This window comes from Oncorhynchus keta, unplaced genomic scaffold, assembly GCF_023373465.1.
Source record: "Oncorhynchus keta strain PuntledgeMale-10-30-2019 unplaced genomic scaffold, Oket_V2 Un_scaffold_18795_pilon_pilon, whole genome shotgun sequence".
Classification (NCBI taxonomy): domain Eukaryota; kingdom Metazoa; phylum Chordata; class Actinopteri; order Salmoniformes; family Salmonidae; genus Oncorhynchus; species Oncorhynchus keta.
Genome location: NW_026290839.1, coordinates 107,338 through 179,426, shown reverse-complemented (window position 1 = coordinate 179,426; position 72,089 = coordinate 107,338). Strand labels below are relative to the sequence as shown.

The 72,089-nt window shown below is 43.6% G+C and overlaps 3 protein-coding genes and 1 long non-coding RNA gene across 14 annotated transcripts; 1 reads left to right on the top strand and 3 right to left on the bottom strand.

The window, feature by feature from the left end:
- Positions 1 to 16,520: 16,520 nt before the first annotated feature.
- Positions 16,521 to 18,661, bottom strand: LOC127927873 (uncharacterized). Of its 4 annotated transcripts, XR_008129380.1 has the most exons (3): positions 18,071 to 18,661; positions 17,981 to 18,040; positions 16,521 to 17,950 (listed from the first exon to the last, which is right to left on the bottom strand). It is a non-coding gene; the product is annotated as an uncharacterized LOC127927873 (long non-coding RNA). The 4 variants fall into 4 exon arrangements; XR_008129377.1 differs by having other exon boundaries at positions 17,981 to 18,661; XR_008129378.1 differs by having other exon boundaries at positions 18,011 to 18,661.
- A 1,938-nt stretch (positions 18,662 to 20,599) lies between these two features.
- aph1b (APH1B gamma secretase subunit) lies at positions 20,600 to 31,082 on the bottom strand. Its single transcript, XM_052514656.1, has 6 exons — positions 30,738 to 31,082; positions 29,906 to 30,076; positions 24,551 to 24,624; positions 23,192 to 23,314; positions 21,445 to 21,572; positions 20,600 to 20,871 (listed from the first exon to the last, which is right to left on the bottom strand). Exons 1-6 carry the CDS (start codon positions 30,848 to 30,850, stop codon positions 20,704 to 20,706), a joined length of 777 nt encoding a protein of 258 aa, XP_052370616.1. The 5' UTR covers positions 30,851 to 31,082; the 3' UTR covers positions 20,600 to 20,703.
- Positions 31,083 to 34,780: 3,698 nt separating this feature from the next.
- On the top strand, positions 34,781 to 40,523 carry LOC118379448 (immunoglobulin superfamily containing leucine-rich repeat protein 2-like). Of its 8 annotated transcripts, none has more exons than XM_052514651.1 (4): positions 34,783 to 35,406; positions 35,780 to 35,878; positions 36,221 to 36,467; positions 36,877 to 40,523. In XM_052514651.1, exons 3-4 carry the CDS (start codon positions 36,387 to 36,389, stop codon positions 39,043 to 39,045), a joined length of 2,250 nt encoding a protein of 749 aa, XP_052370611.1. In that variant the 5' UTR covers positions 34,783 to 35,406; positions 35,780 to 35,878; positions 36,221 to 36,386; the 3' UTR covers positions 39,046 to 40,523. The 8 variants fall into 8 exon arrangements, with proteins under 8 accessions (XP_052370607.1, XP_052370606.1, XP_052370611.1 ...); XM_052514649.1 differs by having other exon boundaries at positions 35,780 to 36,026; XM_052514650.1 differs by having other exon boundaries at positions 34,783 to 35,410.
- Positions 40,524 to 40,529: 6 nt separating this feature from the next.
- LOC118379449 (receptor for retinol uptake stra6-like) lies at positions 40,530 to 65,789 on the bottom strand. Its single transcript, XM_052514655.1, has 18 exons — positions 65,408 to 65,789; positions 64,833 to 64,899; positions 60,323 to 60,408; positions 59,668 to 59,807; positions 52,333 to 52,499; positions 51,965 to 52,078; positions 48,908 to 48,975; positions 48,278 to 48,360; positions 48,115 to 48,176; positions 47,764 to 47,926; positions 46,399 to 46,474; positions 45,254 to 45,387; positions 44,916 to 45,033; positions 44,589 to 44,690; positions 43,992 to 44,155; positions 42,588 to 42,722; positions 42,237 to 42,373; positions 40,530 to 41,992 (listed from the first exon to the last, which is right to left on the bottom strand). Exons 1-18 carry the CDS (start codon positions 65,503 to 65,505, stop codon positions 41,801 to 41,803), a joined length of 2,106 nt encoding a protein of 701 aa, XP_052370615.1. The 5' UTR covers positions 65,506 to 65,789; the 3' UTR covers positions 40,530 to 41,800.
- Positions 65,790 to 72,089: the final 6,300 nt, after the last annotated feature.

The following is a 72,089-nucleotide window of genomic DNA, read 5'->3' as shown; positions in this document are numbered from 1 at the left end:
TACCTGTATGAGAATGCTGGCCTGGCTGGTGTCTTCACAGTCTCTCAGCAGAGTGTAGGTACATCTCCCAGGAAAGTGATAGTACAGCCCATCAAACGTCTCGTAGTTATACTGGCCCCACGACCGACACGCCATCTCCCTCTCAAATCCTGGGTTAGGAACTGGACAGACAGACAGACAGACAGACAGACAGACAGACAGACAGACAGACAGACAGACAGACAGACAGACAGACAGACAGACAGACAGACAGACAGAGACAGTTGGAGGGTGAATGGGGAATGTGTTGGTACAACAGTCCATACAATTCCCAATGAATGCTGTCTGTCATCCCTCACTTCAACCATCTGTACCCCACGCCAGATGAAGCTCTGGATAGAAGATTGTTAACCTGTTTGGCATCGTGTTCCAGTAGCTTGGTATAAACTGCAGTCACATGACTCAGGATGGACACACTGACCTCCATTCAGACAAGGAAACAAACAGGGATCTGAAACACAATCACATTCAGTGTCATATGATTTGATATGGAAGGCTCAACTATACACCAAATACACTAACTCTACAGAGAGTTTTATTTCCATGAAGATATTGAAGATCATTTGATGAATTCTCGAATTCTTAACCAAATATTTAAACAATCCCACAGTAGACTGAAACCAGCGTTGTGCTGTACCACAGACTGTGTTGTCTGTTCAAGATCAAATACCTGGAAAGTCACAACTTTCCATTTGTATTATTCCTCTATTTAACTAGTCAGTTAAGAACTAATTCTTATTTTCAATGACGGCCTAGGAACAGTGGGTTAACTGCCTTGTTCAGGGGCAGAACGACAGATTTGTACCTTGTCAGCTCGGGGGTTTGAACTTGCAACCTTCCGGTTACTAGTCCAACGCTCTAACCACTGGGCTACCCTGCTACCTAACCTTTATATCATTTTTTCTTCTTCTATCTGACCTTTATATCAGTTCTTCTTCTACCTGACCTTTATATCAGTTCTTCTTCTTCTACTTGACCTTTATATCAGTCCTTCTTCTTCTACCTGACCTTTATATCAGTTCTTCTTCTACCTGACCTTTATATCAGTTCTTCCTCCACCTGACCTTTATATCAGTTCTTCTTCTACCTGACCTTTATATCAGTTCTTCTTCTACCTGACCTTTATATCAGTCCTTCTTCTTCTACCTGACCTTTATATCAGTTCTTCTTCTACCTGACCTTTATATCAGTTCTTCCTCCACCTGACCTTTATATCAGTTCTTCTTCTACCTGACCTTTATATCAGTTCTTCTTCTACCTGACCTTTATATCAGTCCTTCTTCTTCTACCTGACCTTTATATCAGTTCTTCTTCTACCTGACCTTTATATCAGTTCTTCTTCTTCTACCTGACCTTTACATCAGTTTTTCTTCTTCTACCTGACCTTTATATCAGTTCTTCTTCTTCTACCTGACCTTTATATCAGTTCTTCTTCTTCTACCTGACCTTTATATCAGTTCTTCTTCTTCTACCTGACCTTTATATCAGTTCTTCTTCTTCTACCTGACCTTTACATCAGTTCTTCTTCTACCTGACCTTTATATCAGTTCTTCTTCTACCTGACCTTTATATCAGTTCTTCCTCTACCTGACCTTTATATCAGTTCTTCTTCTACCTGACCTTTATATCAGTTATTCTTCTACCTGACCTTTACATCAGTTCTTCTTCTACCTGACCTTTATATCAGTTCTTCTTCTACTTGACCTTTATATCAGTTCTTCTTCTACTTGACCTTTATATCAGTTCTTCTTCTACCTGACCTTTATATGAGTTCTTCTTCTTCTACCTGACCTTTACATCAGTTCTTCTTCTTCTACCTGACCTTTACATCAGTTCTTCTTCCACCTGACCTTTACATCAGTTCTTCTTCTACCTGACCTTTACATCAGTTCTTCTTCTACCTGACCTTTACATCAGTTCTTCCTCCACCTGACCTTTATATCAGTTCTTCTTCTACCTGACCTTTAGGTCAGTTATTCCTCCACCTGACCTTTATATCAGTTCTTCTTCTACCTGACCTTTAGGTCAGTTATTCCTCCACCTGACCTTTATATCAGAGCTAAGCCTGAGTGGCTAGCACCTATAGCTGCAGCTGCTCATCTCATCTTGCCCTGGCAACATGTGGTCTGAGGAGGGAGGGAAAGAGGGACAGATGGAGAGTGGTGGTAGGACCTGACCCTGTTAACCTGTTAACCCAGCCGTATTATAGACGTACTCATTAGAGACCCCTTTAGACTAAGCTGGGCTGGACAAAAGGGGCTCCGCCTCACCTCTCTTAGTGTCTGTTGTAGAGAGGTGACTCAGGCCAGACAGAGGGGGTAATTGTTCTTGGAAAAGATGGGAAGTTTGGGAGAGGGATGTTAACCTTGCACATTTAGATGATTCAAACATCCTACGGGGTCATTTACACAATCTCTTCTGTCCATAGATGGCTTTTCCAACCTAACATACAGTGGCCTACCTGTTGGCCTACGCAGGCCTACTGATGACCTCAGTGCTTCCTTTGAGTCTGAAGATGAATCGACTACAGTTGTGTTGAAGTAGTGGACTGAAGATCTGCCAACTGAAGATGACTTGACAGGTGATTGGTTGACGGACGAAGAGTTGGATGAAGATGAGTGAACTGAGGAGACATTGGTTGACGTGTTGGCTAGTGATGCATTGGTTGCTAATGTATCTGCAGTTCTATGAAGTTCCTTTGGGGAAAGATTTGAAAAGAAAGAACAAGTAAATACAATACAATTATCTGCAACATTCACTCAGAAGAGACAATCATTTAATCTTATAGCTGTCTGAGCCTGTCCTGACTTGACCAGAGTCCTGCTCGCCAGACTGAGCAGCTGTCTGAGCCTGTCCTGACTTGACCAGAGTCCTGCTCGCCAGACTGAGCAGCTGTATGAGCCTGTCCTGACTTGACCAGAGTCCTGCTCGCCAGACTGAGCAGCTGTCTGAGCCTGTCCTGACTTGACCAGAGTCCTGCTCGCCAGACTGAGCAGCTGTCTGAGCCTGTCCTGACTTGACCAGAGTCCTGCTCGCCAGACTGAGCAGCTGTCTGAGCCTGTCCTGACTTGACCAGAGTCCTGCTCGCCAGACTGAGCAGCTGTCTGAGCCTGTCCTGACTTGACCAGAGTCCTGCTCGCCAGACTGAGCAGCTGTCTGAGCCTGTCCTGACTTGACCAGAGTCCTGCTCGCCAGACTCAGCAGCTGTCTGAGCCTGTCCTGACTTGACCAGAGTCCTGCTCGCCAGACTCAGCAGCTGTATGAGCCTGTCCTGACTTGACCAGAGTCCTGCTCGCCAGACTGAGCAGCTGTCTGAGCCTGTCCTGACTTGACCAGAGTCCTGCTCGCCAGACTCAGCAGCTGTATGAGCCTGTCCTGACTTGACCAGAGTCCTGCTCGCCAGACTGAGCAGCTGTCTGAGCCTGTCCTGACTTGACCAGAGTCCTGCTCGCCAGACTCAGCAGCTGTCTGAAAGAGTCTAGTCCTGACCAAATATATTAAATGTTATCATTTACATATTGAGAGTCTAGTCGGTGTTTGAGAGAGTGAAGAATGGGTCATTCCCAGAAAACCAAAACTAAGCTCTTTGTAACAGAAGCTGATTCGCTTTAATTAACAGTGTTAAAGTTTCCTGAGTTTAATAACGAATAGCCATGCTCTCAGGTGACAGATTTAATACTGAGTTGATTAAATGTTTGACATCGAAACGTTTTATAGTACAATCGTACGTTTTGGTTTCACAAAATTCCTCTAAGATTTACAGTAGGCTACATTGGTGCCAAATCAGAGTCTGGAGTGATTTGATAAAGAGATACAGAATTCCAGGTAGAAGAATTCTAGAATGAGTAGAAGCCCTTCTACTGAGAGAATGTTAGCTTCAAATCAATCATCTACAATGTTATGATAAAGAGTTACAGAATTCCAAGTAGAAGAATTCTAGAATGAGTAGAAGCCCTTCTACTGAGAGAATGTTAGCTTCAAATCAATCATCTACAATGTTATGATAAAGAGTTACAGAATTCCAGGTAGAAGAATTCTAGAATGAGTAGAAGCCCTTCTACTGAGAGAATGTTGGCTTCAAATCAATCATCTACAATGTTATGATAAAGAGTTACAGAATTCCAGGTAGAAGAATTCTAGAATGAGTAGAAGCCCTTCTACTGAGAGAATGTTGGCTTCAAATCAATCATCTACAATGTTATGATAAAGAGTTAGAGAATTTGAGGAAAGCAGAATCCTCATGACTAGAGGTGAGAGAAGAGAACTGTCATCCACCCCCAATAACAACTACAGATCACTACACTCTTATGGACAACAAAAGGGTTGTTCAGAGGCTATTTGAAGTGAGCAATGGTCAAATTCTATGCAGTGGTGGAATAAGTACCCAATTGTAATACTTGAGTAAAAATAAAGATGGTATTTGGTTTTAAGTATTCTTAAGTAGCAAAAGTAAATGTAATTGCTAAAATATACTTGAGTATTAAAAGTAAAAATATAAATAATTTCATATATCTTATATATCTTATATCGTATATCTCAGACGGCATACTTGTTTTGTTTTTATACAGATATACACTCCAACACTCAGACATCATTACAGATAGCCAGGGGCACACTCCAACACTCAGACATCATTACAGATAGCCAGGGGCACACTCCAACACTCAGACATCATTTACGAATGAAGCATTTGTGTTAGTGAACTTGACCATGTTTCTGTCCTTCCAGCCATTCAGAATGTAAAGAGTACTTGTGGGTGTCAGGGAAAATGTATGGAGTCAAAGTACATTATTATTTTTAGGAATGTAGTGAAGTAAAAGTTGTCCAAAATATAAATATAGTAAAAAGTATAGATATTCCAAAAATGACTTAAGTAGTACTTTAAAGTATTTTCACACTTCTCACCAGCCCCAGCCTCCATCTCTACCCTGTCCCCAGCCTCCATCTCTACCCTGTCCTCAGCCTCCATCTCTACCCTGTCCCCAGCCTCCATCTCTACCCTGTCCCCAGCCTCCATCTCTACCCTGTCCCCAGCCTCCATCTCTACCCTGTCCCCAGCCTCCATCTCTACCCTGTCCCCAGTCTCCATCTCTACCCTGTCCCCAGCCTCCATCTCTACCCTGTCCCCAGCCTCCATCTCTACCCTGTCCCCAGCCTCCATCTCTACCCTGTCCCCAGCCTCCATCTCTACCCTGTCCCCAGCCTCCATCTCTACCCTGTCCCCAGCCTCCATCTCTACCCTGTCCCCAGCCTCCATCTCTACCCTGTCCCCAGCCTCCATCTCTACCCTGTCCCCAGCCTCCATCTCTACCCTGTCCCCAGCCTCCATCTCTACCCTTCCCCAGCCTCCATCTCTACCCTGTCCCCAGCCTCCATCTCTACCCTGTCCCCAGCCTCCATCTCTACCCTGTCCCCAGTCTCCATCTCTACCCTGTCCCCAGCCTCCATCTCTACCCTGTCCCCAGCCTCCATCTCTACCCTGTCCCCAGCCTCCATCTCTACCCTGTCCCCAGCCTCCATCTCTACCCTGTCCCCAGCCTCCATCTCTACCCTGTCCCCAGCCTCCATCTCTACCCTGTCCTCAGCCTCCATCTCTACCCTGTCCCCAGCCTCCATCTCTACCCTGTCCCCAGCCTCCATCTCTACCCTGTCCCCAGCCTCCATCTCTACCCTGTCCCCAGCCTCCATCTCTACCCTGTCCCCATCCCCAGCCTCCATCTCTACCCTGTCCCCAGCCTCCATCTCTACCCTGTCCCCAGCCTCCATCTCTACCCTGTCCCCAGCCTCCATCTCTACCCTGTCCCCAGCCTCCATCTCTACCCTGTCCCCAGCCTCCATCTCTACCCTGTCCCCAGCCTCCATCTCTACCCTGTCCCCAGCCTCCATCTCTACCCTGTCCCCATCCCCAGCCTCCATCTCTACCCTGTCCCCATCCCCAGCCTCCATCTCTACCCTGTCCCCAGCCTCCATCTCTACCCTGTCCCCAGCCTCCATCTCTACCCTGTCCCCAGCCTCCATCTCTACCCTGTCCCCAGCCTCCATCTCTACCCTGTCCCCAGCCTCCATCTCTACCCTGTCCCCAGCCTCCATCTCTACCCTGTCCCCAGCCTCCATCTCTACCCTGTCCCCAGCCTCCATCTCTACCCTGTCCTCAGCCTCCACCTCTACCCTGTCCCCAGCCTCCATCTCTACCCTGTCCCCAGCCTCCATCTCTACCCTGTCCCCAGCCTCCATCTCTACCCTGTCCCCAGCCTCCATCTCTACCCTGTCCCCAGTCTCCATCTCTACCCTGTCCCCAGCCTCCATCTCTACCCTGTCCCCAGCCTTCATCTCTACCCTGTCCCCAGCCTCCATCTCTACCCTGTCCCCAGCCTCCATCTCTACCCTGTCCCCAGCCCCAGCTTCTACCCAGCCTCCACCCCATCCCTATCCCCAGCACAGCCTCCACCTCTACCTCTACCCTATCCCCAACCCCAGCTTCTACCCAGCCCCAGCATCCACCTCTACCCCATCCCCAGCCCCAGCCCCAGCTTCTACCCAGCCTCAGCATCCACCTCTACCACGCCCCCATCTTTTACCCAGCCCCAGCATCCACCTCTACCCCATCCCCATCTTCTACCCAGCCACAGCATCCACCTCTACCCCATCCCCAACCCCAGCTTCTACCCAACCTCCCTCCACCCCATCCCTATCCCCAGCACAGCCTCCACCTCTATTCCCCATTTTCTACCCCATCCCCAGCACAGCCTCCACCTCTACCCCTTCCCCATCTTCTACCCAGCCCCAGCCTCCACCTCTACCCCTTCCCCATCTTCTACCCAGCCCCAGCCACAGCCTCCACCTCTACCCCATCCCCAGCTTCTACCCAGCCCCAGCCACAGCCTCCACCCCATCCCTATCCCCATCTTCTACCCAGCCCCAGCCACAGCCTCCACCCCATCCCTATCCCCAGCCCCAGCTTCCACCTCTACCCCATCCCCATCTTCTCCCCAGTTACAGCCCCAGCCCTCACCTCTACCCCATCCCCATCCCCAGGCTCCAGTCTACCCTCCCTCCACCCCATCCCAATCCCCAGCTCTACCCAGCCTCAGCCTCCACCCCATCCCTATCCCCATCCTCCCCACCTCTACCCCATCCCCAGCTTCTCCCAGCCTCCCCAGCCTCCACCCCATCCCATCCCCAGCTCCCCAGCCTCCACCTCTCCACCCCCCCATCCCCAGCTTCTACCCAGCTTCAACCTCCACCTCTACCCCATCCCCAGCTTCTACCCAGCCCCAGCTTCTCCCCAGTCACAGCCCCAGCCTCCACCTCTACCCCATCCCCAGCCTCCACTCTAACCCATCCCCAGCTTCTACCCAGCTTCAGCCTCCACCTCTACCCCATCCCCAGCTTCTACCCAGCTTCAACCTCCACCCCACCCCAATCCCCAGCCTCCACCTCTACCCAATCCCCAGCTTCTACCCAGCTTTAACCTCCACCCCATCCCTATCCCCAGCCTCCACCTCTACCCCATCCCCATCTTCTACCCAACCTCAGCCTCCACCTTCACCTCTACCCTGTCCCCAACCCCATCTTCTACCCAGCCTCAGCCTCCACCTCTACCCCATCCCCATCTTCTACCCAGCCTCCACCCCATCCCTATCCCCAGCACAGCCTCCACCTCTACCCCATCCCCAACCCCAGCTTCTACCCAGCCTCAGCCTCCACCTCTACCCCATCCCCAACCCCAGCTTCTACCCAGCCTCCACCCCATCCCTATCCCCAGCACAGCCTCCACCTCTACCCCTTCCCCATCTTCTACCCAGCCCCAGCCTCCACCTCTACCCCTTCCCCAGCTTCTACCCAGCCCCAGCCACAGCCTCCACCTCTACCCCATCCCCAGCTTCTACCCAGCCTCAGCCCCAGCCCGGACACCTGAGCCCTCCAACCTCTGCTTTCATCTCCCAGACCAGACCAGACCAGGGACAAAGGCACAGAGAGAGAGAGGAGAGAGGAGGGAGGAGAGAGGAGAGAGGAGAGAGGAGAGAGGAGGGGCTGGCTGAGCTGCGTTTGCATTATTAACCATTGATTATTAGGAGCATCATTGTGAACAGAGAGCTGAGTGAGAATTACTGATCGTACAACAGCAGATGTATCTGTCTCCTTGTAATGACTCTCAACCAACATGCAGTTATCATGTTGCAGCTCAATTATGGAACACGTGATGTCATCAAACTGAGACATTGCTTGTTAGAACAGGAACTACAGATTATACAACAGATAGAACTGTTGCACGTTGGGCTCTTGGGATGTAGCTGAGTTTGGATTGAAAATAAATGGTCATTCGGACCAAGGGACAGTATGAGAACTAAACTGTGTGACCCCAGTGTGAGTTTTCTACATGGTTTACTAACCTATATAGAAGCCTAAACTATGGTTTCTCACAGAGAAACACTGTCATGGAACATGTTATCTAATGGGAGTAGTTTGTTGATATGGGTAAGACATCTTGTGACTCTAATGAAGTGTACAGATCATGTACAAATTGCATGCATTTTGTTCTACTTGACCATAGGCACACTAGTAATGTTACAACATAAATCAAATGTATTTTATATTTAAAAAACGATAATACACATAGAAAAATATTTGTACATATTTCCTCCAATTTAATCTAATGCACAGACGCTACAAAACGAGCTTGGGGTCTTTATGTACTGAAAGATATCCAGGTATAATTGCTGTATTTTTCTGTGAATGAAAAGCTCAGGGTCATTAGTTGTGATTTCTGGTGTCTGTGCCCGACATATTTAACGTGCTCTATCAATGCTGCGTTTCAAAACAGCGGCTCCGCTCTCCTACCTGTCCTCTTTGGGAAGCGGTATCCCATTTCGCCAGCATTATACTGCTGCTTTTGCTGTTGGGAGAAAGAGAGAACAAGGAAAGGTTTGTTCCTAGCAGGTAATCAGCACTTGTGTTGGTCAGGAAAAAGAACCGCGGCGCAAAAAGACCTTTTCTCTGACATCAACAGAATACGAGGCTGAAAATGTCTACTGTGTGACTACAACTCAGACAATAAACACAACACTCAATACATTCGCAACGAAAATCATCTCAAAATGACAGTGTAATAACGTCTTCATTGTTTTTTAATTATAACATAATAATAATAACACATTATTTTACAAATTAATTATACATGATTTATGAAACTCACTTCTCATGCCAGTTTGTTATATTCACTGCGTCTATGCCCCACGAAATGTGCGCTGAAATAAATGAGTAGAACAATAAATGGAAGTGATGAGTGATCGAAATGATTAAAAGGTCAAATAAAATCTTTCTGAATAAATCGATAATACGACATCAGAATATCAGAATGTGAGAAGAATCACCGACAAAAGTACGTACAGTTCTACACCTATAACAGGTGCGCAAATATAGCGTCCTTAAAAGTGCATTACAATATTCTGCATCTATGACATAGAAAACATTTGGCTAGTTGTATTCCTGCAAATGCAAATTAATAATTAAATGGTAAGAAACTGAGAGAAAAAAATGACCACAAATAAAACAAAATATATAAACAAGTCTATGTAGATTATTCAAAGAGTAGGACAGGAGGCTAAGACACTTCAAAAGAGAACACGGGGTTTTACCTTGATAAATTAGAATAAAATAGAACGATAAAAAATGCAAAAATCTTTTCCTGCTCAAAATTAAATTAGGATCCATTCGTGATTCATACAACCCACGGTCAGTGGAAACGCTTTCTCCCCCGCCAGGTAAAATGGAATTTAGCTGCACCATCGATACATGTTTTCTGATACCATGTGGATAATTTCCTCCTCACAGATTTCCTCTCCTTCTCTCTCTTTTTCCATTCGGGTTATTCCGGAGGAGCGTCCTTGCTCCTTGGATAGGCACCAGCCGCTCCTGCTCATTTGCATAATATATGCAAGGATGGCAGGTAAACTAGAGGCGCGAGGACAGAGATGGACCCGGGTTCTGAGGTGGTGCAATATTTCCACTTAGGTGGACATGTTTTGTAAACCACTTTAACATCCAGTGGGAAAGTATGGTTAAATGTGCTTCTAATTTGTCATTTTTGATAGATCGCCTATAGGGCCCAGACTATAAATTCAGTAGGCCTAATTTTGGAAAAGTAAACATTCAACAAATCAAATATAATTTGTATCACAAGCCATAGGAACGTGTTTTTGTTTTAAATCTAGGCTAAATGTGTTTCTAAATGTTACATTTAAGGCACTTGAGATGTTATTTTGTACACCTGATAGCTGTAGACGTTTCAGATATGCAACACTATTCCTACCGGTAACAACTCATCTACTGCCTCGACAGCGCCCTCATGTGTTCAATATGTCAGTCCATTATATTATTACAGTGCAACATGCAGTGGGAGAGAGAGAGAGTTGGGTGAGACAGGGACGCAGCTTAAGCCCCATCTTCTACAACATATATATATATCAACGATTTGACGCGGGCACTAGAAAAGTCTGCAGCACCCGGCCTCACCCTACTAGAATCTGAAGTCAAATGTCTACTGTTTGCTGATGACCTGGTGCTTCTGTCCCCAACCAAGGAGGGTCTACAGCAGCACCTAGATCTGTCCCCAACCAAGGAGGGTCTACAGCAGCACCTAGATCTTCTGCACAGATTCTGCCAGACCTGGGCCCTGACAGTAAATCTCAGAAAGACCAAAATAATGGTGTTCCAAAAAAGGTCCAGTCACCAGGACCACAAATACAAATTCCATCTAGACACCGTTGCCCTAGAGCACACAAAAAGCTATACATACCTCGGCCTAAACATCAGCGCCGCAGGTAACTTCCACAAAGCTTTGAACGATTTGAGAGACAAGGCAAGAAGGGCATACTATGCCATCAAAAGGAACATAAAATTCAACATACCAATTAGGATCTGGATAAAAATACTTGAATCAGTTATAGAACCCATTGCCCTTTATGGTTGTGAGGTCTGGGGTCCACTCACCAACCAAGACTTCACAAAATGGGACAAACACCAAATTGAGACTCTGCATGCAGAATTCTGCAAAAATATCCTCAGTGTACAACGTAGAACACCAAATAAAGCATGTAGAGCAGAATTAGGCCGATAACAGCTAATTATCAAAATCCAGAAAAGAACCGTTAAATTCTCCAACCACCTAAAAGGAAGCGATTCACAAACCTTCCATAACAAAGCCATCACCTACAGAGAGATGAACCTGGAGAAGTGTCCCCTAAGCAAGCTGGTCCTGGGGCTCTGTTCACAAACACAAACACACCCCACAGAGCCCCAGGACAGCAACACAACTAGACCCAACCAAATCATGAGAAAACAAAAAGATAATTACTTGATACACTGGAAATATATATATTTTTAAACAGAGCCAACTAGAATGTTATTTGACCATAAACAGAGAGTACACAGTGGCAGAATACCTGACCACTGTGACTGACCCTAACAGAGAGAACACAGTGGCAGGATACCTGACCACTGTGACTGACCATAAACAGAGAGTACACAGTGGCAGAATACCTGACCACTGTGACTGACCATAAACATTGCAAAACAAATTTCCTTCAATCAGATTTCATCTGAACATTCTTCTTTACAAAGCTTTAGCAAAACATGGACCTGACCACCCTAAAGAGCCAGCCTCAACATGGACCTGAACACTCTAAAGAACCAGCCTCAACATGGACCTGAACACTCTAAAGAACCAGCCTCAACATGGACCTGCACACTCTAAAGAACCAGCCTCAACATGGACCTGACCACCCTAAAGAGCCAGCCTCAACATGGACCTGACCACCCTAAAGAGCCAGCCTCAACATGGACCTGACCACCCTAAAGAGCCAGCCTCAACATGGACCTGACCACCCTAAAGAGCCAGCCTCAACATGGACCTGACCACTCTAAAGAGCCAGCCTCAACATGGACCTGACCACTCTAAAGAGCCAGCCTCAACATGGACCTGACCACTCTAAAAAGAGCGCCTCAACATGGACCTGAACACTCTAAACAGCCAGCCTCAACATGGACCTGAACACTCTAAACAGCCAGCCTCAACATGGACCTGAACACTCTAAACAGCCAGCCTCAACATGGACCTGAACACTCTAAACAGCCAGCCTCAACATGGACCTGACCACCCTAAAGAGCCAGCCTCAACATGGACCTGACCACCCTAAAGAGCCAGCCTCAACATGGACCTGAACACTCTAAACAGCCAGCCTCAACATGGACCTGAACACTCTAAACAGCCAGCCTCAACATGGACCTGAACACTCTAAACAGCCAGCCTCAACATGGACCTGACCACCCTAAAGAGCCAGCCTCAACATGGACCTGAACACCTAAAGAGCCAGCCTCAACATGGACCTGAACACTCTAAAGAGCCAGCCTCAACATGGACCTGACCACCCTAAAGAGCCAGCCTCAACATGGACCTGACCACCTAAAGAGCCAGCCCACTCTAAAGAGCCAGCCTCAACATGGACCTGAACACCTCAACATGGACCTGAACATCAACATGGACCTGACCACTCTAAAGAACCAGCCTAAACAGCCAGCCTCAACATGGACCTGAACACTCTAAACAGCCAGCCTCAACATGGACCTGAACACTCTAAAGAGCCAGCCTCAACATGGACCTGACCTGAACACTCTAAAGAGCCAGCCTCAACATGGACCTGACCAGCCTAAAGAGCCAGCCTCAACATGGACCTGACCAAAGAGCCAGCCTCAACATGGAAAGAGCCAGCCTCAACATGGACCTGAACACCTAAAGAGCTAAATGGAGCCAGCCTCAACATGGACCTGAACACCAGCCTCAACATAAACCCTAAAGAGCCAGCCTCAACATGGACCTGACCACCCTAAAGAGCCAGCCTCAACATGGACCTGAACCACCTAAAGAGCCAGCCTAACATGGAGCCAGCCAGCCTCAACATGGACCTGAACACTCTAAACAGCCAGCCTCAACATGGACCTGAACTAAAGAGCCAGCCTCAACATGGACCTGAACACTCTAAAGAGCCAGCCTCAACATGGACCTGACACACCTAAAGAGCCAGCCTCAACATGGACCTGACCACAAAGAGCCAGCCTCAACATGGACTAAACTCTAGAGCCAGCCTCAACATGGACCTGAACACCCTAAAGAGCCAGGACCTGAACAACATGGACCTGAACACTCTAAACAGCCAGCCTCAACATGGACCTGACTAAAGAGCCAGCTGACCACCTCTAAAGAGCCAGCCTCAACATGGACCTGACCACCCTAAAGAGCCAGCCTCAACATGGACCTGAACACTCTAAAGAGCCAGCCTCAACATGGACCTGAACCCCCAGCCTCAACATGGAAACAGCCAGCCTCAACATGGACCTGAACACTCTAAAACCAGCCTCAACATGGACCAGCCTCAACATGGACCTGACCACTCTAAAGAGCCAGCCTCAACATGGACCTGACCACTCTAAAGAGCCAGCCTCAACATGGACCTGACCACTCTAAAGAGCCAGCCTCAACATGGACCTGAAAACTCTAAAGAGCCAGCCTCAACATGGACCTGACCACCCTCTAAAGAACCAGCCTCAACATGGACCTGACCACCCTAAAGAGCCAGCCTCAACATGGACCTGACCCCCCTAAAGAACCAGCTTCAACATGGACCTAAACACTCTAAAGAGCCAGTCTAGGGTAACAGTGGAGAAAAAACCTATAGGAAGAAAGAAACCTTGAGAGGAACTAGACCCTAAGGAAGGAACCAATCCTCTTCTCTCTCTGGCTTGCCAGGCAAGTTCAGAGGTAGTAAGCCCGCCAAAGTCGTGCAATTGTTCAAATGAAACTCAATAGCCAACGAGTAAAACTTTAAAAAATGTGGAGCAATGGTGGTCTGGTGGTCATGATCTCAAGTGTAGGATTTGAATGTGAATCGGGTGCTTCTCACACAGAGGGCTCTGGTTACAGAGAGAGGAAGTGGGCCTGTGTGTGACTGACTCTCACAGAGAGAAGAGGGCTTTGACCAAATCCCCTTTAGAGAGTTCCTGGGGGCGCTCCCATGTCCCACGGCTGCTTTGTGACGCTCCACCATTGTGTGTCTAGTTTCATCAGTTGTAAGGAGACGTGAGCATAAGGGGGACAGACAGGCAGAGGTGACAGACAGGTGAAGGGGACAGGCAGGCGGAGGGGACAGACAGGCAGAGGGGACAGACAGGCGGAGGGGACAGACAGGCAGAGGGGACAGACAGGCGGAGGACCACTCTAAAGAGACAGACGACCTGACACTCTAAACAGCAGAGGGGACAGACAGGCGGAGAGGACAGACAGGCAGAGGGGACAGACAGGCGGAGGGACAGACAGGCGGAAACCTTGGGGACAGACAGGCGGAGGGGACAGACAGGCAGAGGGGACAGACAGGCGGAAAACTTTAAAAATGGGGCACTGGTGGTCAGACAGGCGGAGAATGGACAGAAAGGCAGAGGGGACAGACTCTCACAGAGGTGGAGAGGACAGACAGGCAGAGGGGACAGACAGGCGGAGGGGACAGACAGGCGGAGGGGACAGACAGGCGGAGGGGACAGACAGGCGGAGGGGACAGACAGGCAGAGGGGACAGACAGGCGGAGGGGACAGACAGGCGGAGGGGACAGACAGGCGGAGGGGACAGACAGGCAGAGGGGACAGACAGGCAGAGGGGACAGACAGGCGGAGGGGACAGACAGGCAGAGGGGACAGACAGGCGGAGGGGACAGACAGGCGGAGGGGACAGACAGGCAGGAGGGGACAGACAGGCAGAGGGGACAGGGAGGGGACAGACAGGCGGAGGGGACAGACAGGCAGAGGGGACAGACAGGAGGAGGGGACAGACAGGTGGACGGGACAGACAGGCGGGCAGAGGGGAGACAGACAGGCAGAGGGGACAGACAGGCAGACAGGCAGAGGGACAGACAGGCAGGGGGACAGGAGGGGAGGAGGGGACAGACAGGCGGAGGGGACAGACAGAGGGGACCTGACTCTACAGTGGTGAGGGGACAGACAGGCAGAGGGGACAGACAGGCTCAGGTTGGACAGATGAGGGACCTGACTCTAGAGTGGTGAGAGGAGACAGAGAGTTCAGACAGGTTGGTTATGATGAACCTGACTCAGACAGTGGGACAGACAGGCAGAGTAGAGTTCACTCAGGTTGGTTACGATGAACCTGACTCTACAGTGGTGGGAGTAGAGAGAGTTCACTCAGGTTGGTTACGATGAACCTGACTCTACAGTGGTGAGAGTAGAGTTCACTCAGGTTGGTTACGATGAACCTGACTCTACAGTGGTGAGAGTAGAGTTCACTCAGGTTGGTTATGATGAACCTGACTCTACAGTTGTGAGAGTAGAGAGAGTTCACTCAGGTTGGTTATGATGAACCTGACTCTACAGTTGTGAGAGTAGAGAGAGTTCACTCAGGTTGGTTATGATGAACCTGACTCTACAGTGATGAGAGTAGAGAGTTCACTCAGGTTGGTTATGATGAACCTGACTCACAGTGATGAGCCCAACAGAAGTTCACTCAGGTTGGTTATGATGAACCTGACCCAACTACAGTGAACACAAGACCCAACTCCAGTTCCAACACAAGACCCAACTCCATGGACCCAACTGATCAGCCCAACACAAGACCCAACTCCATCAGTGAACTCAAGACCCAACTCCAGAGTTCAACTCAAGACCCAACTCCATGAACTCAAGACCCAACTCCATCGACCCAACACAAGACCCAACACAAGACCATCCATCAGGTTATAGGACCCAACACAAGACCCAACTCCATCAGGCCCAACACAAGACCCAACTCCATCAGCCCAACACAAGACCCAACTCCCCATCGGCCCAACACAAGACCCAACTCCATCGGCCCAACACAAGACCCAACTCCATCAGCCCAACACAAGACCCAACTCAAGACCCAACACAAGACCCAACTCCATCAGCCCAACACAAGACCCAACTCCATCGGCCCAACACAAGACCCAACACAAGACCCAACACAAGACCCAACTCCATCGGCCCAACACAAGACCCAACACAAGACCCAACTCCATCGGCCCAACACAAGACCCAACTCCATCAGCCCAACACAAGACCCAACTCCATCAGCCCAACACAAGACCCAACTCCATCAGCCCAACACAAGACCCAACTCCATCGGCCCAACACAAGACCCAACTCCATCAGCCCAACACAAGACCCAACTCCATCAGATGTTAAAAGGACCTCAAACTTTTGTTTAACAGTTTTATTTTCCTATGTACAATGGAAACTAGGAGATGTAACATCATAGAGGGTTAAATAGTCATTTAGAAACAATATTATATACACATTTTTTTTTTTTTATCAGAGGGAACAGTTTTGTCATCACCTATGTACATACAGGTTGTTGTGCTCTTGATGGCACGGTAGAATTAACTTGACAACATTGGAGAACGACGTGCTACTACTTTTAAATGTTTATCAATACACAAGCATGGTGAAATAACAGGGTGCACAGCAGGCACAAGTCAGAACAGGAACATACAGCTCATTTGCATATCAGTGACCTTCAACCCTGAGAGGCTGATACTATTGGCTGGGAGTTCTCCACTATTATGTTAAAGCTGTACAGCTCCATATACATGACACAGGTCAGAGAAAAACATTTTAAAACCATGACCAAGTGAGGTGACTCGTTTCATTTTGTCACTAAATTATTGCAGCCTAGTTTAAACTAACTTCCGTTGAGATCTCTAAAGGATTTTTGTTTCCACAGGTCTTACTCACTGCCTAGAAGAATCAGCTAATTCATCAACAACAATGTGGTACATGTACATATTCAATCATTTGTTCCTCAAGGGCATGTCTTCTTTGAAAAGGGAGGATTGTCATCAGTTTGCATTGATGTCAATGGGAATATTTGAAAAGGGAGGATGCGCATTTTCACATTTTCACTCATCAGTTTGCATTGATGTCAATGGGAATATTTGACTAAAATAGAAGTCAGGACTAAACAGGGTGCTACAGTTTGGGTCTGTTTACTCAGACAAAAGGTTAAGCCACTTCTAAGAAAAAAAAGCATTCTCAATTGAGAATTTTAAAAAAAAGTTTAAAGTTCTTTTCAGTCCAGGAATAAGCTTAACCTGGGTCTGGGAAACCGACCCCTGTATGTCTGGGAAACTGGCCCCTGTATGTCTGGGAAACCGACCCCTGTATGTCTGGGAAACTGGCCCCTGTATGTCCAACACATAAACACCCGTCCTAAAGCCAACTAGATCAGACCAACCCTTGAGGTCAGTGTGATGATTACAAATAAAATAAACATTTAGCTGAAGCAAAGCTTAGCAGCACTAATCAGTATGTAAAGCACATCATTCATATAAAAACAGTATCATCATCAGGTCAATATTTATATTGGTGTAGGTTTTAGACTGAATATATTCATCTGGACTATCAAAACAAAACACACCACATTTGACATGTTTTCAGTTTGAATCAGAACTTCATTTTGAAAACAGCTCACAACATAATGTTTACAACAAACAAACAAACATCCTAACTCAATGTTATCCTAATATGCTGCTTTCGTTCTCCGGAGGAATTGGCTTTTCTTTGGGGGGGGGGTTTATGAAAAGTAAGTTGTTGCTATGCACACACTGTTGTATTGTTATCGTACTACCGACTCATCTAAAACAGGAGAACGACACGGCTGCCTTGCCAGACTGCCTTGCCAGACTGCCCTGCCAGACTGACAACTAACACAGCAGGAGACAGAAACATGAACTGGATACAAAACATCACAGGTCTGAAATCGATGAAACACTTAAAGGTTATTTTACAAAGACAATATTTATAAAGCCGTATATTTATAAAGCATCTCATAGTCGACCTGCTGATCTGCTGTAGGATCAGTTTAGACCTGCCGATCTACTGTAGGATCAGTTTAGACCTGCCGATCTACTGTAGGATCAGTTTAGACCTGCCGATCTGCTGTAGGATCAGTTTAGACCTGCCGATCTACTGTAGGATCAGTTTAGACCTGCCGATCTACTGTAGGATCAGTTTAGACCTGCCGATCTACTGTAGGATCAGTTTAGACCTGCCGATCTACTGTAGGATCAGTTTAGACCTGCCGATCTACTGTAGGATCAGTTTAGACCTGCCGATCTACTGTAGGATCAGTTTAGACCTGCCGATCTACTGTAGGATCAGTTTAGACCTGCCGATCTACTGTAGGATCAGTTCAGACCTGCCGATCTACTGTAGGATCAGTTCAGACCTGCCGATCTACTGTAGGATCAGTTCAGACCTGCCGATCTGCTGTAGGATCAGTTTAGACCTGCCGATCTGCTGTAGGATCAGTTCAGACCTGCCGATCTACTGTAGGATCAGTTCAGACCTGCTGATCTACTGTAGGATCAGTTCAGACCTGCTGATCTACTGTAGGATCAGTTCAGACCTGCTGATCTACTGTAGGATCAGTTCAGACCTGCTGATCTACTGTAGGATCAGTTCAGACCTGCTGATCTACTGTAGGATCAGTTCAGACCTGCTGATCTACTGTAGGATCAGTTCAGACCTGCTGATCTACTGTAGGATCAGTTCAACCTGATCTACTGTAGGATTACATGGACATGGGGGATCAGTCTGACCTGCTGACTATAATGAATAAGATTACATGGACATGGGGGATCAGTTCAGACCTGCTGATCTAATGAATAAGATTACATGGACATGGGGGATCCTGACCTGCTGATTATAATGAATAAGATTACATGGACAAGGGTAGGGGGTCCTGATCCTGATCTATAATGAATATTATTACATGGACATGGGGGATCTGATCCTAGATTATAATTAATAAGATTACATGGACAGATTATAATGAATAAGGGGGGGGTCTGATCCTAGATTATAATGAATAAGATTACATGGACATGGGAGGGGGGGGTCTGATCCTAGATTATAATGAATAAGATTACATGGACATGGGAGGGGGTCTGATCCTAGATTATAATGAATAAGATTACATGGACATGGGGGGGGGTCTGATCCTAGATTATAATGAATAAGATTACATGGACATGGGAGGGGGGTCTGATCCTAGATTATAATGAATAAGATTACATGGACATGGGGGGGGGTCTGATCCTAGATTATAATGAATAAGATTACATGGACATGGGAGGGGGTCTGATCCTAGATTATAATGAATAAGGTTACATGGACATGGGAGGGGGGGGGCTGATCCTAGATTATAATGAATAAGATTACATGGACATGGGAGGGGGTCTGATCCTAGATTATAATGAATAAGATTACATGGACATGGGGGGGGTCTGATCCTAGATTATAATGAATAAGATTACATGGACATGGGGGGGTCTGATCCTAGATTATAATGAATAAGATTACATGGACATGGGGGGGGGTCTGATCCTAGATTATAATGAATAAGATTACATGGACATGGGAGGGGGTCTGATCCTAGATTATAATGAATAAGATTACATGGACATGGGGGGGGGGGGTCTGATCCTAGATTATAATGAATAAGGTTAAATGGACATGGGGGGGGGTCTGATTCTAGATTATAATGAATAAGATTACATGGACATGGGGGGGTCTGATCCTAGATCATAATGAATAAGGTTACATGGACATGGGGGTCTGATCCTAGATTATAATGAATATTACATGGACATGGGGGGGGGGGTCTGATCCTAGATCAGAATAAGGCTTCTACTCAGATGCTTTATGGATACAGGGCCAAAACATAAGGGGTCTGACTGATTATAATGAATAAGGTTACATCATTACTGTAGAAGCTACCTCATCATTACTGGACAGAAGCTACCTCATCATTACTGTAGAAGCTACCTCATCATTAGGTAGAAGCTACCTCATCATTACATGTAGAAGGTCTGACATGGGAGGGGTCTAGATACCTCATCATTACTGTAGAAGCTACCTCATCATTACTGTAGAAGCTACCTCATCATTACTGTAGAAGCTACCTCATCATTACTGTAGAAGCTACCTCATCATTACTGTAGAAGCTACCTCATCATTACTGTAGAAGCTACCTCATCATTACTGTAGAAGCTACCTCATCATTACTGTAGAAGCTACCTCATCATTACTGTAGAAGCTACCTCATCATTACTGTAGAAGGCACAGATCCAGAGACCCGTCTGGTGTCAAATAGGTACCGTCTCGTTAAGGAACTACATACCCTACATTTTAAAACTACACACAGATCAAATGTGTTTGTCACAGTCCCCCCCCTCCCCCCGTCCCCCTCCCATCTGTCAACAGTTAATCAACCATTCTGAGCAGTGTCTGCCAAGGATGTAGTGGTAACAAAAGAAGGATCCTCTAGATTATTCTATTACTAATGCAGTGTAATACATCTGCCCTTCACTAAATAAAAAGGTGTTTAAACAATATTTACTCTGGACTACAACCTATTTCCAGTCCCCAGCACCACAAACACAGAACACATGGTGGGAGAGGGGAGAGACATATCATTGACCCAGTTTGTCTTTAACTTATTTATTTGTTTGTGTGGTGTGTGTCCTGTTGGATAGCGTCCCCATACAGTGTGTGTGTGTGTGTGTGTGTGTCTTTAGTGGTGTTCTGTTATCTGGGCCGGTGGTTGGCCAACAGAAAGTCCTTGTCTTTGCAGGTAAGGCAGAGTTTAAGGTTCCGGAGAGAACCCCCGGAGCAGAAGAACGCCCAGAGACCCACGAGGAACACGATGATGTAGGTGGGAACCAGGCTGCCCACGTACTGAGGGTTCTGGAATGTCTAGGAGAGAAATAACAAAAAGACTGATGAGTTATGGATCTCTGGGGGAATTCCTAACAGAAGGTTCTGGTTCAGGAACCTCTGGGAGAAAAAAATACTGAGGGTTCTAGAACGTCTGGGGAGAGACATGACAACAACGGCTGAGTTACTATGGGGACATGTTTTGTCCCATTTGAAGTGCTGTGGTGAAGGACAGGAATCAGTGGAGGAGCCTTCGTGACATTATAGCTGTAGCTCAGTTGGTAGAGCATGGCGCTTGTAACGCCAGGGTAGTGGGTTCGATTCCCGGGACCACCCATACGTAGAATGTATGCACACATGACTGTAAGTCGCTTTGGATAAAAGCATCTGCTAAATGGCATATATTATTATTATTATATTATTATGTCCCAATGGAGATGTTACTAAGTAAGTAAAAGTACTAGGATGTAAGACTACTGCCAACACACATTTACTTCTGAGTGTTTATTCATCAACCCATCAGTCAAGTCCACCTACTGCATGAACACAATGATCTACTGTATCGGTCTATCTATCCAGCCAGCCATCCTTTCTGTCTCTTTTCTGACTTACCAGACAGGAGACGAGGAGGTGGCTGATGACGACCACAGCCAGAGACCACCAGTGTTGTTTCTCACAGGAATCAAAGAACACCACCCCCCAGAACATGTGGAGCAGGATGATGGCCATGGTCATGAAGGCTGTAGGGGAGACAGAGAGAGAGTTAGCCTCAGGATGATGGCCATGGTCATGAAGGCTGTAGGGGAGACAGAGAGAGAGTTAGCCTCAGGAGGATGGTCATGAAGGCTGTAGGGGAGACAGAGAGAGAGTTAGCCTCAGGAGGATGGTCATGAAGGCTGTAGGGGAGACAGAGAGAGAGTTAGCCTCAGGATGATGGCCATGGTCATGAAGGCTGTAGGGGAGACAGAGAGAGTTAGCCTCAGGATGATGACCATGGTCATGAAGGCTGTAGGGGAGACAGAGAGAGTTAGCCTCAGGATGATGACCATGGTCATGAAGGCTGTAGGGGAGACAGAGAGAGAGTTAGCCTCAGGATGATGGCCATGGTCATGAAGGCTGTAGGGGAGACAGAGAGAGTTAGCCTCAGGATGATGGTCATGAAGGCTATAGGGAGACAGAGTTAGCCTCAGGATGATGACCATGGTCATGAAGGCTATAGGGAGACAGAGTTAGCCTCAGGATGATGACCATGGTCATGAAGGCTATAGGGAGACAGAGTTAGCCTCAGGTCAATCAGAAAAATGACCACTAGGCCTCCCTAGTGGTGCAGCGGTCTAACACGGAACCCAAACCGTCGTACGTGTGCGTCATCGTGCATAACTCTATTTTGTCCCTCCACACCAAACGCGTTCAAGACACGCATGTTAAAATATCAAAACAAACTCTGAACCAATTACATTCATTTGGGGACAGGTCGAGAAGCATTAAACATTTATGGCAATTTAGCTAGCTAGCTTGCTGTTGCTAGCTAATTTGTCCTATTTAGCTAGCTTGCTGTTGCTAGCTAATTTGTCCTGGGATATAAACATTGAGTTGTTATTTTTCCTGAAATGCACAAGGTCCTCTACTCTGACAATTAATCCACACATAAAACGGTCAACCGAATCGTTTCTAGTCATCTCTCCTGCTTCCAGGCTTTTTCTTCTCTGGACTTTATATTGCGATTTGAGACCTTCGTAAAATTAGGTGCATTACCACCACCTACCTCGTTCGTCTTTCAGTCACCCACATGGGTATAACCAATGAGGAGATGGCACGTGGGTACCTGCTTCTATAAACCAATGAGGAGATGAGAGAGGCAGGACTTGCAGCGCGATCTGCGTCACAAATAGAAAGGACTTCTATTTTTGCCCTTGGCAACGCAGACGCTCGTTGGGGTGCGCGAGCAGTGTGGCCGGTGGGGCTTTACTTGGATCATCGCGCTCTAGCGACACCTTGTGGCTGGCCGGGCACCTGCAGGCTGACTTCGGTCGTCAGTAGAACTGCGTTTCCTCCGGCACATTGGTGCGGCTGGCTTCCGGGTTAAGCGGGCGTGTATTAAGAAGCACGGTTTGGTGGGTCATGTTTCGGAGGACACGTGACTCGACCTTCGCCTCTCCCGAGCCCATTAGGGAGTTGCAGCGATGAGACAAGATGAAAATTGGATCTCATGAAATTGGGGAGAAAAGGAGGGTAAATATAAAAATTAAATAAAAATAAAAGACTACCGTCACGAAAGTTAGTGGAATAAAACATTTATTCCTGTGTGGTTTCAGGCTATTAAGTATATTTTAAAAAACATGGCAGACTCATACAGTACCTGAGGACAGGAAGTAGTGTTGGGAGTCTCCATGGATACCAATGGTGCCGGGGCCAACAGAATCGGCCAGGATATTGACCATTGAGAACGCTCCACTCATGAAGCCGAACCCCAGCCCAGACACTGGGGAAAACAGACAACAGAGACACTATCAAGACACTGGGGAGACGGACAACAACAGGGAAAGATGTAATGGCACACTACGGTCTAAAATAACAGCTGAGGGTTTTAATGTAATATGAACCATGATAACTGCTACCACAGAGGAAAAGGGGCCACAAAACTCTGCCTCAAAGCTAATATCTTCCACCTGCTTCTATTCATAATCACTAATATCTTCCATCTGCTTCTATTCATAATCACTAATATCTTCCATCTGCTTCTATTCATAATCACTAATATCTTCCATCTGCTTCTATTCATAATCTCTAATATCTTCCATCTGCTTCTATTCATAATCTCTAAAATCTAGCACCTGCTTCTAATCATAATCTCTAAAATCTAGCAACCTCTTCTAATCATAATCTCTAAAATCTAGCACCTGCTTCATAATCTCAAATAATCACTAATATAATCTTCCATCCTGCTTCTAATCATAATCTCTAAAATCTTCCATCTGCTTCTAATCATAATCTCTAAAATCTTCCATCTGCTTCTAATCATAATCTCTAAAATCTAGCACCTGCTTCTAATCATAATCTCTAAAATCTTCCACCTGCTTCTAATCATAATCTCTAAAATCTTCCACCTGCTTCTAATCATAATCTCTAAAATCTATAATCATAATCTCTAAAATCTAGCACCTGCTTCTAATCATAATCTCTAAAATCTAGCACCTGCTTCTAATCATAATCTCTAAAATCTTCCACCTGCTTCTAATCATAATCTCTCAAATCTAGCACCTGCTTCTAATCATAATCTCAAATCTAGCACCTGCTTCTAATCATAATCTCTAAAATCTAGCACCTGCTTCTAATCATAATCTCTAAAATCTGCACCTGCTTCTATTCATAATCACTAATATCTTCCATCTGCTTCTATTCATAATCTCTAATATCTTCCATCTGCTTCTATTCATAATCTCTAAAATCTAGCAACTGCTTCTATTCTCTATTCATAATCTCTAAAATCTAGCACCTGCTTCTAATCATAATCTCTAAAATCTAGCACCTGCTTCTAATCATAATCTCTAAAATCTAGCAACTGCTTCTAATCATAATCTCTAAAATCTAGCACCTGCTTCTAATCATAATCTCTAAAATCTAGCACCTGCTTCTAATCATAACCTCTAATATCTTCCATCTGCTTCTATTTATAATATTATGCACATGAGGTAATTTTCGGTCTTCCTCCACATACCATAGGCTAGTTGTCGTATGGAGATTGGCATCGTTTCCTCTGCACTCAACATGAGCAAGCCTTCGTTTGCCTTCCTGTAAAACAAAGAAATAGCACAACAATCAAACTACAGTATCATCAAATATAGTAGCACCCAAACCCAACCCTTAAATTATATTACAGTTTCCACGTTTCTCCAACACTAAAAACAAAGAAAAGTCAAACTATCGTCGAATCACTGAGTGTCCATCCGCTATCATTAAGCGTCCAAGTTTCTCTTACAACAAAAGCTATGAAAACAGGCAGAATCTGTCAGCTACTGGAATATACAGTGCCTTCAGAAAGTATTCATACCCCTTGACTTATTCCACATTTGGTTGGGTTACAGCCTGAATTCAAAATGGATTAAATAGATTCTCACCCATCTACACACATTATACCCCAAAAAACGACAAAGTGAAAAAAAAATGTTTCTAGAAATATTTGCAAATGTATAGAAAATGAAAATACAAAAATATCTCATTTACATAAGTATTCACACCCCTGAGTCAATACTTTGTAGAATCACCTTTGGCAGTGATTTACAGCTGTGAGTCTTTCTGGGTGAGTCTCTTCGAGCTTTCCACACCTGTGCAACATTTTCCCATTATTATCATTTACATTTAAGTCTTCAGAGCTCTGTCAAATTAGTTTCACCTTATGACATCCAGTGGAACAGTCACTTTACAATAGTGCATCTAAATCTTAATCATTTTAGGTATTCAAAGGTCTTTTCAAGCTCTGTCAAATTAGTTGTCATAGATTTTCAAAAGGTCAGATTTTCAAGTCAGATTTAAGTCAAAACTGTAACTCGGCCATTCACCGTCTTCTTGGTAAGCAACTCCAGTGTAGATTTGGCCTTGTGTTGTAGGTTATTGTCCTGCTGAAAGGTGAATTCATCTCCCAGTGTCTGGTGGAAAACAGACTCAACCAGGTTTTCCTCTATGATTTTGCCTGTGCTTAGCGCCATTCCATTTATTTTTTATCCTGAAAAACTCATCCTTAACAATTACAAGCCATACCCATAACATGACGCAGCCACCACTATGCTTGAAAACATGGAGAGTGGTACTCAGTAATCTGTTGTATTTGCCCCAAACATAACACTTTATTTTCAGGACAAAAAGTTGAGCGTTTTGCCACATTCTTTTCAGTATTACTAAGTGCCTTGTTGGATGCATGTTTTGGAATATTTTTTATTCTGTACAGACTTCCTTCTTTTCACTCTGTTGAGTAGGTTATTATTGTGGAGTAACTATAATGTTGTTGATCCATCCTCAGTTCTCTCCTATTACAGCCATTAAACTCAGTAACTGTTTTAAAGTCACCATTGGCCTCATGGTGAAATCCCTGAGTAGTTTCCTGGAATTATCATAATTTGTTGGTAACATTTGTAAGATGTTTAATATTCATCAAATGTGTGCAAGTTACTTCTCATAAGAATGTATTTTGTTGTACTATAGTGGTGGCCATTGGCAGTTATCTGTTCTATGTCAGGACTAAGTTGCATGGGCCACAGAGAGGGGAGAGGTCAAAGTGTCATTTACATTTACATTTAAGTCATTTAGCAGACGCTCTTATCCAGAGCGACTTACAAATTGGATCATGTGTAGACATATATTTTACTCCCTACCTTTCCCATTCTGGGGAAAGGAGGGGTTGCAGTGTCTGGAATCATTCTATGCCCCCTCTTATTGTTGTTTCTATCTTAACCTATAGCCTCATTCTCCTCTCCGTGAGTTTGTCCAGGAGTTTGTATTTAGAGTGGGTTGTATCTAAATGACAATTTGATATATGCCTGTTGATATGGAGAATTTGGTTTATGGTTCTGGGGTTTGGGAAAGGAGACAAAGCTGAACGATGAATTATGTCTATGCTGTCTGACTATGTGTGTCTTTGCTATTAAAGGAACTCAGTTGCATTGTAAAGGGACTCTCAGAGAATTCAATGGGGGAGACACTGAATTTATCTGAGAGTCACAGGATTGTGATAAGAGCTCATATAATTAAAGATGGACGTTGATAACTAACTCTGACGTGTGTGTGTGTGGTTTGCTCCCATGATTTGGTATATAGAGGAAATTTCCACGACACTGGCAACTGAGTGAGGAAGGACACCTGTATCTTTGTAGTGACTGAGTGCACATCCAACGTGTAATTAATAACTTCACCATGCTCAAAGGGATTTTCAACGTCTGCTTTTTTAAAAATTTTACCCATCTACCAATAGATTCCCTTTTTTGTGAGGCATTGGAAAATCTCCCTGGTCTGTGTGGTTGAATCGGTGTTTGAAATTCACTGCTCAACTGAGGGACCTTACAGATAATTGTATGTGTGGGGTACAAAGATGAGGTATTCATTCAAAAATCTTCTTAAACACTATTATAGCACACAGAGTGAGTCCACGCAACTTACTTAAACCCATTTTTACTCCTGAACCTATTTAGGTTTGCCATAATAAAAGGGGTTGAATACTTATTGACTCAAGGCATTTTATCTTTTCGTTTTTTAATTTGTAAAAAAAAAAATGAAAAACATAATTCCATTTTGAAATGAGGTATTGTGTGTAACCATGGGTAACGTAGAGATGCGGTCTTAAGGGCAAATATTCAGAAGGATGCAGAAGGTCCTGGTGCAAAGGTGTGATAGCCAGCAATTCCTATTGACAACACAAACAGGTACACAATAGACTTCTCAAACTAAATAAACTTGGCTTATCCTGTAGCTTCCATAGCTCTTATAGGTAGAGGGTGGATCTGGCTCAAGCAGCCTCCCCAATCTACCCAGAAATCCCAAAACGGGCGCTTATATCCTCTAGCCCCTCCCTGGGCCATTCCCATGTCCAATGACGAGTAAGCAGATAACTGGGAAACAAAATGTAACTGTTGTCCTCATTAAATACCCCATTACTACATCCTGTCTAAAACAGACGGAACCACTTCCACGTACGCTTTACAAATTGGGCACACGTTAAACATCAATCATGAATTCTTACATGAACGGAACCGGCGAATGACGGCAACCCAGTAACATATAGTGGCGAGCAACGGCGGGCGCGCTCCTGCCGCACAAACAAACGACACAGACAAGACACACGGAGCTCTGACCCAATGTGGGAAGTCTGAATAAAGGCAAGCATTAACAGCATGAAACAGAGTCTCTAACTCGTGAGTGTTACGATGATTCTGTGCACCGAAACAACGTTTCACTCTGGCCGGCTGGAGACAGGAAAATAACCGCCTTCACGTGTGGAAACGATTTTCCTAAAATACCTTTCAAACCTTTTCCTACCGAACTGGGCATGATGGATAAACAGCAGCTTACTGCTAACACAGGAGCTATAGAATAATATAGTGCTGCAGTATAATGCTAACTGCTAACACAGGAGCTATAGAACAATATAGTGCTGCAGTATAATGCTAACTGCTAACACAGGAGCTATAGAACAATATAGTGCTGCAGTATAATGCTAACTGCTAACACAGGAGCTATAGAATAATATAGTGCTGAAGTATAATACTAACTGCTAACACAGGAGCTATAGAATAATATAGTGCTGCAGTATAATGCTAACTGCTAACACAGGAGCTATAGAATAATATAGTGCTGAAGTATAATGCTAACTGCTAACACAGGTGCTATAGAATAATATAGTGCTGCAGTATAATGCTAACTGCTAACACAGGAGCTATAGAATAATATAGTGCTGCAGTATAATGCTAACTGCTAACACAGGAACTATAGAATAATATAGTGCTGCAGTATAATGCTAACTGCTAACACAGGAGCTATAGAATAATATAGTGCTGAAGTATAATGCTAACTGCTAACACAGGTGCTATAGAATAATATAGTGCTGCAGTATAATGCTAACTGCTAACACATGAACTATAGAATAATATAGTGCTGCAGTATAATGCTAACTGCTAACACAGGAGCTATAGAATAATATAGTGCTGCAGTATAATGCTAACTGCTAACACAGGAACTATAGAATAATATAGTGCTGCAGTATAAACTGCTAACACAGGAGCTATAGAATAATATAGTGCTGCAGTATAATGCTAACTGCTAACACAGGAGCTATAGAATAATATAGTGCTGTGCAGTATAATGCTAACTGCTAACACAGGAGCTATAGAATAATATAGTGCTGCAGTATAATGCTAACTGCTAACACAGGTGCTATAGAATAATATAGTGCTGCAGTATAATGCTAACTGCTAACACAGGTGCTATAGCTATAGAATAATATAGTGCTGCAGTATAATGCTAACTGCTAACTAACTGCTAACACAGGAACTATAGAATAATATAGTGCTGCAGTATAATGCTAACTGCTAACACAGGAGCTATAGAATAATATAGTGCTGAAGTATAATGCTAACTGCTAACACAGGTGCTATAGAATAATATAGTGCTGCAGTATAATGCTAACTGCTAACACATGAACTATAGAATAATATAGTGCTGCAGTATAATGCTAACTGCTAACACAGGAGCTATAGAATAATATAGTGCTGCAGTATAATGCTAACTGCTAACACAGGAGCTATAGAATAATATAGTGCTGCAGTATAATGCTAACTGCTAACACAGGAGATATAGAATAATATAGTGTTGCAGTATAATGCTTCTTTTTTTTATGTTTCCTTTACTTAACTAGGCAGGTCAGTTAAGAACAAATTCTTATTTTCAATGACGGCCCAGGAACAGTGGGTTAACTGCCTGTTCAGGGGCAGAACGACAGATTTGTACCTTGTCAGCTCGAGGGTTTGAACTTGCAACCTACCGGTTACTAGTCCAACGCTCTAACCACTAGGCTACCCTGCCGCCCCTTCTAGGAAGAAGTGGCAGAATGCATAAGGGAAATAGGCCCTATATTAAAATAGCAGAAGTTTTGTGTGCATTCGTGCCGAGTTGGGCATAAATCCACTTCTCCACAAGGCCAGAGACCAATAATATAAATGTTATCCATTTTTAAACAAAATGTGTGAATACTTTCTGAAAGCACTGATATTCCTCTCAACAATGGACTTCTTCTCTGTTACAGTCTGGGAAAACCCCCCGAGGGATATAAGACCAGAATGTAGAGCAGCAGCATCGCTGAGCAGGTCATGGGGATAGGCTTACTACACCTGGGTTCAAATACTATTTGAAATCATTTCAAATACTTTATCTGGGTTTGATTTGAGCTTGTCGGGTTTAAAATTGACCAATAGATGACCTTAAAAAACAGCCATCGCTGACTATGTAGCACTCCACACAGGCTAAAGCAAATGAACCCAGGTCTGTTTTTGAGCCCGGGTCTGTTTTTGAGCCCGGGTCTGCGACTTACTTCAGCAGCTTGTAGTAGCCGAAGCGGAAAGTCTCCTGCAGCAGCACGGAGAGCACCACCCCGAATATGAGCAGTCCTTTCTGCTGGGTGGAACTCTCTTTGTTGCTGATTTGAACGGTGATGAACCACACTAGTGAAGACAGCAGCAGAGAACACAACCAGAAGAACGCCCTGGGAGAGAGAAGAAGAAAAACACGAGTTTAACAATAGGTATAGAAACACTCATAAAATAAAGGTTCCGTCACACACACTGAGATGGACAGAGTTTAGGATTGGATGAACTTGTCTCCAAATAGGATGTCTTAGACACATAGTACTGCTGCATACAAAATAGACACTGGTCAATACACACTCAACATAATACATACATAGCAAGGTACCCCTGTCATACACTTCTCATATAGCCACATACATAATATTTAGCTAACTAGTACATACATGAATGACTGTACTGTGAAATAAAACGTTCTACGGGCTCCACAAAATGTAAAAGATAAACAGGGGGTCCCTGTAGTCGCGCATGTGCGACTATTTAGGTTTAGTGCTCGGCTGGAACAAGACATTGCGCGACCTGTAGCTCTCCAACTAACAGTGGTTTGTGTTTAACATTTGCAGACACTTAACGGAATCAATCATTCGAATACAGCAAAAGCACAAGTCCGGAAATGTGTGACCAAAAAGAAAGATGTTTTGTTTGTGATTTAGCATTAGCCTTTGGGCTACCTAGTTCTCATATACGGCTAACTGCTGTTGGCTAGAAGGCTACACTATCCAAATCTAGATGGTTTGCTTGCTATCTATTTATTTAGTTAACGTTACACTAGCTACTTACCCGGCGATAAGAAATATCACTCGGAGTGGGTCCCTGGCAATAGTAAACAAGAACAGTGCAATGGCAGGGCCGAAAGCGATGAATGTACACCCGAAAAACACAGATGCAGTCATTTTGGGGCTTGGTCCGAATTCGACTCAAGTTAGCCTGTTAACAAAACCTCCACCGCAGGGCCCTTCTTCTCTTCAATGGCTGAAAGAGTGTATCTTTCCGAGAGCTTGGATGCTTCTTTACAACTGAAGTAAACCTGAAGCTATCTATATAATCTCATTGTTGTGTATTTTATTGTGGGTTCCTTGATGCTACAGTATCACTTCCTGTTCTAAATGTTTGCAGGCACGTGACCGCAGGAGCAAAGATATTCGACGACAAAACGTTCCCGCATAGCCAATATTCAGCAATTGCTTTCAGACAATGATCAACTATTTCAGACAAGACGATACACCGAAATTAAAAATATAGCTATTCATACGTTAGTTGTTTACGTGTGATTTATGAAAATAGTATTATTTATGTCTGTGACACTATCGAATTTAGATAAATAAATAGGTCGGCTTTCTCGTTTCCTCACTATCTTTGACTCAAAACTCAATCTCTTCAACAGCGACATCTACAGTCTTCATAAAGCATTACATTCTGAGATAGTATTAACCAACGTTATCAATCCACTCTCAAATCAAAATTCAAATCAAATTGCATTTTCAAATCAAATCAGATTTTATTTGTCACATACACATGGTGAGCAGATGTTAATGCGAGTGTAGCGAAATGCTTGTACTTCTAGTTCCGACAATGCAGTAATAACCAACGAGTAATCTAACTAACAATTCCAAAACTACTACCTTATACACACAAGTGTAAAGGGATAAAGAATATGTACATAAAGATGTATGAATGAGTGATGGTACAGAGCAGCATAGGCAAAGATACAGTAGATGGTATCGAGTACAGTATATACATATGAGATGAGTATGTAAACAAAGTGGCATAGTTTAAAGTGGCTATTACATGTATTACATAAAGATTTTTTTTATTTTTATTAAATTTTACCTTTATTTAACCAGGCAAGTCAGTTAAGAACACATTCTTATTTTCAATGATGGCCTGGGAACAGTGGGTTAACAGATTTGTACCTTGTCAGCTCGGGGGTTTGAACTCGCAACCTTCCGGTTACTAGTCCAACGCTCTAACCACTAGGCTACGCTGCCGCCCCTGCAGTAGATGATATAGAGTACAATATATACGTATACATATGAGATGAATAATGTAGGGTATGTAAACATTATATTAGGTAGCATTGTTTAAAGTGGCTAGTGATATCTTTGACGTCAATTCCCATCAATTCCCATTATTAAAGTGGCTGGAGTTGAGTCAGTGTGTTGGCAGCAGCCACTCAATGTTAGTGGTGGCTGTTTAACAGTCTGATGGCCTTGAGATAGAAGCTGTTTTTCAGTCTCTCGGTCCCAGCTTTGATGCACCTGTACTGACCTCGCCTTCTGGATGATAGAGGGGTGAACAGGCAGTGGCTCGGGTGGTTGTTGCATTTTAACATGCGCCGAATACAACAGGTGTAAACCTTACTGTGAAATGCATACTTATAAACCCTTAACCAACAATGCAGTTTTATAAAATTGGGGTGTATTTCTTTGTCAAATTGTAGGCTTCACTTGTGTATTTAAATACAAATATATGCTGTTTTTTTTTTGAACAGCTGTTTGACCAACATTTAACAGCAGAGGTCACTATTTGTTCTCTACCAGGTAAAGACTGAAGCAACCATGCTGCTGTATCTGTAAATATTCCGTTCATTAAACCCAAGATGATGTGTCATGGTGCATCTGTCACAGCCACCTCTGAGTAACAGAAACCATACTGTGCCTGGCTAGATCAGCAAGATATCTAAGATCACATCTGCTGATTCCAAATGACATCATGTACTGTGTTTTGCCTATGACTTAATGCAGTGTGTCAACTCTATTTGAGTGGTTCCACAATGTAGCTTTTAAATCTGTATTTTGTATTTTCAACTAATATATCATTGTGGGGTGACATTTTAATACAGGTTTTCTATCTCTAACATCTGTTGCATATATCCAGACTACATGCACCACATCATTAAATAGAATTAGGTGATCTGATCTCTATGACATGCACAGTCCTATCATATTTGATGTCTCGCTCTCTCTGTCTCTCTGTCTCTGTCTCTCTCTCTGTCTCTCTCTCTGTCTCTCTCTCTCTCTCTCTCTCTCTCTCTGTTTCTCTCTCTGTCTCTCTGTCTCTCTCTCTTTTTGATCTCTCTCTCTCTCTCTCTCTCTCTCTCTCTCTCTCTGTCTCTCTCTCTCTCTCTCTCTCTCTCTCTCTCTCTCTCTCTCTCTCTCTCTCTCTCTTCTCTCTCTCTGTCTCTCTCTCTCTCTCTCTCTCTCTCTCTCTCTCTCTTTTTGATCTCTCTCTCTCTCTCTCTCTCTCTCTCTCTGTCTCTGTCTGTCTCTCTCTCTCTTTCTCTCTCTCTCTCTCTCTCTCTCTCTCTCTCTGTCTCTCTCTCTCTCTCTGTCTCTCAGGGGACAGTTGTGGAGCAGGGGACAGTTGTGGAACAGGGGACAGTTGTAGAGCAGGGGACAGTTGTGGAGCAGGGGACAGTTGTTGAGCAGGGGACAGTTGTGGAGAAGGAACAGTTGTTGAGCATGGGACAGTTGTGGAGCAGGGGACAGTTGTGGAGAAGGAACAGTTGTTGAGCAGGGACAGTTGTGGAGCAGGGGACAGTTTTACTCTCTTGTGTTTCTGTTCTCCCAGGTTCTGCCGTCTCTCTCTGGGTGGTGCTGGTGGCAGCTGAGGCACTCCCTGCTGGTCTATGAGACTGTCCTAACTGGCCTGCGGCGTGTTAAGGCGCCGTACGGGTGAAGGCTGAGCCGATCTGTGGATGTGGCTGGAGGTATGTGGCCTGCATGGTGAAGCTGAGGGGGACAGATAAGAGCACAATACTGCCATGGCAGCCCGCAGACAGCCGGGTGGAGTGGGCCACTCAAAGTGGATGAGCAATGGGACTGAGGTGACTGGAAACAGGCAGAGTGCTGGATGTTACACCCGTCGTTGCCTGGCAGTCAGGACGTCGGCCCAGCGAAGTCTGGTCACCTGATACCCCAGGTCGACAAGGAGACAGGAAGCAGGGGATAGAGAACACTACCAGAATGGCACCGGCTGCCTCAGGACACCGTGTGGGAGAGCTGCTAGGCTAGCCGCCTGCCTCAGGACACTGTGTGGGAGAGCTGCTAGCTAGCCGGCTGCCTCAGGACACCGTGTGGGAGAGATGCTAGCTAGCCGCCTGCCTCAGGACACCGTGTGGGAGAGATGCTAGCTAGCCGCCTGCCTCAGGACACCATGTGGGAGAGATGCTAGCTAGCCGCCTGCCTCAGGACACCATGTGGGAGAGCTGCTAGCTAGCCGCCTGCCTCAGGACACCATGTGGGAGGGATGCTAGCTAGCCGCCTGCCTCAGGACACCGCGTGGGAGGGCTGCTAGCTAGCCGCCTGCCTCAGGACACCGCGTGGGAGAGCTTCTAGCAGGTATTGAAGAACTTTCTGTTCAAGGGGACTTTGTTGTTTTTAGTAAATATGGGGGTTTTATTTATTTTTGTGTGAAATATTTGCTTTTGCTAACCAGTGTGTGAAACGTAATATTGCGTGTGTTCCAGGCAGCTGCCCACAGGAAGGGATTCTGTCCAGAGGCATGGTGGATCCTTGTTGCAATAGACCTTGTAGCTGAAATGTTTGATGAGAGCACATGGCAAATGGACTTTGTTGTATGACCAGAGATACCGCATACAATGAGGAGATGCTTGTGTCTCCACCCTAACAATGGAATTCGTTGTCCACAGAGCTGTCAATCTCCTGCCTATTTCTTTCTTTGGATTGGTGGAAACATCTTGTTATTTGAATACTTTTTTAAATAGCCAATTGGATAAGGGGTGTTGACATCAACCGCCTATATTCAATGGAGAGTGAGCTGCTATGTTAGCCTCATGTTAGACTCATGTTAGACTCATGAACACACCCAGACCGTCTTGAATTTCAAGAGGGACAACTCCAATATAAAGTGTTTTTTCTCAAAGTTGCCGGGATTTCACGCGCATCACACGTATATCAGCACACTCCTAACTGCCTTACCAAACTGATATTCCATCAAATAAGCCTCATGTATCAAAATGGCAATTCATTTGTATCTTTACTAAATTCGACAGTCTCTCATCACCACACAACACTCTTCACTTGCTTAATCACTGATGACTTACACAGATTTTGGACGGAGTAAAACCTCTTGCTTCACCTCTTCCTCTCTGGTATGACGTTTGAGAAAATAACATGTCGACGAGTGTTGTCCTTGAGGCGGAACTGAGCGATTTCTGCTAGATGGGCCAGCTGCAAAGTCAAAATTGGCTATATTGTTAAACATTGAATTCATTTAAGGTTATAGTTAGGCATTCGGGTTAGCAGTGTGGTTAAGGTTAGGGTTACGCTTAAAATGTGATTGTATGACTTTGTGGCTGTGCCAGCTAGTGACCACTTTGCAGAGCTGCCTCCAGAACAACAGTCATGACAATAAACGCTAACCTGAGTGAAAATATGGGCACCTGCCTGTTGGCCTGCGTCGCTTCCTGCGCCACTTTGTTCCTGTGGTTTGTATGTTTGTTTGAGTTTTTTTAGTTGCATGGTTTTTAAGTTACAAGTAAAGAAGCAATTGGTATACAGACATAAAGCGTTTTAACTGTATTGTGAAGAGGAATTGACTTGATGACTGAAACGCTAACGATTGAAAACCCCCAAAAAACAGTCAATTTTGTTGTCTGCCTTCGCGTCACTCTGCCTGCTCAATCCAGACTCTAGAACCGGACACTTTTCCATCTTGTCACATCTCGGCCTATATAACATTATTAACAGTCCATCAATAATTGGATGGATGGGTCTCCTACACTGTTGTCATGGAAGACAACAGAAGCCATGGAAAAGGGAGGGCGCATCACTTTAATGTTTGCAACGTCTACTTTCCAGAGGCGGGAGTGTGCTGTGACTCTCTGCAAAATCCAATCGCAACGCACAGACACATCAGCATCCGACCACGGAAGGACCCACATATCTTTCATCCATCATGTAAGAGCAATGCCATTACGTGCACACCTTTAAAAACTTGCTCCCAACTCATCATGTAGCCAGCTTCACGGGGTTCAAATAAGAGACCACTCCCATCAATAGCAATAATCTCCGTCGCGTCCATTGCGCTGAGGAAAACATCACACTGGTAAGATGTGTTATGTTGCTTCTGATAGCGAGGATGAATGTGTTCATTTTTGCTTAGAAATTGGAATTTGTATAATGTAGCATTGGCCTTTTAATTGCGTTTTGACCTCTAAGGAAACCTGAGTCATCGTGAAATATAACTAACATCTACTTCCTAAACGTTTTACATTAGTTGTTTTTGTTTTTTTTTTGCAGTGAAATGTCGCCTTGATTGATGCATGACCATAGCATTCTACTGCAGCTGCACGCATGTACTGATTCCGCGGTTAACAACATCATAAGCGGTGCCGGTGCTGTCCGTCTCAGCACCAAGGACAGGGCTCGGGCACAGTCGCTGTGGCGTAGTTTATAAACAAACTGCATGCGCTCCAAAAAGGTGGCAACCTTTCTCACAAGCCGCTCTGGTTTAGTTGAACTGATCAGCTGGGTTGAAATTTCAAATGTAATAAAACAATCTTTCTATATTTGTATAACAGTACATTATTATCAATGGATATTGAAACTAATAATTCTGGTTAAAAAAAATATAACCATCAAAATTTTCGTTCTAATTTAAGCAGAATTCCTAAGGCATAGTAGGCTATCAGACAGATATAAACTATTACAGTTAATATTTCAATCCTGTAAGTTGATTTCAAAGTTCAGGGGTTGGCAGTTGCAATATTTATTAGCATATATTAATCAATATTCATATTTTCATTGCTGCATTTACACTCCAGAGAATGTTGAGGCACCTTTTTATCCAGGGACTGTTTATGAATGGTGACTGAGAGTGTGCAATGTGAATTGTAAAACAGCTTTTACAACTAAAACAGATATCTAGTAACAACAGTGACATTTGTTTTTTGCAGGAAGAGAACATGTCTCGTTCCTACCTGTTCTTCCTCTCCTTATGGAGCTCTGTTATTGTGGTCGGACGCGGTTGTCCTGAACTATGCAACTGCTCCGACAAATACGGACGCCACTTCGCTGAATGCTCCTACAAAGACTTGGTTGACATCCCTGAAAGGCTGCCCCCCAACGTGACCACTCTGAGTCTCACCGCCAACAAAATATCTCTGGTGGAGTCGGGCAGCTTCGACAATGTGACCCGAGTCACGTCCTTATGGATGGCCCATAACGAGATAGTCACCATCGAACCGGGCACCCTGACTCCCCTGGTCCAGCTGAGGAACTTTGACGTCAGTCACAACAAGATGGTGCATTTCCCTTGGGAGGATCTCCGTCACCTCACAGCCCTGCAGCTGCTGAAGATGGACCACAATGAGATGGTCAGTCTGCCTAAAGACTCCTTCTCTAACCTCAAGGACCTGAGGTCTCTCCGCCTCAACAACAACAGGTTCACCACTATAACGCAGGGGACTTTCGACAGCCTGACCTCCCTGTCTCATCTACAGCTCTATAACAACCCATTCACATGCCACTGCAGGATGGACTGGCTGAGGGACTGGATTCTAAACGCCACCATTACGGTTCCAGAACAGAACTTGATTGTCTGTGAAACTCCAGAGCAGTTGAGAGGAGCGGAGATCGTGAAACTGTCTGAGTCAAAGTGCATGGCCCCTAACGTCAGCATAACGGCTGAGCCTAACGTTGAGAATACGACACTCTATGAAGGCACAGTGTTGATCCTGAACTGTGAGATCAAAGGGAACCCAAAGCCAGAGGTTATCTGGAAAATCCACACAAACCGTCAAAGTGTAGAGTATCCTCTGTCCACCAAAGATAAAGAATCAGCAGAATCCAATGAATCTAACGAGGATTCTAGAACGACAGACAATCCATTTGAAATGTTCCGTAACGGCACTCTAGTCATACCGCGCCTTAGTAAAAAGGACAATGGCAACTACAGCTGTTCCGCCACCAATGAGTTTGGTAAAGATGACGATTCACTATCAATAGTAGTGGTAGAACCAAAACCACCACCACCTCAACCTGTTGGAAAAGTGATTGACCCACCAGTTATTATTAATGGGGAGAAAATCCCCTCAGTACTTCAACCTGTGATCAAAACCTCCATTAATAACCCTTTTAAACCATTGAATATTCCCCATTTGGAGGGAAAGTACAATATCTTCCCAACCCTTCCTCCCATTGAAGTTGACACTGAGCGTACGGCGCAAGTGCCCAAATATCCATCCCGTGCAACTAGCAAATGTACCTTGACCAGTGAGACACAGTACATCTCCAACCAGGCCTTCAATTTAAGCCTGGAAGATGTCAGGCAGTATACCTTTGACTTTGGAGTCATAGCCTTAGGGGTGTCAGAGACCGAGGCTAAAGTTAGACTCAATCCTCTCCTCCTTCCTAAAGACGACACAGACATCCGTCTCAGCGCCTCAGAAGGGTTCCATTCCATCCACAACCAATCAGAGGTAACCAGGAGAGCCCGGGCGGACTCAGGGCTGTATCTGTGTGTCACCTCAGACCACAGACACTCAGCCATCCAGTGGTCCAGGATGGAAGATGGCGTCAACACCTATCTGTTCCAGGACCTGCGCCCCGGCGCCAACTACTCCCTCTGTCTCACCTACAGAGGAGAGGACTGCGAGGTACAGGTCCTCTTCACCACCAGGAAGAGAGTTCCTAACCTGTTAATCATTATAGTCGTCAGTATCTGTCTCCTCACCGTCTCCACCGTGCCCCTGCTGGGGGCCACCTGCTTCCACCTGGTCTACAAATATAGGAACAAGACGTACAAGCTCATCATGAAGGCTAAAGACCACCAGCATCACATGGAGAGGAACCTAGTGGTCAACTTCAACCTGAGGAACTCGTACGCCGAGTCACAGACGCAGATCACAGCCAGCGAGACGGGGGAGGGAGAGGACGGGGAGTCGGAGAGTGGGGGGGAGAGAGAGGAGGACGTGGAGGGGAGTGGGCTGACCGAGTCGTTCACTCTGTCTCAGTACAGAGGGAATCTGGATGAGTGTGAGATGGGGTCAGAGTTCAGCGATAGGTTACCACTCGGGGCAGAAGCTGTTAATATCTCTGGGCAGTACAACGAGCCACGCCACTGATCCTGTTGTTGTTGTTAGTGTTTGATAGATCGTCTTGACTAGACAGGTTCTAGTCCTCTTCAGTCAGGATCACATGTAATGTAAGTCTCACAGTAACTGTTTATCGATCCCATGAGAGAAGAACCTGTGACCTGTCATTTTTTCAAAATGGCTGCCGTATCAATGACCTGGATACAGTGTAGACAAAGTCATAGGTGCTTCCGCTGTTGAAAGGAAAAGTAAAGAAGGTAGTTTATGTACGCTGTGAAGATTATGTAAAAGAAAAAACCGTCCCTGTAGTAAAATATTTAAGCCTATTCTAAAAATAGACCCCTCTGCTCTTAACAGTGGCGTTTCCTGAGACTCGTGACAGTTATTCAGTGCAGTCTGTCACAGGCAAGAAGGCAAAAAGCTTTGTAACTGTATCTGAAATGTCTCTTCTTTAAAGTAACAGATGCACTTATGAATGTCTAGGTTTGTTAATCTATTGTAGGCTATCAATGCTATTTTCTATCTAGAGTGAATGTCTATGTTAATCTATTGTAGGCTATCAATGCTATTTTCTATCTAGAGTGAATGTCTATGTTAATCTATTGTAGGCTATCAATGCTATTTTCTATCTAGAGTGAATGTCTATGTTAATCTATTGTAGGCTATCAATGCTATTTTCTATCTAGAGTGAATGTCTATGTTAATCTATTGTAGGCTATCAATGCTATTTTCTATCTAGAGTGAATGTCTATGTTAATCTATTGTAGGCTATCAATGCTATTTTCTATCTAGAGTGAATGTCTATGTTAATCTATTGTAGGCTATCAATGCGATTTTCTATCTAGAGTGAATGTCTATGTTAATCTATTGTAGGCTATCAATGCTATTTTCTATCTAGAGTGAATGTCCGCTTCACTGTTGCCAACAAACCCTTTAAGCTGTGTGTCACAAGCTATTGTTGTACGTCATTTTACAGTGACCTTTAACCCGGTATTGTGTCAATAATATACAGTACCAGACAAAAGTTTGGACACAAAAACCCTTGAATGAGTAGGTCTTTATTTGTATTTTTTTTACTATTTTCTACATTGTAGAATAATAGTGAGGACGTCAAAACTATGAAATAACACATGTGGAATCATGTAGTAACCAACAAAAGTGTTAAACAATTTAAAATATATTTTAGATTTTAGATTCTTCAAAGTAGCCCCCCCTTTGCCTTGAGGACAGCTTTGCCTTGAGGACAGCTTTGCCTTGAGGACAGCTTTGCCTTGAGGACAGCTTTGCCTTGAGGACAGCTTTGCCTTGAGGACAGCTTTGCCTTGAGGACAGCTTTGCCTTGAGGACAGCTTTGCCTTGAGGACAGCTTTGCCTTGAGGACAGCTTTGCCTAGAGGACAGCTTTGCCTTGAGGACAGCTTTGCCTTGAGGACAGCTTTGCCTTGAGGACAGCTTTGCCTTGAGGACAGCTTTGCCTTGAGGACAGCTTTGCCTTGAGGACAGCTTTGCCTCGAGGACAGCTTTGCCTCGAGGACAGCTTTGCCTCGAGGACAGCTTTGCCTCGAGGACAGCTTTGCCTCGAGGACAGCTTTGCCTCGAGGACAGCTTTGCCTTGAGGACAGCTTTGCCTTGAGGACAGCTTTGCCTTGAGGACAGCTTTGCCCACTATGTTTTGTTTTTACATCTAGAGTGAACGTCCACTTCACTGTTGTCAACAAACCCTTATTAAGCTGTGTGTCACAAGCTATTGTTGTACGTCATTTTACAGTGACCTTTAACCTGGTAATGTGTCCATAACATACATGACCCACGTGTCTCTATCTCATATCCATTAAAACCCCCACTGGTGCTCAACTCTTACATTTTAACAGTAAGATAAGTGTTACATTTTGATAGCGTATGGTTAAATGTAAGTGTTCAGATGTGTACATTGCCTCAGTGTTCATCCTCTGCTATATGTGCCTGAAGTAATAAAGTATTGACAAGGAATGCTTGTTCCTTATTGATTTGCAGCTTCCGAACATGGCATGTTATTCGATCTATAGTGAAATGCCAAAAATAGGGGTTGTGGTACCACGAATGAACTGTCTGAGTATTGGCTTCTGTAAAATGGGTTTCCATACGCAGTCATCATGGTTCTAGAAAACATGCTTACACGTTTGTTGTTCCCCTGTATTTACTTTAAAACGGTTTTATTCGTTTGAAAAGAAGTCTCTCTTTCAAAATAAGAGTCTCAATCACATTCTCCCACCTGGGAGAAAAACTGTTGATTTTTTTTTCACTCTGGATTGTGATGTCAGTTACATTAATTTACACAAAAAAATAAATGTATCATTGTTCTTAAATATATTTTGAAAGCAAATATCTCAACCTCTGAAAACTTACCGAAACAACTGATAAAGGGCAGCACATTAAAGGAAGGGGTGGATAGTGGATGCTAAAACAGGATGTGTCCTGTGCATCATAACCAAACACATACAACCGTTAAGATGTTGTACTATTTCACCATAACGACCTTTACCAAAAACTAAATAATAGACCAGCAAAATTTTAAAATCAACATTGCAGACAACAATATGACACAGAAAGCAACACACATAGAGATTCACTGCATGTGCAGCTGAACAAGCCAAGGCACTTGACTGCAACCCACAGAAATTACAGGCCTCTACAGTCAACTGCTACCCTGAAGACCAAGCAGTTGAAACATTGGGTTCTATAGAGAGCAGCAGGGTGTCCGTACCCCATAAACCACATGACGTCAGTCATGACCGTGTGTCATGGTCTCAGTTAGCAGCAGCGTCGGTGGTAGGGCCTGAGGGTGTGGCAGCGCCTGAGGGTGTGGCAGCGCCTGAGGGTGTGGCAGCACCAGAGGGTGTGGCAGCACTTGCCTCGGCAGCGGTGGGTTTGCTGCTGGCGTCTTTCTTGCTTCCTGCCGCGGCGCTACGGTTCGTTCCGTTCACGAAGCTGTCAGAGGGCTGGAGAAGAAGAAATATGTTTGTCTTGTAGAGTACAGGAAGTTGTCACACACACACACACACACACACACACACACACACACACACACACACACACACACACACACACACACACACACACAGACACAGAAACAGACACACACGAACATACACACATACAGACACACACACACACACAGACACACACACACACACAACACAGGTTGCTGGCCTGCTTTTCTACTCTCTATTTTGGGCGAGCGACCTGCAGCTGGTAGTGTTTTCTGGACCCCAGTAGAGACGGGTTGTTGACCAGCGTGTAGAGTAACTGCCAGCGTGCCCGCACCCTCCTGCTGTTAACCACCTTGTCCGGTCTCTTCTCCTGATTCACCAGCTGGAACCCTGAAAGGAGAATGAGGAGGAGGAGCAGGCTGTCAGGGCAGAGCAAGAGACTGACACTGGATGGATGGAATTATTTGGTGATATAAATTCCACATTGTGTAGTAGTAGTAGTAGGTTCAGTCAATGTCATGCCTGGGAAGTGTCTGCGAGGGACCGAAAAGGCCACACCCCTTTTGTGCAAATCCGTGTATGAGTGTGTTATGTCTATAACTACCTTCCTCAGCATCTCGCATCTTCTGCCCAGCACCTCCAGCCGAGGCAGCCTGCAGCGCCAGACCACAGAAGGCCTTCATCACAGGGTGGGATTGGCTGACCTCTACCTTCAGGTAGTGGGTGTAGTAACAATAAGCTGTATGAAGGTCAGAGGTCAGGGATTCAGACATATCGAGGGCACATATTCATAAACCAATGTGTTAGGTTTAACCTGTTCATTTCATAGCAGGTAAAAACATTGATGGATTTGCATCAGGGACATATTTCAGAAATGTTTTTCAACTACGTGGGTTATTGTTAGATGATAATGAACGTGGTCACCGATACATGAGAATACTTTAAATAGGGTGATGGTCAGTCAGTGTCCCGGCTGGCAAACCGTGAGGCTGATGGTTTTGTTTTGGTGGGCCATGACACCTTTCGTTTGTTTTTTGAAGTCTTTAGTTTGGGCATGCCTTTGGTATTTTAATTTTTTTAAACATATTTATGTATCGCCACCATCTGAACAAAATAATCTCCTTGGACTGGCCAACCAAGAGGTCAAGAGAGACAGAGCTGGCTGGCACTGGACCAAAGTAAGGTTGCTGTCTCCCTTAGGCACATGTCCAGCCAACACGGTTCCTCAAACCCTTTATTTCTCACAGAAACGCACACACTCATTCAGGTTACAGACGATGTAACTACGACCTCTAGACTATATACGTTCTGTAACAAATGTACCAGTGGCAGGCCTTTAAAAAAAAAAAATCCTATAGAATTCCCTGAACTGTATGTTGACGTACCCGGGTCGTAGGATTCAGCAGCACGGTTGAGGAGACTATAGAATTCCCTGAACTGTATGTTGACGTACCCGGTCGTAGGATTCAGCAGCTGCGGTTGAGGAGACTATAGAATTCCCTGAACTGTATGTTGACGTACCCGGTCGTAGGATTCAGCAGCGCGGTTGAGGAGACTATAGAACTGTCCCGTTGACGTACCCGGGTCGAACTGTATGTTGACGGGATTCAGCAGCGCGGTTGAGGAGACTATAGAACTGTCCCTGAACTGTATAGTTCCCTGAACTGTACCCGGGTCGTAGCATACCGGTTCAGGGATTCAGCAGCGGTTGAGGAGACTATAGAATTCCCTGAACTGTATGTTGACGTAACCGGGTCGTGGGATTCAGCAGCGCGGTTGAGGAGACTATAGAATTCCCTGAACTGTATGTTGACGCACCCGGGTTGGAAGCAGCGCGGTACTATAGAATTCCCTGAACTGTATGTTGACGTACCCGGTCGTAGGATTCAGCAGCGCGGTTGAGGAGACTATAGAATTCCCTGAACTGTATGTTGAAGTACCCGGGTCGTAGGATTCAGCAGCGCGGTTGAGGAGACTATAGAATTCCCTGAACTGTATGTTGACGTACCCGGGTCGTAGGATTCAGCAGCACGGTTGAGGAGGCTGACGTCCATGCGCCCCAGGTGGATGATGTTATAGAGGGCAGTGATGACCATCCTCCAGATGGCTGCTATCAACCCCACCACGATGTTGACCAGGAAGAGCAGGTAGGTAAGCAGGAACAGACTGCCTCTGGAACAACCCAGCCAATATACATCTAGTTAGTTCTACTTTGAATGGATCAATGGTGCTAAGAAAGTACAGGGGGTCCGGGGGCATGTCCCCCTTGAAAAAAAAAAATAATTTGAATGTTTTGTCATTTTTTCGTGTTCACATGAAATATACCAAAAAGAAAAGAAACCTTTCAACTCAAGAAGTGTGTAATCCAAAATCGGTCCTTGGGACCCCAAGAGGTGCACGTTTTGGGTTTTTGCCCTAACACTACACAGCTGATTCAAATGATCAACGCTTGATTATTAGAATCAGCTGTGTTGTGCTGGGGCAACAAAAACCAAAACAGGAAACCGTAGTGACATCTACGATGTCACTAGTTCTGAGAAAGAAAAGTTTGAAATAAACAAATAAAATAAAGTGAATCGTTTATAGAGTTCTAGAATCTTAGTACCTGTTGTTCAAGTCTCTTGTCCCAGCATCCTTTTTGATGAAAGCAAACCTGGCTGTCACATGTTGTAGAGTAATAGTCAGTATCAACGTCACCCACACAGGCCTGGTGAGATCAGATACCACAATGGGAAAATAATCCACACAATATGAAACACTTATCCCTGATGAGTATCTCAATCAGTTCAAAGTGTATTGTGGTGATGAGCTCGCTGGTCAAAAACAATTCTGTAAGATGGTGCTTGAAAATCAGATAAAGGCTTCTTGGCAAGAGTATGATTTCATATAAGCAGGCAGGAACAAATGTAGTTCAATTTAAAGATGCACTCACCAGGCCTTGGCAGCGACCTGGAAGAGTATAAGGTTCTGGCCATACAAGATGGGGATGATGATGAGGAACACCAACCACACAAAACAGATGAAGAAGACCAAAGTTTGGAAGACCATTCCTGACAAAATAATATTAAATAGTAAGAGAGGAATCTAGAATAAGAATATAACTGGCATCTTTCATAAAAATTAATTTTTAAAAGTAAGTTTTGAAAGGCATTGAGGTTGGTAGCACACAGAAATGACCAAGTATTCACTGAAGAACTACACTATATGATAAAATGGTAAATTGATAATCCTTTAATTAGGAATTAAAACCACGGTGTCAGGTCAGTCTACCTAAAGAGATGACAGCAGCCTGATATCCAATGAAGCCCATCCAACACACTAGGCCTGTCTGAGACGGACGGATGCTCTTCTGGCAATTATACACGTTGTAAATATCTCCTCTGTACAAGCCCTGGAGGTTCCATCTGATGGTAGAAACATGAACACACAGAATTACTGACAGGATTATGAAAGGAACACACTTGAAAATATCAGTTATTTGGTATTTTCCCATTGCTTCTTGAACGTACAAAATAACACAATGTTTTGTGCACTGATATAGTTACTGTGTTAGTGTGTTAGTGTGTTAGTGTGTTACTGTGTTAGTGTGTTAGTGTGTTACTGTGATACTGTGTTAGTGTGTTACTGTGTTAGTGTGTTACTGTGTTAGTGTGTTGTGATACTGTGTTAGTGTGATACTGTGTTAGTGTGTTACTGTGTTAGTGTGATACTGTGTTAGTGTGTTACTGTGTTAGTGTGTTAGTGTGTTACTGTGTTACTGTGTTAGTGTGTTACTGTGTTACTGTGTTAGTGTGTTACTGTGTTAGTGTGATACTGTGTTACTGTGTTAGTGTGTTACTGTGATACTGTGTTAGTGTGTTACTGTGTTAGTGTGTTACTGTGTTACTGTGTTACTGTGTTACTGTGTTACTGTGATACTGTGTTAGTGTGTTACTGTGTTAGTGTGTTACTGTGATACTGTGTTACTGTGTTACTGTGATACTGTGTTACTGTGTTAGTGTGTTACTGTGATACTGTGTTACTGTGTTAGTGTGATACTGTGATACTGTGTTACTGTGTTAGTGTGTTACTGTGATACTGTGATACTGTGTTACTGTGTTACTGTGATACTGTGTTACTGTGATACTGTGATACTGTGTTACTGTGTTACTGTGTTACTGTGTTACTGTGTTACTGTGTTACTGTGTTACTGTGATACTGTGTTACTGTGTTAGTGTGTTACTGTGTTACTGTGTTACTGTGTTACTGTGATACTGTGTTAGTGTGATACTGTGTTACTGTGTTACTGTGTACTGTGTTAGTGTGTTACTGTGATACTGTGTTACTGTGTTAATGTGTTACTGTGTTACTGTGTTACTGTGTTACTGTGTTACTGTGTTACTGTGTTACTGTGTTGGCTGATCAAAAGTATTTACCTGTGAAGGATCATGGACCTCATGAGCATGATCAGGGTGAGCATACAGGCCAGGGTCAACCCACACAGGTAACACACTACAAAACATAATGAACAGAACAGGGTCAACCCACACAGGTAACCCACTACAAAACATAACGAACAGGACAGGATCAACCCACACAGGTAACACACTACAAAACATAATGAACAGAACAGGGTCAACCCACACAGGTAACCCACTACACAACATAACGAACAGAACAGGGTCAACCCACACAGGTAACACACTACACAACATAACGAACAGGACAGGATCAACCCACACAGGTAACACACTACAAAACATAACAGAACAGGGTCAACCCACACAGGTAACCCACTACACAACATAACGAACAGGACAGGATCAACCCACACAGGTAACACACTACAAAACATAACGAACAGAACAGGATCAACCCACACAGGTAACACACTACACAACATAACGTCAACCCACACAGGTAACACACTACACAACATAACGTTAACCCACACAGGTAACACACTACAAAACATAACGAACAGAACAGGGTCAACCCACACAGGTAACACACTACACAACATGAACGTCAACCCACACAGGTAACACACTACACAACATAACGAACAGGCCAGGATCAACCCACACAGGTAACACACTACACAACATAACGTCAACCCACACAGGTAACACACTACACAACATAACGTTAACCCACACAGGTAACACACTACAAAACATAATGAACAGAACAGGGTCAACCCACACAGGTAACACACTACACAACATAACGTCAACCCACACAGGTAACACACTACACAACATAACGAACAGGCCAGGATCAACCCACACAGGTAACACACTACACAACATAACATCAACCCACACAGGTAACACACTACACAACATAACGTCAACCCACACAGGTAACACACTACACAACATAACATCAACCCACACAGGTAACACACTACACAACATAACGAACAGGCCAGGATTAACCCACACAGGTAACCCACTACACAACATAACGTCAACCCACACAGGTAACCCACTACACAACATAACATCAACCCACACAGGTAACACACTACACAACATAACGAACAGGCCAGGATTAACCCACACAGGTAACCCACTACACAACATAACGAACAGAACAGGGTCAACCCACACAGGTAACACACTACACAACATAACGAACAGGCCAGGATTAACCCACACAGGTAACACACTACACAACATAACGAACAGAACAGGGTCAACCCACACAGGTAACACACTACACAACATAACGAACAGGCCAGGATAAACCCACCCGGTGCTGCAGCTCATGTCAGTAAATGCAGGACAGACACCCACCTTCCAGACACCAGGTATAGTGAATAACAATCTGGACCACCTCCATCCTGTCCTCTGATAGGACGATACCAAAGCCCTCCAGAAGGAAGGGGAACTTGTCATCTATACCAGCACGGACAATATGGAGGGTGGGGATCACCAGTATTACCAGCAACAGCGCCACCTGGGGATGGATGACCACATGGCTGTTAAGAGTTATTTCTATTAAAACAACTGGCATCTTTTCAGGTTATCTGAAAGCAGACATGTTCACAACCAACCTTTAATGTGGATTGTTGTTGTGTTCCTTTGTTTATTGTTATGTTTTGATGAAATGTGATGGATTCCTAATTTACTGCAGTATTTATTTACCTGATAAACTGCTATGGACGACACAAATGCTGAGATCGCCAGCTTCAGTGGAAACCGGAATACTACAACAACAATCATGGTAAAACAATGGTATCATTAGAATATTTTTGTGTTAAAAGAAAAAGATTAGCAGACAAATTGTCAAAAACCCTCCAGACTTTACCTTTCTCTGGTGTGTAGATATAGGACTTGACTGTGTCTTTTACTGTCTCCAACAGTTTGGGTTTATCTGATCTGATAGAGGTACTGAACAAGAACACAATGATGTCAATAACTGCACCGCTGCAGTCATCATTACTTAGTTATTGTCATAGAATAACACACAGTCTGGTCAGTCAGTTTAGTATCCTGTTTCTCTCATCATAAAACACAGTCTGGTCAGTCAGTTTAGTATCCTGTTTCTCTCATCATAAAACACAGTCTGGTCATTCAGTTTAGTATCCTGTTTCTCTCATCATAAAACACAGTCTGGTCATTCAGTTTAGTATCTTGTTTCTCTCATCATAAAACACAGTCTGGTCAGTCAGTTTAGTATCTTGTTTCTCTCATAATAAAACACAGTCTGGTCATTCAGTTTAGTATCTTGTTTTTCTCATAATAAAACACAGTCTGGTCAGTCAGTTTAGTATCTTGTTTCTCTCATAATAAAACCCAGTCTGGTCATTCAGTTTAGTATCTTGTTTCTCTCATAATAAAACACAGTCTGGTCAGTCAGTTTAGTATCTTGTTTCTCTCATAATAAAACACAGTCTGGTCAGTCAGTTTAGTATCCTGTTTTTCTCATAAACCCCACCTGACGTTTGACTTTTTCTTCATTAGAATTAATTTCACGTAGTCTGTGTAGTAGCTGCTCTCCAGGTCCTGAAGCAAAAAGAGGATCAGTATCAAAACTGTTTAATTAACACATAAACATTATGGGATGTATGATCTGACAACACTGACCACCTGCAACACTGACCACCTGCAACACTGACCACCTGCAACACTGACCACCTGCAACACTGACCACCTGCAACACTGTATAGAATCAATCATTTGGATGCAGAAAATTCACATTAAAAGAATGTGTGAGGTCGCTAGAATAATATAATATAACAATAATATATGCCATTTAGCAGATGCTTTTATCCAAAGCGACTTACAGTCATGTGTGCATACATTCTACGTATGGGTGGTCCCGGGGATTGAACCCACTACCCTGGCGTTACAAGCGCCATGCTCTACCAACTGAGCTACATAAGGACCGTAGCTGTGATCACAACACAGACGGATTAATGACCTCACATGATCTCACTGTCCCCGACAGTTTACAGCGAGACAATCCACGGATTACAAGTGAAATGAAACACTGCATTGTGTAGACCTTGAGAGAAATAACATTCCTGGGTCATAATCTGTGCAGGGGATATTTTACACTAAATCAAGTCCATCCAAGCTGTTTACGTAATCAGACCTTTGGTTACAAGTTACGTGGTTAATGTAGTTTCATAACTTTAAAAGTCTCTTGAGGAGCTGTGTTTAGTTTTTACATACTGTAGATATCCCATAAGCATCACGAGCAGTAGGAGCTGTGTTTAGTTTTTACATACTGTAGATATTCCATAAGCATCACGAGCAGTAGGAGCTGTGTTTAGTTTTTACATACTGTAGATATCCCATAAGCATCACGAGCAGTAGGAGCTGTGTTTAGTTTTTACATACTGTAGATATTCCATAAGCATCACGAGCAGTAGGAGCTGTGTTTAGTTTTTACATACTGTAGATATCCCATAAGCATCACGAGCAGTAGGAGCTGTGTTTAGTTTTTACATACTGTAGATATTCCATAAGCATCACGAGCAGTAGGAGCCGTGTTTAGTTTTTACATACTGTAGATATTCCATAAGCGTCACGAGCAGGAGGAGCTGTGTTTAGTTTTTACATACTGTAGATATTCCATAAGCATCACGAGCAGTAGGAGCTGTGTTTAGTTTTTACATACTGTAGATATTCCATAAGCATCACGAGCAGTAGGAGCTGTGTTTAGTTTTTACATACTGTAGATATTCCATAAGCATCACGAGCAGTAGGAGCTGTGTTTAGTTTTTACATACTGTAGATATTCCATAAGCATCACGAGCAGGAGGAGCTGTGTTTAGTTTTTACATACTGTAGATATCCCATAAGCATCACGAGCAGTAGGAGCTGTGTTTAGTTTTTACATACTGTAGATATTCCATAAGCATCACGAGCAGTAGGAGCTGTGTTTAGTTTTTACATACTGTAGATATTCCATAAGCATCACGAGCAGTAGGAGCTGTGTTTAGTTTTTACATACTGTAGATATTCCATAAGCATCACGAGCAGGAGGAGCTGTGTTTAGTTTTTACATACTGTAGATATCCCATAAGCATCACGAGCAGTAGGAGCTGTGTTTAGTTTTTACATACTGTAGATATTCCATAAGCATCACGAGCAGTAGGAGCTGTGTTTAGTTTTTACATACTGTAGATATTCCATAAGCATCACGAGCAGTAGGAGCTGTGTTTAGTTTTTACATACTGTAGATATTCCATAAGCATCACGAGCAGTAGGAGCAACAACAACAAAAACAGTTTTTACATACTGTAGATATTCCATAAGCATCACGAGCAGCAGTGAGCTGTGTTTAGTTTTTACATACTGTAGATATTCCCATAAGCATCACGAGCAGTAGGAGCTGTGTTTAGTTTTTACATACTGTAGATATCCCATAAGCATCACGAGCAGTAGGAGCTGTGTTTAGTTTTTACATACTGTAGATATTCCATAAGCATCACGAGCAGTAGGAGCTGTGTTTAGTTTTTACATACTGTAGATATTCCATAAGCATCATGAGCAGTAGGAGCTGTGTTTAGTTTTTACATACTGTAGATATTCCATAAGCATCACGAGCAGTAGGAGCTGTGTTTACTTTTTACATACTGTAGATATTCCATAAGCGTCACGAGCAGTAGGAGCCGTGTTTAGTTTTTACATACTGTAGATATTCCATAAGCGTCACGAGCAGTAGGAGCTGTGTTTAGTTTTTACATACTGTAGATATTCCATAAGCATCACGAGCAGTAGGAGCTGTGTTTAGTTTTTACATACTGTAGATATCCCATAAGCATCACGAGCAGTAGGAGCTGTGTTTAGTTTTTACATACTGTAGATATTCCATAAGCATCACGAGCAGTAGGAGCTGTGTTTAGTTTTTACATACTGTAGATATTCCATAAGCATCACGAGCAGTAGGAGCTGTGTTTAGTTTTTACATACTGTAGATATTCCATAAGCATCACGAGCAGTAGGAGCTGTGTTTAGTTTTTACATACTGTAGATATTCCATAAGCATCACGAGCAGTAGGAGCTGTGTTTAGTTTTTACATACTGTAGATATTCCATAAGCATCACGAGCAGTAGGAGCTGTGTTTAGTTTTTACATACTGTAGATATCCCATAAGCATCACGAGCAGGACAATAACCCCAGCGTTTTGACAACCTAAATACAGGCAGTTCTCATCCAGATATTAGACTAGCAGGACAATAACCCCAGTGTTTTGACAACCTAAATACAGGCAGTTCAATAACCCCAGTGTTTTGACAACATAAATACAGACAGGACAATAACCCCAGTGTTTTGACAACATAAATACAGGCAGGACAATAACCCCAGTGTTTTGACAACCTAAATACAGGCAGTTCAATAACCCCAGCGTTTTGACAACCTAAACACAGACAAGGATCATGACACTTTGACATCGTTCTCATCAAAACCTTAAAGAGCGACTACAGTGGATGGCAGGTTCATGACTATACACTCATTGGTCAAAGAGCAGGCTTCCCTCACCTCAGAACCATTAGCCTTGGCACCTTTGAGAAACAGTAGTGGGTACTTGATACAGAGGAATCCCAGACAGCCGATCTGTGGGAGACTGGCCAGCAGGGAATAGTACTTATACAGCTGTGGAGACAAGAGAAACATATTGATACAAAACATACTGATTTTTTTTTTTACCAGTTTGTTATGGTTTTAAGATACTGTATTATAGAAGAAGTTTTAGCTTGAGATATGAACTCTGTTAAATATGACACAACAACAACAAAAACAACAACAACAACAACAACAAAAAAAAACAACAACAACAACAACAACAACAACCAAGATGTGCCCCCCCCCGTTTTTTTTCTCCCACTTTATATATCAGATGATATTACCTCTGGTGTTTTGGGACAGTCAATCTTCTGCCAGACGAGGACAGCAAAGTGGGTCCAGGAGAATAGACTGCCCAGCACATAGCCCAGTTTACTGTGGAGCGTACCACAGGCCAGGAGTGGGTAGTACAGGGCAGGCCAGTAGAAGATGGCGATGATCTTCATGTATTCTTGATAAAATAATTGATATGTTTATAGATAATTATTAAATAATTCTACCCTGAAACTTAACCATTAGGGAGTATAGTTTATGTAGCATGGATAAGGAATAATTAAAGTATTAAACATAAGTTCAACTAGGTTGGACTGGGAGGGAGAGAAATGTGTGTGTGTGTGTGTGTGTGTGTGTGTGTGTGTGTGTGTGTGTGTGTGTGTGTGTGTGTGTGTGTGTGTGTGTGTGTGTGTGTGTGTGTGTGTGTGTGTGTGTGTGTGTGTGTGTGTGTGTGTGTGTGTGTGTACCTAAGAAAATACAGAGAACCATTCAACTGTGTTTGAACAGACCTGGCTAGAACTCTGAGGAACTTATGAGGACAGGGAGTACTTCTCAAGGTCTCCCTAATCTGGGGGGAATGGAACTGTCGGCTGGGTAGTGATACACAGTGGTGAGAACTATGGATAAACTTATGAGGACAGGGAGTACTTCTCAAGGTCTCCCTAATCTGGGGGGAATGGAACTGTCGGCTGGGTAGTGATACATAGTGGTGAGAACTATGGATAAACTTATGAGGACAGGGAGTACTTCTCAAGGTCTCCCTAATCTGGGGGGAATGGAACTGTCGGCTGGGTAGTGATACATAGTGGTGAGAACTATGGATAAATTTATGAGGACAGGGAGTACTTCTCAAGGTCTCCCTAATCTGGGGGGAATGGAACTGTCGGCTGGGTAGTGATACACAGTGGTGAGAACTATGGATAAACTTATGAGGACAGGGAGTACTTCTCAAGGTCTCACTAATCTCGGGGGAATGGAACTGTCGGCTGGGTAGTGATACACAGTGGTGAGAACTATGGATAAACTTATGAGGACAGGGAGTACTTCTCAAGGTCTCCCTAATCTGGGGGGAATGGAACTGTCGGCTGGGTAGTGATACACAGTGGTGAGAACTATGGATAAACTTATGAGGACAGGGAGTACTTCTCAAGGTCTCACTAATCTGGGGGGAATGGAACTGTCGGCTGGGTAGTGATACACAGTGGTGAGAACTATGGATAAACTTATGAGGACAGGGAGTACTTCTCAAGGTCTCACTAATCTGGGGGGAATGGAACTGTTGGCTGGGTAGTGATACACAGTGGTGAGAACTATGGATAAACTTATGAGGACAGGGAGTACTTCTCAAGGTCTCACTAATCTCGGGGGAATGGAACTGTCGGCTGGGTAGTGATACACAGTGGTGAGAACTATGGATAAACTTATGAGGACAGGGAGTACTTCTCAAGGTCTCACTAATCTGGGGGGAATGGAACTGTCGGCTGGGTAGTGATACACAGTGGTGAGAACTATGGATAAACTTATGAGGACAGGGAGTTCTTCTCAAGGTCTCACTAACCTCGGGGGAATGGAACTGTCGGCTGGGTAGTGATACACAGTGGTGAGAACTATGGATAAACTTATGAGGACAGGGAGTACTTCTCAAGGTCTCACTAATCTGGGGGGAATGGAACTGTAGTGATACACTGTTTGTGTGTGTATGAAGGATATCTACTGGATGTATGTGCGTAGGATATCTACTGTTTGTGTGTATGTATGTGTGTAGGATATCTACTGTTTGTGTGTATGTATGTGTGTAGGATATCTACTGTTTGTGTGTATGTATGTGCGTAGGATATCTACTGTTTGTGTGTATGTATGTGTGTAGGATATCTACTGTTTGTGTGTATGTATGTGTGTAGGATATCTACTGTTTGTGTGTATGTATGTGCGTAGGATATCTACTGTTTGTGTGTATGTATGAGTGTAGGATATCTACTGTTTGTGTGTATGTATGTGTGTAGGATATCTACTGTTTGTGTGTATGTATGTGCGTAGGATATCTACTGTTTGTGTGTATGTATGAGCGTAGGATATCTACTGTTTGTGTGTATGTATGGGATATCTACTGTTTGTGTGTATATATCTACTGTTTGTGTGTATGTATGTGCGTAGGATACCTATTGTTTGTGTGTATGTATGAGCGTAGGATATCTACTGTTTGTGTGTATGTATGTGTGTAGGATATCTACTGTTTGTGTGTATGTATGAGCGTAGGATATCTACTGTTTGTGTGTATGTATGTGCGTAGGATATCTACTGTTTGTGTGTATGTATGTGCGTAGGATATCTACTGTTTGTGTGTATGTATGAGCGTAGGATATCTACTGTTTGTGTGTATGTATGAGCGTAGGATATCTACTGTTTGTGTGTATGTATGTGTGTAGGATATCTACTGTTTGTGTGTATGTATGTGCGTAGGATATCTACTGTTTGTGTGTATGTATGTGCGTAGGATATCTACTGTTTGTGTGTATGTATGTGTGTAGGATATCTACTGTTTGTGTGTATGTATGTGCGTAGGATATCTACTGTTTGTGTGTATGTATGTGAGCGTAGGATATCTACTGTTTGTGTGTATGTATGTGCGTAGGATATCTACTGTTTGTGTGTATGTATGTGCGTAGGATATCTACTGTTTGTGTGTATGTATGTGCGTAGGATATCTACTGTTTGTGTGTATGTATGTGCGTAGGATATCTACTGTTTGTGTGTATGTATGTGCGTAGGATATCTACTGTTTGTGTGTATGTATGTGCGTAGGATATCTACTGTTTGTGTGTATGTATGTGCGTAGGATATCTACTGTTTGTGTGTATGTATGTGCGTAGGATATCTACTGTTTGTGTGTATGTATGTGCGTAGGATATCTACTGTTTGTGTGTATGTGTGTATGTGCTAGGATATCTACTGTTTGTGTGTATGTATGAGCGTAGGATATCTACTGTTTGTGTGTATGTATGTGCGTAGGATATCTACTGTTTGTATCTACTGTTTGTATGTATGTATGAGCGTAGGATATCTACTGTTTGTGTGTATGTATGAGCGTAGGATATCTACTGTTTGTGTGTATGTATGAGCGTAGGATATCTACTGTTTGTGTGTATGTATGAGCGTAGGATATCTACTGTTTGTGTGTATGTATGAGCGTAGGATATCTACTGTTTGTGTGTATGTATGTGCGTAGGATATCTACTGTTTGTGTGTATGTATGAGCGTAGGATATCTACTGTTTGTGTGTATGTATGTGCGTAGGATATCTACTGTTTGTGTGTATGTATGTGCGTAGGATATCTACTGTTTGTGTGTATGTATGTGCGTAGGATATCTACTGTTTGTGTGTATGTATGTGCGTAGGATATCTACTGTTTGTGTGTATGTATGTGTTTGTGTGTATGTATGTAGGGATATCTACTGTTTGTGTGTATGTATGTGCGTAGGATATCTACTGTTTGTGTGTATGTATGTGCGTAGGATATCTACTGTTTGTGTGTATGTATGTGCGTAGGATATCTACTGTTTGTGTGTATGTATGTGCGTAGGATATCTACTGTTTGTGTGTATGTATCTACTGTTTGTGTATGGATATCTACTGTTTGTGTGTATGTATGTGTGTAGGATATCTACTGTTTGTGTGTATGTATGTGCGTAGGATATCTACTGTTTGTGTGTATGTATGTGCTGTATTACTGTTTGTGTGTATGTATGTGCGTAGGATATCTACTGTTTGTGTGTATGTATGTGCGTAGGATATCTACTGTTTGTGTGTATGTATGTGCGTAGGATATCTACTGTTTGTGTGTATGTATGTGTGTAGGATATCTACTGTTTGTGTGTATGTATGTGCGTAGGATATCTACTGTTTGTGTGTATGTATGTATATCTACTGTTTGTGTAGGATATATCTACTGTTTGTGTGTATGTATGTGCGTAGGATATCTACTGTTTGTGTGTATGTATGAGGATATCTACTGTTTGTGTGTATGTATGTGCGTAGGATATCTACTGTTTGTGTGTATGTATGTGCGTAGGATATCTACTGTTTGTGTGCAGTATGTATGTGCGTTTGTGTGGATATCTACTGTTTGTGTGTATGTATGTGTGTAGGATATCTACTGTTTGTGTGTATGTATGTGCGTAGGATATCTACTGTTTGTGTGTATGTATGTGCGTAGGATATCTACTGTTTGTGTGTATGTATGTGCGTAGGATATCTACTGTTTGTGTGTATGTATGTGCGTAGGATATCTACTGTTTGTGTGTATGTATGTGCGTAGGATATCTACTGTTTGTGTGTATGTATGTGTGTAGGATATCTACTGTTTGTGTGTATGTATGTGTGTAGGATATCTACTGTTTGTGTGTATGTATGTGTGTAGGATATCTACTGTTTGTGTGTATGTATGTGCGTAGGATATCTACTGTTTGTGTGTATGTATGTGCGTAGGATATCTACTGTTTGTGTGTATGTATGTGTGTAGGATATCTACTGTTTGTGTGTATGTATGTGCGTAGGATATCTACTGTTTGTGTGTATGTATGTTTGCGTGTAGGATATCTACTGTTTGTGTGTATGTATGTGCGTAGGATACCTATTGTTTGTGTGTATGTATGAGCGTAGGATATCTACTGTTTGTGTGTATGTATGTGCGTAGGATATCTACTGTTTGTGTGTATGTATGTGCGTAGGATACCTATTGTTTGTGTGTATGTATGAGCGTAGGATATCTACTGTTTGTGTGTATGTATGTGTGTAGGATATCTACTGTTTGTGTGTATGTATGTGCGTAGGATATCTACTGTTTGTGTGTATGTATGTGTTTGTGTGTATGTATGTAGGATATCTACTGTTTGTGTGTATGTATGTGTGTAGGATATCTACTGTTTGTGTGTATGTATGTGGTAGGATATCTACTGTTTGTGTGTATGTATGTGTGTAGGATATCTACTGTTTGTGTGTGTATGTATGTGTGGTATGTATGGGGGATCTACTGTTTGTGTGTATGTATGTGTGTAGGATATCTACTGTTTGTGTGTATGTATGTGTGTAGGATATCTACTGTTTGTGTGTATGTATGTGCGTAGGATATCTACTGTTTGTGTGTATGTATGTGCGTAGGATATCTACTGTTTGTGTGTATGTGCTATTACATATTTGCAATCCTTAAATGATATTTGTTCAGAATAAAAACACAGTTTCTTCCATTGTGGTGGTGTTATGGGGGATCCAGGGGACATTTAAGTGTCCTTTCAACCTCTCTCCAACATTGTGGTGGTGTTATGGGGGATCCAGGGGACATTTAAGTGTCCTTTCAACCTCTCTCCAACATTGTGGTGGTGTTATGGGGGATCCAGGGGACATTTAAGTGTCCTTTCAACCTCTCTCCAACATTGTGGTGGTGTTATGGGGGATCCAGGGGACATTTAAGTGTCCTTTCAACCTCTCTCCAACATTGTGGTGGTGTTATGGGGGATCCAGGGGACATTTAAGTGTCCTTTCAACCTCTCTCCAACATTGTGGTGGTGTTATGGGGGATCCAGGGGACATTTAAGTGTCCTTTCAACCTCTCTCCAACATTGTGGTGGTGTTATGGGGGATCCAGGGGACATTTAAGTGTCCTTTCAACCTCTCTCCAACATTGTGGTGGTGTTATGGGGGATCCAGGGGACATTTAAGTGTCCTTTCAACCTCTCTCCAACATTGTGGTGGTGTTATGGGGGATCCAGGGGACATTTAAGTGTCCTTTCAACCTCTCTCCAACATTGTGGTGGTGTTATGGGGGATCCAGGGGACATTTAAGTGTCCTTTCAACCTCTCTCCAACATTGTGGTGGTGTTATGGGGGATCCAGGGGACATTTAAGTGTCCTTTCAACCTCTCTCCAACATTGTGGTGGTGTTATGGGGGATCCAGGGGACATTTAAGTGTCCTTTCAACCTCTCTCCAACATTGTGGTGGTGTTATGGGGGATCCAGGGGACATTTAAGTGTCCTTTCAACCTCTCTCCAACATTGTGGTGGTGTTATAGGGGATCCAGGGGACATTTAAGTGTCCTTTCAACCTCTCTCCAACATTGTGGTGGTGTTATGGGGGATCCAGGGGACATTTAAGTGTCCTTTCAACCTCTCTCCAACATTGTGGTGGTGTTATGGGGGATCCAGGGGACATTTAAGTGTCCTTTCAACCTCTCTCCAACATTGTGGTGGTGTTATGGGGGATCCAGGGGACATTTAAGTGTCCTTTCAACCTCTCTCCAACATTGTGGTGGTGTTATGGGGGATCCAGGGGACATTTAAGTGTCCTTTCAACCTCTCTCCAACATTGTGGTGGTGTTATGGGGGATCCAGGGGACATTTAAGTGTCCTTTCAACCTCTCTCCAACATTGTGGTGGTGTTATGGGGGATCCAGGGGACATTTAAGTGTCCTTTCAACCTCTCTCCAACATTGTGGTGGTGTTATGGGGGATCCAGGGGACATTTAAGTGTCCTTTCAACCTCTCTCCAACATTGTGGTGGTGTTATGGGGGATCCAGGGGACATTTAAGTGTCCTTTCAACCTCTCTCCAACATTGTGGTGGTGTTATGGGGGATCCAGGGGACATTTAAGTGCCCTTTCAACCTCTCCAAAGTGTCAGAATGTTTTAATTACTCTGTTTTTGCACGTTGGATCTTAAAAGGTTCTAGGCAATGCTTTGTGCCACTCAGGTAAACTGCATATCTCTGGAAAGCTGATCTCATTGGCTACGATACTGTCAAGGTGCCATAGTAGCCAATCCCCTGTGTAACGGATGCCTACAGCGCGTAACCAGGCAACATCATATGTTTGATGTGCACAGATATAGTCCCTCGGTGGACATTGGATGTTGCCATTAAGTCCTACATCATCAGATAACATGGCAGTAGGCTGGTGATCGATAACGGTAGGTCACAGGCAGACAAATAAGACCTCCTCATGATCTGTGGAGTCTCGGCTTTCGGTGTCTATCGACGTATTTCCCGTGATTATTTTCTTTATGCTTCACAACGCTAACCGAACTTGTAGGTAGCAGCCATCTTGAAAATGAGGTCATCGGCTCTGCCTGCGCTTATAAATTCGTATGCCCATATATGGTAGTAAGTCACACCGAAGATTTTGAAGGCACCGATCAATAGCCACGATACTCAGCTGACGGCAGACTTTGCAGATAGGGACTACCGTTTTCATACCAGACTGAATTGAATAAAAAATCATTTTAAAAAATAGGGTCACCAAATATGAGAACTTTACATTCAAGAGGTTTTAATGGGACAGGGACACAGCTGCTCACCTTTGATTTCCTGAGGGGTGTCTTTGGAGAAGGGCAGGGGATCTGGAGCCAGGACCAATACAGACAGCTTGCTGAAGACCAGCCCAAACACAGCCACTGCGAGGGCTTTGTGCTGCGTCTGGTCCAGGAAGTTCACTGGACTGGTGGAGGCAACACAGCGGGAAGAGACCAGAGATAAGACCAAGCAAACAACCGCAAATGAATGGTAACATATTTCATTGTTATAAATTGTCTCGTAGTATGTTATTGCGATGAGGCAGCCTGAGTTGTTTTTGTAACAGTGTTGTTTTGTGTGGTTTCCCACTGGGCACAGACGTCAGTTCAACGTCCAGTTTTGAATTACATTTGGTTGAGTTGTCAACTAACATGAATTCAATATGAAATCAACAACAAAATGTCACCATGTCATTGGATTTTAGGTTCAATTTTGGGTGAAAAAAAAATAGGAAATTCCCTCACATTTCCTTTCTTTTTTTTCTCAAATCCAATTAGTTTTCCACATTGATTCAATGTCATCACATTTCATTTTGGTGTTGAAATTACATGGAAACAACGCTGATTTTGAACCAGTATTTGCCCAGTGGGTTGTCACATATTGACAACAGTTCCTGGTTGCTTCATGTTGATGTGTTTGGAAAATGAACCTGCACTTTACCTTGAGATGCCAGTTGATCCACTGGCAAAACCCTCACATAGACTCTTTCTCCTCTTCAGGACTGCTAGAATCAGCACCACAACGAGCTAGGAGACAAGATATTCCATAAAGTGATACAATAGGAACTCCAATTCCTCTCCTAAACTACAGTACATCTAAGATAATCATCTAATGTACCATGTTGTCAAACCAGAGGGCCTGAAGTAATATGGGGGGGGGGGTACTCCTAGGAAAGGACCTTCTGAATGCTACCTCCCCATTGTCTCATTATTTTTGATGAGCCCCTGGTAAGTGGAGACGCTGACCCACCCTTCCAGCCTGGTCTCATAGACTAGACGTAACATAGGAAACCTTAAATAACCTGGGACACTCAAATGAGTATGATATGTTACGTTTGGTACGGTTGGGGCGTTTGGGTGTATAACATGGGCGTACACATCACAGACAAACTGAAATGGTCCACCCACACAGACAGTGTGGTGAAGAAGACGCAACAGCGCCTCTTCAACCTCAGGAGGCTGAAGAAATTTGGCCTGTCACCCAAAACCCTGACAAACCTTTACAGATGCACAATCGAGAGCATCCTGTCGGGCTGTATCACAGCCTGTTACGGCAACTGCACCGCACTCAACCACAAGGCTCTCCAGAGGGTGGTGCGGTCTGCACAATGCATAACCGGGGGCAAACTACCTGCCCTCCATGACATCTACGGCACCCGATGTCACAGGAAGGCCAAAAAGATCATCAAAGACAACAACCACCCGAGCCACTGCCTGTTCACCCCGCTATCATCCAGAAAGCGAGGTCAGTACAGATGCATCAAAGCTGGGACCGAGAGACTGAAAAACTGCTTCTATCTCAAGGCCATCAGACTGTTAAACAGCCATCACTAACTCAGAGAGGCTGCTGCCTACACTGAGACCCAATCACTAACTCAGAGAGGCTGCTGCCTACACTGAGACCCAATCACTAACTCAGAGAGGCTGCTGCCTACACTGAGACCCAATCACTGGCCACCTTAATAAATGGATCACTAGTCACTTTATATAATGTTTACATACCCTACATTACTCACATCACATGTATATACTGTATATTATACCATCTACTGCACCTTGCCTATGCCACTCGGCCATCACTCATCCATATACTTACATGTACATATTCTCATTCACCCCTTTAGATTTGTGTGTATTAGGTAGTTTCGCTACACTCACATTAACATCTGCTAACCATGTGTATGTGACCAATAACATTTGATTTTATTTGATTTGATTTGAACACGAATATCTAGCAACCAAAATATTGCGTGTTTGAATTTCCTCACAGACAACTTTAGCATTTTCTCTAATTAGCAACATTGTGTCACGCCCTGGTCGAAGTATTTTGTGTTTTTCTTCATGTATTTGGTCAGGCCAGGGTGTGACATGGGTTTTTGTATGTGGTGTGTAGCTTAGTGGGATTGTAGCTTAGTGGGGTGTTCTAGGAAAGTCTATGGCTGTCTGAAGTGGTTCTCAATCAGAGGCAGGTGTTTATCGTTGTCTCTGATTGGGAACCATATTTAGGCAGCCATATTCTTTGGTTGTATTGTGGGTGATTGTCCTGAGTGTTTGATGTCCTTGTGCTGTGTTAGTTGACACAAGTATAGGCTGTTTTCGGTTTTCGTTTCGTTTATTGTTTTGTAGTGTTTGTGTTTATTCGTGTTTACGTTGTTTGATTAAACATGGATCGTAATATACACGCTGCAGTTTGGTCCGACTCTCCTTCACCATATGAAAACCGTGACACATTGGAACTACTAACTACTTTTTAGCTACTTTGCGACTATATAGCATGTTAGCTAACCCTTCCCTTCCACCAATTATCCACCTAGCTAGCGTTAGCCAAAACAAATTGGAATTTGTAAGATATCATTTGAATTGTAATTCAGGAACATATCATACAAAATGGATGCTGGACAGCCACACATGAATACATACCATACCAAACATAACATATCATACTCATTAGAGTGTCACGGGTTTACATTTACTATGTTACGTGTACCCCTGAGTCCAGGTTGTCCCTACATAGTGCTCTGAGTGTGCTCTATTTGGCAGAATCCCAAAGTCCTACGGTGTGTCAGTTCAATTATAATTCATGCCGTTGTTCTCCTCAGAAAAGTGGAGCGAGCCCCTCTACCACAAATTGGACAAGGCCTAACGATGACATATATCACTGATGATGTTGAGGGAGATGGCTTTCTGAGGTCATAGAGAGTAGTACCAATGTACTGACTGAACATCCCCTTTAGGGCATGGTCTATAGTCATCTGGACTGACTGAACATCCCCTTTAGGACATGGTCTATAGTCATCTGGACTGACTGAACATCCCCTTTAGAGCATGGTCTAAAGTCATCTGTACTGACTGAACATCCCCTTTAGGGCATGGTCTACAGTCATCTGTACTGACTGAACATCCCCTTTAGGGCATGGTCTATAGTCATCTGGACTGAGTGAACATCCCCTTTAGAGCATGGTCTATAGTCATCTGTATTGACTGAACATCCCCTTTAGGGCATGGTCTATAGTCATCTGTACTGACTGAACATCCCCTTTAGGGCATGGTCTATAGTCATCTGTACTGACTGAACATCCCCTTTAGGGCATGGTCTACAGTCATCTGTACTGACTGAACATCCCCTTTAGGGCATGGTCTATAGTCATCTGTACTGAGTGAACATCCCCTTTAGGGCATGGTCTACAGTCATCTGTACTGACTGAACATCCCCTTTAGAGCATGGTCTACAGTCATCTGTACTGACTGAACATCCCCTTTAGGGCATGGTCTATAGTCATCTGTACTGACTGAACATCCCCTTTAGGGCATGGTCTATAGTCATCTGTACTGACTGAACATCCCCTTTAGGGCATGGTCTATAGTCATCTGTACTGACTGAACATCCCCTTTAGGACATGGTCTATAGTCATCTGGACTGAGTGAACATCCCCTTTAGAGCATGGTCTATAGTCATCTGTACTGACTGAACATCCCCTTTAGAACATGGTCTATAGTCATCTGTACTGACTGAACATCCCCTTTAGGGCATGGTCTATAGTCATCTGTACTGACTGAACATCCCCTTTAGGGCATGGTCTACAGTCATCTGTACTGACTGAACATCCCCTTTAGGGCATGGTCTATAGTCATCTGTACTGACTGAACATCCCCTTTAGGGCATGGTCTACAGTCACCTGTACTGACTGAACATCCCCTTTAGGGCATGGTCTATAGTCATCTGTACCGACTCAACATCCCCTTTAGGGCATGGTCTATAGTCATCTGTACCGACTCAACATCCCCTTTAGGGCATGGTCTACAGTCACCTGTACTGACTGAACACCCCCTTTAGGGCATGGTCTACAGTCACCTGTACTGACTGAACATCCCCTTTAGGGCATGGTCTACAGTCACCTATACTGACTGAACACCCCCTTTAGGGCATGGTCTACAGTCATCTGTACTGACTGAACACCCCCTTTAGGGCATGGTCTACAGTCACCTATACTGACTGAACACCCCCTTTAGGGCATGGTCTACAGTCATCTGTACTGACTGAACATCCCCTTTAGGGCATGGCCTACAGTCATCTGTACCGACTCAACATCCCCTTTAGGGCATGGTCTACAGTCACCTGTACTGACTGAACATCCCCTTTAGGGCATGGTCTATAGTCATCTGTACCACTCAACATCACCTTTAGGGCATGGTCTATAGTCATCTGTACTGACTCAACATCCCCTTTAGGGCATGGTCTACAGTCACAGTACTGACTGAACACCCCCTTTAGGGCATGGTCTACAGTCATCTGTACTGACTGAACATCCCCTTTAGGGCATGGTCTACAGTCACCTATACTGACTGAACACCCCCTTTAGGGCATGGTCTACAGTCATCTGTACTGACTGAACATCCCCTTTAGGGCATGGTCTACAGTCATCTGTACTGACTGAACATCCCCTTTAGGGCATGGTCTACAGTCATCTGTACTGACTGAACATCCCCTTTAGGGCATGGCCTACAGTCATCTGTACTGACTGAACATCCCCTTTAGGGCATGGTCTACAGTCACCTGTACTGACTGAACATCCCCTTTAGAACATGGTCTACAGTCATCTGTACTGACTGAACATCCCCTTTAGGACATGGTCTACAGTCATCTGTACTGACTGAACATCCCCTTTAGAACATGGTCTACAGTCATCTGTACTGACTGAACATCCCCTTTAGGACATGGTCTATATAAACATTCACTGTTTCCATTCATTCCAAACATTCATATTTGATATTCATTTGACCTGTGACCCCTACTGTTGTTGGTAAATGTGCACTGGATGTGTGTCTCTATAATTACATGGCTCATTAGTAAAAGAGACCTTGGTCTCAACATGACTTCCTGTTCGAGGTTCAAGTAAAACGTTTTCACCGGGTGTAAATATTGAAAAATAGACAGAAGGTCCGATACTTACAGATACTGAAGCGATGCATATGTGAAAAAGCTGGTCATCCGCTGTGGGGTCACACGGGAGAATAACTCTGAAACAGTCATGTAACACAAGCTGAGTGATGACCGTCACAAACCATTTAACACAGAGCAAAAACAAACTCCCTAGAAATCCTGCTCAGCCTGACTGCGCTCTCGGTAGCGAATCTGACAACAGTTTCACCTAACAACTGAAAATATGCCATTTGTAATAGATCATTTAATCATGGGTGGAAAAACTGGAAGAATTGAAAACCAGCTATACTTTGGCCCATGCAGTTCAGTGATTGAGAAACTCTTGATCTTAGATTAAATAAAATCATCATAACATTATGACACAGTCCCCCCCCCATAATTCATTGCACTGATCCTATGTGGCTCAGTTGGTAGAGCATGATGCTTGCAACATCAGGGTTGAAAAAATGTGATTCCCGCTGTGCTGTGGCCACCTATACGAAAATATATGTATTACTGTAAGTCGCTTTGGATTTTTAAAAAGTGTTGGCTAAATAGTATGCTATTTACTGACCCTCATACCTATTTACTGACCCTCATACTTACTCTTTTGGAGGTCTGGTGGGTTCCATATTGTTGGAGTACCAGTCTGAGTAGTCATAGTAGTTATACAGTTCCTCTTCTACCACCTTGGTCTGGTTCATCTTGATCTTGTCTCTGCTGCTATAGTCCACGTTGACGGGTGAAAACCAGAGGAAATCCACCTAGCCAACCTCGATCATCAACCGTCTCTCCAACGCAGCTATGTCCCAAACGCAGCGCAGCACTTCCCGATCAATAAATATTGATAATTTGTAATTGTATTGAGAGTTGTAGCTTACTCCACTGTGTGTTGGGTAGCTTTGAGTTCAGGTTGTGCAGCGTCTGAGGTACAGAGAGAGAGAGACCTCTGGTCAGGTGTCCAGTTGTGTTGTCCCTGCTGTAGGAGTTTAGCACACACTCTAACAGAGTCTAACAATGCACCCTTACCCCAATACATTCCACACACACACTAACCACATAACACCCCCCAGATTACCTCAGCACACAAAGACAGGAGGGAGGGAGGGAGGGAGGGAGGGTGAGGGAGGGAGGGAGGGAGGGAGGGAGGGAGGGAGGGAGGGAGGGAGGGAGACCAGGGTCAAGGGGTAAGAGAAGGATGGCGAGAGGGATGAAGCTCTTTTGACCTCTAGTGACCTCAGTTTCGTGATTGAAGTAGCAGGCCATGTGTGGTGTTGTTGTAGTGGAGGTTGGTTCTCCTGCAGCAGGAAGACAGGCCATGTGTGGTGTTGTTTTAGTGGAGGTTGGTTCTCCTGCAGCAGGAAGACCATGTGTGGTGTTGTTGTAGTGGAGGTTGGTTCTCCTGCAGCAGGAAGACAGGCCATGTGTGGTGTTGTTGTAGTGGAGGTTGGTTCTCCTGCAGCAGGAAGACCATGTGTGGTGTTGTTTTAGTGGAGGTTGGTTCTCCTGCAGCAGGAAGACAGGCCATGTGTGGTGTTGTTTTAGTGGAGGTTGGTTCTCCTGCAGCAGGAAGACAGGCCATGTGTGGTGTTGTTTTAGTGGAGGTTGGTTCTCCTGCAGCAGGAAGACAGGCCATGTGTGGTGTTGTTTTAGTGGAGGTTGGTTCTCCTGCAGCAGGAAGACAGGCCATGTGTGGTGTTGTTTTAGTGGAGGTTGGTTCTCCTGCAGCAGGAAGACAGGCCATGTGTGGTGTTGTTTTAGTGGAGGTTGGTTCTCCTGCAGCAGGAAGACAGGCCATGTGTGGTGTTGTTGTAGTGGAGGTTGGTTCTCCTGCAGCAGGAAGACAGGCCATGTGTGGTGTTGTTTTAGTGGAGGTTGGTTCTCCTGCAGCAGGAAGACAGGCCATGTGTGGTGTTGTTTTAGTGGAGGTTGGTTCTCCTGCAGCAGGAAGACAGGCCATGTGTGGTGTTGTTGTAGTGGAGGTTGGTTCTCCTGCAGCAGGAAGACCATGTGTGGTGTTGTTGTAGTGGAGGTTGGTTCTCCTGCAGCAGGAAGACAGGCCATGTGTGGTGTTGTTGTAGTGGAGGTTGGTTCTCCTGCAGCAGGAAGACAGGCCATGTGTGGTGTTGTTTTAGTGGAGGTTGGTTCTCCTGCAGCAGGAAGACAGGCCATGTGTGGTGTTGTTTTAGTGGAGGTTGGTTCTCCTGCAGCAGGAAGACAGACCATGTGTGGTGTTGTTTTAGTGGAGGTTGGTTCTCCTGCAGCAGGAAGACAGGCCATGTGTGGTGTTGTTGTACTGGAGGTTGGTTCTCCTGCAGCAGGAAGACAGGCCATGTGTGGTGTTGTTGTAGTGGAGGTTGGTTCTCCTGCAGCAGGAAGACCATGTGTGGTGTTGTTGTAGTGGAGGTTGGTTCTCCTGCAGCAGGAAGACAGGCCATGTGTGGTGTTGTTTTAGTGGAGGTTGGTTCTCCTGCAGCAGGAAGACAGGCCATGTGTGGTGTTGTTTTAGTGGAGGTTGGTTCTCCTGCAGCAGGAAGACAGGCCATGTGTGGTGTTGTTTTAGTGGAGGTTGGTTCTCCTGCAGCAGGAAGACAGGCCATGTGTGGTGTTGTTTTAGTGGAGGTTGGTTCTCCTGCAGCAGGAAGACAGGCCATGTGTGGTGCTAGAAGAGCTAATGTCCTGTAATTCCTGTCATAATGATGAATGATGGTTCACTTTATAGAAAGTTAATATAAATATAAGTTTGATATAAATATAAAGTTATTATAAATATAAAGTTAATATAAATATAAGTTTGATATAAATCTAAAGTTAATATAAATATAAGTTTGATATAAATCTAAAGTTAATATAAATATATAGTTAATATAAATCTAAAGTTAATATAAAGTTAATAGAAATATAAAGTTAATATAAAGTTAATAGAAATATAAAGTTAATAGAAATATAAAGTTAATAGAAAGTTAATAGAAATATAAAGTTAATAGAAATATAAAGTTAATATAAGTATAAAGTTAATATAAAGTTAATATAAATCTAAAGTTAATATAAAGTTAATATAAAGTTAATATAAATATAAGTTTGATATAAATCTAAAGTTAATATAAATATAAAGTTAATATAAATATAAGTTTGATATAAATCTAAAGTTAATATAAATATAAAGTTAATATAAATATAAAGTTTATATAAATATAAGTTTGATATAAATCTAAAGTTAATATAAAGTTAATATAAATATCAGTTTGATATAAATATAAAGTTAATATAAATATAAAGTTAATATAAATATAAAGTTAATATAAATATAATGTTTATATAAATATAAAGTTTATATAAATATAAGTTTGATATAAATATAAAGTTAATATAAATCTAAAGTTAATATAAATATAAGTTTGATATAAATCTAAAGTTAATATAAATATAAAGTGTATGTAAATATAAAGTTACTATAAATATAGAGTTAATATAAATATAAGTTTGATATAAATATAAAGTTCATATAAATATAAAGTTATTATAAATATAAAGTTAATATGAATTTTAATATAAATATAAAGTTAATATAAATATAAAGTTAACATAAATATAAAGTTAATATAAATATAAGTTTGATATAAATCTAAAGTTAATATAAATATAAAGTTTATGTAAATATAAAGTTACTATAAATATAAAGTTAATATAAATATAAAGTTATTATAAATATAAAGTTAATATAAATATAAGTTTGATATAAATATAAAGTTAATATAAATATAAAGTTATTATAAATATAAAGTTAATATGAATTTTAATATAAATATAAAGTTAATATAAATATAAAGTTAACATAAATATAAAGTTAATATAAATATACGTTTGATATAAATATAAAGTTAATATAAATATAAGTTTGTTATAAATATAAAGTTAATATAAATATACAGTTTATATAAATTCATCGGGCAACCTAAGGCTGTACCTGTGTTGCTCTATCAGACAGGCAACATTGACCAACAGCTCAGTGAGACAGTTGTGAAAATCAACATGTTCCAGCTGCCCAGATCTCTCAGTGAAACAGTTGTGAAAATCAACATGTTCCAGCTGCCCAGATCTCTCAGTGAAACAGTTGTGAAAATCAACATGTTCCAGCTGCCCAGATCTCTCAGTGAAACAGTTGTGAAAATCAACATGTTCCAGCTGCCCAGATCTCTCAGTGAGACAGTTGTGAAAATCAACATGTTCCAGCTGCCCAGATCTCTCAGTGAGACAGTTGTGAAAATCAACATGTTCCAGCTGCCCAGATCTCTCAGTGAAACAGTTGTGAAAATCAACATGTTCCAGCTGCCCAGATCTCTCAGTGAGACAGTTGTGAAAATCAACATGTTCCAGCTGCCCAGATCTCTCAGTGAAACAGTTGTGAAAATCAACATGTTCCAGCTGCCCAGATCTCTCAGTGAGACAGTTGTGAAAATCAACATGTTCCAGCTGCCCAGATCTCTCAGTGAAACAGTTGTGAAAATCAACATGTTCCAGCTGCCCAGATCTCTCAGTGAGACAGTTGTGAAAATCAACATGTTCCAGCTGCCCAGATCTCTCAGTGAAACAGTTGTGAAAATCAACATGTTCCAGCTGCCCAGATCTCTCAGTGAAACAGTTGTGAAAATCAACATGTTCCAGCTGCCCAGATCTCTCAGTGAGATTGAGAAATACGTCACGGCTGTGCTGCAACGTGGTTTAACCTTTAACCTGCTCGCTTCACACTGCCTGTTACTCAAAGAGCTTAGCTTTTAATATGATGAAAAATCACTGCTTGAAAGTCTCTTATTCTAACAGGGGCGAGCTTTGTGCTGTGGGGATTGGCCTCAGGGCAAAAGGGGAGAGAGAGAATGTTTGACAGTTTATACGTCAGAGAGAGAGAGGTTCTGAAACACTTGTTTTTGCACTGAAAATGATGACATCCTGTTAGTGTTTTTTCTGAGGTTTCTGCCATATTAACTGTCATTATTTATTACATCCAGAATATAGAGGCTGTAAAGAGCCTCCCTGAGCCCTCCTTAGTCCATGGTTTACTAGTTGTGTATTTAATGATCTGCTGCTAGCAGGCAACAGAAAGAAGCAGCTAGGACATCTACCACTGTCTCTGCTGTTTTAATGAATGGAACCGGGTCAGACATCTACCACTGTCTCTGCTGTTTTAATGAATGGAACCGGGTCAGACATCTACCACTGTCTCTGCTGTTTTAATGAATGGAACCGGGTCAGACATCTACCACTGTCTCTGCTGTTTTAATGAATGGAACCGGGTCAGACATCTACCACTCACTGTCTCTGCTGTTTTAATGAATGGAACCGGGTCAGACATCTACCACTGTCTCTGCTGTTTTAATGAATGGAACCGGGTCAGACATCTACCACTGTCTCTGCTGTTTTAATGAATGGAACCGGGTCAGACATCTACCACTGTCTCTGCTGTTTTAATGAATGGAACCGGGAAATCAGACATCTACCACTGTCTCTGCTGTGTTAATGAATGGAACCGGGAAAATCAGACATCTACCACTGTCTCTGCTGTGTTAATGAATGGAACCGGGTCAGACATCTACCACTGTCTCTGCTGTGTTAATGAATGGAACCGGGTCAGACATCTACCACTGTCTCTGCTGTGTTAATGAATGGAACCGGGTCAGACATCTACCACTGTCTCTGCTGTTTTAATGAATGGAACCGGGTCAGACATCTACCACTGTCTCTGCTGTTTTAATGAATGGAACCGGGTCAGACATCTACCTCTGTCTCTGCTGTTTTAATGAATGGAACCGGGTCAACATCTACATCTACCACTTTTAAAATGGAACATCTCTCTGCTGTTTTAATGAATGGAACCGGGTCAGACATCTACCACTGTCTCTGCTGTTTTAATGAATGGAACCGGGTCAGACATCTACCACTGTCTCTGCTGTTTTAATGAATGGAACCGGGTCAGACATCTACCACTGTCTCTGCTGTTTTAATGAATGGAACCGGGTCAGACATCTACCACTGTCTCTGCTGTTTTAATGAATGGAACCGTTCAGACATCTACCACTGTCTCTGCTGTTTTAATGAATGGAACCGGGTCAGACATCTACCACTGTCTCTGCTGTGTTAATGAATGGAACCGGGTCAGACATCTACCACTGTCTCTGCTGTTTTAATGAATGGAACCGGGTCAGACATCTACCACTGTCTCTGCTGTTTTAATGAATGGAACCGGGTCAGACATCTACCACTGTCTCTGCTGTTTTAATGAATGGAACCGGGTCAGACATCTACCACTGTCTCTGCTGTTTTAATGAATGGAACCGGGTCAGACATCTACCACTGTCTCTGCTGTTTTAATGAATGGGACCGGGTCAGACATCTACCACTGTCTCTGCTGTTTTAATGAATGGAACCGGGTCAACATCTACCACTGTCTCTGCTGTTTTAATGAATGGAACCGGGTCAGACATCTACCACTGTCTCTGCTGTTTTAATGAATGGAACCGGGTCAGACATCTACCACTGTCTTTGCTGTTTTAATGAATGGAACCGGGTCAGACATCTACCACTGTCTCTGCTGTTTTAATGAATGGAACCGGGTCAGACATCTACCACTGTCTCTGCTGTTTTAATGAATGGGACCGGGTCAGACATCTACCACTGTCTTTGCTGTTTTAATGAATGGAACCGGGTCAGACATCTAAAATCACTGTCTCTGCTGTTTTAATGAATGGAACCGGGTCAGACATCTACCACTGTCTCTGCTGTTTTAATGAATGGAACCGGGTCAACATCTACCACTGTCTCTGCTGTTTTAATGAATGGAACCGGGTCAGACATCTACCACTGTCTCTGCTGTTTTAATGAATGGAACCGGGTCAGACATCTACCACTGTCTCTGCTGTTTTAATGAATGGAATGTAAAGGTCAGACATCTACCACTGTCTCTGCTGTTTTAATAAATGGAACCGGGTCAGACATCTACCACTGTCTCTGCTGTTTTAATGAATGGAACCGGGTCAGACATCTACCACTGTCTCTGCTGTTTTAATGAATGGAACCGGGTCAGACATCTACCACTGTCTATGCTGTTTTAATGAATGGAACCGGGTCAGACATCTACCACTGTCTCTGCTGTTTTAATGAATGGAACCGGGTCAGACATCTACCACTGTCTCTACTGTTTTAATGAATGGAACCGGGTCAGACATCTACCACCGTCTCTGCTGTTTTAATGAATGGAACCGGGTCAGACATCTACCACTGTCTCTGCTGTTTT

What these genes read in the sequence shown, in the direction of transcription:
- aph1b (XM_052514656.1), bottom strand. Translation starts at nt 30,850, where the DNA reads ATGACTGCATCTGTGTTTTTCGGGTGTACATTCATCGCTTTCGGCCCT. An exon ending in ACACTACTTCCTGTCCTCAG is followed by an intron (nt 21,573 to 23,191) that starts GTACTGTATGAG and finishes TCTCCCCTACAG; the next exon opens with CCTTCATGACCATGGCCATC. An exon ending in ACCTCCTCGTCTCCTGTCTG is followed by an intron (nt 20,872 to 21,444) that starts GTAAGTCAGAAA and finishes TTTCTCTCCTAG; the next exon opens with ACATTCCAGAACCCTCAGTA.
- LOC118379448 (XM_052514646.1), top strand. Translation starts at nt 35,684, where the DNA reads ATGGATGGGTCTCCTACACTGTTGTCATGGAAGACAACAGAAGCCATG. An exon ending in ACATATCTTTCATCCATCAT is followed by an intron (nt 35,879 to 36,876) that starts GTAAGAGCAATG and finishes TGTTTTTTGCAG; the next exon opens with GAAGAGAACATGTCTCGTTC.
- LOC118379449 (XM_052514655.1), bottom strand. Translation starts at nt 65,505, where the DNA reads ATGAACCAGACCAAGGTGGTAGAAGAGGAACTGTATAACTACTATGAC. An exon ending in GGCTGCTGTCATCTCTTTAG is followed by an intron (nt 45,034 to 45,253) that starts GTAGACTGACCT and finishes TTATTTTGTCAG; the next exon opens with GAATGGTCTTCCAAACTTTG. An exon ending in TGCTGAATCCTACGACCCGG is followed by an intron (nt 42,723 to 43,991) that starts GTACGTCAACAT and finishes ACCTTCATACAG; the next exon opens with CTTATTGTTACTACACCCAC.